The following is a 72,089-nucleotide window of genomic DNA, read 5'->3' on the forward strand; positions in this document are numbered from 1 at the left end:
TGATGATATTTACAAAAAGAATAAATTTGAGAATGTTGTTTATGTTTTCTTCTTTGTTTACGACAAAGAGGAGATATTAATTTGGAATTTAGAAGAGTGGTCAATACATGTTCTTGTTGTAACTCAAAATTAGAATGAGAAGGTGTGGATTTACAAGACAATGAAGAAGAAGATGTGGACAAAGGAAAGTGTGATTTCTTATGGCTTTGTCATTCACATTCAAGCATTTGTCCATTGCATCCATGTGTATGTTCCAAAGAAGGTTCACTCTTAGGGGGAATTGGATTTAAGTTTAAAGAGGCCCAATCAATTTCAAGATTTGTGTTAAGAGAAAAATTTGGAATATGAAATTCAGGCATCCTAGACTTTCTAGAAAAGGTAGGAGTGAAATCTAAGGACCCCCAATCATCCTCTAAGAGTTCTTCTTTAGGAACTTCTTTGGTAGGAGATGGGGTATTTGAGTGAATTGAATATAGGATTGTAGGAACTAAGAAAGCATATGATGCTTCACTTATGTTCTCATCAACTACCTCATTAGTATATGTGTAAGGCACAGCATGATAATCCAGAAGAATTTTTGGTTTCCTAGGAACATGAATGGAATTTATTTGATAGTTGTTAGGCTCTTGATTTTTGGGAGAGAGAGCATTATGATGAGAAATAATATAATCCTATTGTTCTAAGGTATCTTTATGTTCAAGACACTCATTAGAAAAAGGACTATCATATGTAATTAATGCTTCATCTTTAGAGGGAAGATCATGAAAATAAGGTATGGTATCACTAGGATAAGTAGCCATAATATCATCCTCTTGCACAAAATAGTCCTTATGAGGGAGGTACTTTTTAGGAGAAGGAGGAACACAATTCTCCAAAGATTCATCTTTAGGAGGGAGATCTTTGAAAGAAGTGTCCATATTCCCTTTTTTCACCAATGAACCCTCATTAATGAGATTAATGTTGGGAGAGGGTAACTCATAACTATGAATGAAAGGGAGAACTAAATTATCATCATACGCATGAAAGGGAACATCATGAACATATTTAATGTAACTCGAAATTGAATTAGCAAAATAAGATAAGAACTCCATATTCATTGATGATCAAACAAGAATAATGTTCACCCCATACATGCATACAAAATTTAATACAGCGAGGAAAATGGAATTTGAACTACAAATTTGAAATTTGAATTTTGAAATTTGTGAAATTTGAATTTGTGTTCGACCTTAGAGGGTGTTAAAATTGATAAAGTATGCCAATTTTCTAGATTTGAGCAGAAAAATACAGTCAATTGCGTCTCTCGAAATTTTGGGAAAAAAGCCAAGGACGGTGGCGAAAGTGCACACGGTCCAACCAACTTTTTTTGAAATTTTCAGGGATGCTAGAAATAATGATTTTAATTCGGAATCCAAAAAAACAATCGATTTGGAGATGTCTAGATAGGTCAAACTTGCAATCAAAGGTCGAAAATAGAAGAATCTTAAAAATTAGGGTTTTATTATTTAACCACTGAATTTTCAGAATAAAGAGACAGATTTGAATTGCAATTTTTAAATAGAAATCAGATCTAAAACAAGCAATTAAAATGTTACACTTCACAAGCTTAATTTCCTCAAAATGAAAAATTAGGGTTTTTATGCAATTAACCTCTAAAATTTGCAAATAGATCAAACTTGGAAATGAAAATTTGAAATCCAAATTGCATTTAATCAGATCTAATAATGAGAAATCAGAATTAATGTGTAAGACGTCGGGTTCACCAAAATGTAAAGTGGAAAATTGGATCCTAGTGACTCCCCACCTAGGAGAGAGAAAGGAAGCCACTAGGATGATTTTCACTTGGAGGAACTTTACATTCAAAAGAGGAGCTTGAATCCACTAGATCCAAATCCAAGGGAAACAAGGATGTGAATTCTAAATGGATTGCAAGGGTTGAAGTGTGATTTACCCTCTTTTGTAAATGAGAAAGTTGACTTGTTGACTATGTGGAAAAGAGAGAGAAAATGAGTGAAATGAAGAGCTATCAGTTCAAGATTGCATTGTAACTTTGGATCTGAGCTAATTAGACTGATATGGGTCTACCCTAGAAATTTGGAGAAAAGTCATTAGGACCATGGCGAGAGTGTACATGGTCCTCCACAAAATCCGCGAAACGAAAAGGGTTCTTCTGTCTCTGCAAATGAAGCCCAAACCTGCAACCTACACATAGAAAAGAGAGGAAAAGGGGTTGTGGATAGGGGTTTTCCTCAGTCAAACCCCGGTTGAGGAATCAACCTTGAAAGAAAGTAATTGCAAATGCTTGAATGTAAACAATGAAAATGTATACCTTGTAGATCTGCAACTTGTTGATGATGATTGCTTTGCTTCTTGAATGTAATCACAAGTGTTGCATGGAATGGCATGTAACATGACAAAACCCTAACACACACACATACTTGCAAATGAATGTTGTAATGTTGCTCCAATGGATGAATGAAGAAGACTCGAATGCTTGAATGCTTAATGATGTATATCTTCACCTATGCTTGCTTATGATCCACTTCGCTTGAAATTCGTCTCACATTCCCTCTTTATGCAAATGAGAAAACCAAATCCCTTTTATACATGCCTCTTGAAGATTAATTCATCTCATAAAAGGCCGACATCGGGGAGCTTTAGGATCCCAAAGTGCAAATGGGGTCGGGGGGACCTATCTTGGGGCCACCCTAAGAGGGTGGGACAGGGGCGCCATGCCCCTGTCTTGCAGAAAGGGGTCTCGGCTAAGAAGGAGGATGTCGTCGCCAAGGTGAGGACCTCAAATGTGGTTAAAATTGCAAGCGGTGCAATTTATGACACTACAAAAGGATTTTTATTTTTTTTTGGAATTTTGAAATTTTCCACCCAAATCATGTTTTTGTATTTTCTACTTGTCCTAAAGTGCATTTTCTAGGAAGTGGAAGAATTCTGAAAAATTAGGTTTTTCTTCCTTGATGTCATTTTGGGGTCCATTCTTTTCCTAGAGCACATTTTCTCCATGGTGAAGGAATTTTGACGTGGAGGAAAAATTCCTCCTTAACCTCATTTTGGTGCCCAATCTTGACCTTGATTCTTCTTTACCTCTGAGGAAGGAATTTCTTCAATCCTTAGCCAAATTTCATATTTTCCAGGAATTATGTCCTGAAGGAAGGAATTTTCAACACTTTGTCAATTTTTCACTTTCCTAGAATTCTATCCTGAAGGAAGGAATTTCCAACACTTGTCAATTTTTCACTTTCTTGGAATTCTATCCTGAAGGAAGGAATTTCCAACACTTGATCAATTTTTCACTTTTTCCAAGAATTTCTTCATCTTGGGTATAATTTTCTCCTTAGGAAGAAATTTTTGATCAATTCATCACCTTTCCTATTTTTTAGGAATTTTTTCCATTTTGTGCTCCAAAATTTAGGAGAGAGAAAATTATCTTCCTTGATCAATTTTTTTCGTCTTGAAATTTCTTCATCCTTAAGTGAATTTCCAAGCCTAAGAGGAATTTTGATTTTCTCCTTGAGGGGATTTCCTTTCTTTTCAATTTCATACTTGACTCAATTTTCATGCCCCTCTTTTCAACTTTATCCTTGGGCATGGAATTGACCTTGTGGAGGAATTCTCCTTGGAAGGAAATTTCTTCCCTACACCATTTTGGCGCCCTGGTGCATGACGTGGGCAAAGTTTTGATGGCATGGAGGAATTTTTGTTTGGAAGGAAAAATCCTTCCTTATCTTCATCTGGAGCTCTACAAATGAACTTGGGCACTAGAAACACACTAAGGAGGATTTTTGAGTCTTTCATGAATTCCTCATGTGCCTAAGTTTGGCGCTATCTATCCATCCTTGGGCACTAAAATCACCCCATGCAGAAATTCCTCGCCTTGGAAATATTCCTTCACACCCCTCATCTAGCGCTCTATCTTGAGTTTGGGCACTGGAAGCATATGCAATAGGAATTTGACCTGTGGAGGAAAATTCCTCCACAAGGCCATTTTGGCGCTTTCATACCTTGCTTGGGCGTTATTTCATAGTGGTGCAGGAAAATGTGTTTTGGATACCTTGCTTGGGCGTTATTTCATAGTGGTGCAGGAAAATGTGTTTTGGAGGAAAATTCCTCCACAACCCCAATCTAGCGCCCTATCTCATGCATGAGCGCCATTTAGACCATGTGAAGGATTTTGGTCTTGGAAGGAGAAATCCTCCAAGACCCCATTTTCATGCCCATCTTCTTTTGGATGCATTTTTCTGAGTGAAGGATTCTTGTCTAACTTTTCCCCTGACTTAGCCAATTTTTTTCCCATTTTCCAAGTTCGAGATGCCACTTTTGGATTGAAGTGGATTCTTGATTTTTCGATGCCTTTCCACTTCCGAAATGAATTCCACACTTTGTCATTTTTTGATCAATTGCCTACTTTTTCAACTTTCTGGATTTAGGCAAATATTCGGGAATGTTTAGTCTTCAATGTTGAGACCCCTACCAGTGAAAAACCTGTCAAAATTTGACTTACTAAAAATAATAAGTACTTCAAAACATCAAAATTAGGGCAAATCATGACAAAATGACACTAAAAATAGAAACTTACTAAAAATAGTAAGTTTGATTTTTGACAAAATAAAGACAATCCGTGAGGTAGTGAAATCCCTAAAAAATAAGAATTTTCTAAGAATAGAAAGTTGCTCAAAATTTACTCAAATTTCACTGGAAGCTTCCTCAAAGCCCCAAGGAAAAGACCTCAAATCTAAGTCTAAAGGGTGGAACCCTAAAATGGATCAAACAAGTTCCAGACTTAGCCAAATTTGCTCAAACGACTTGTACACTTGATCAAATTCACCCAAAACACTTGCAAACCGGGGAGACCAAAAAAATCATTTCCAAATTTGTACTTGATGCCTACATATTTGTTCTGAAATTGTATGTTCATGTTAATCATTGTCAATTTTACATCATTAGCCCTAGTTCTTACATTTAAATCATTTAATATCCAATTACAGCAATTCAACTACAAAGAGTGGAATTCCATTTGTGTTCAGCCATTTCCAATAGATTTGAGGCTGAAACTATTGAGTTTCATTCTCCTTAATGTGATATTGTGCATGGGTTTGGCATGTTTAGATTAAGAAATCCCATTTCCACCATTACAAGCATATCATGCACTATTAAATAAATTACAATTTGATAGAATTTCTTATTATGTATAAACTATTTTTTATTAAAATAAAAATGATTTGCTCATTGATCTTCTGGTAAAGTTGAATTGCTCGTAAAAAAGTCCACCAACATTGAATTCTTGACACCACAGTGGTAATTACAAATCCTCCAATTGTGAGCAAAAATTATTTTTACTTTGTTTTCACAAGCATTTTACTCGGTCCTTGTTTCATTGTTATGAGTATGTCTCTGGATTTCTTTACCCAGTCTGCTTGCGGATAGAAAAGTTGCCACAGAACTCTGTTCATTGCCAGCCATAGTCCCGAATAAATTGGTGAGTCTTGTATTTTGGGCAAATATTATAACGACAAAAATGCTTTTCATAAACAAACCCAATTGGGCCATGGATTTAACTATTTGAAGAAAAGCTAGAAATTTGTTTGTTGTTAATCTCAGTGTATCATGGGGATGCACCCAGTTTATTAAATAAAAAATCTCAGTCGGTATATCACCAGGACACACCCAGTTTATCAAATAAAAAATCTCACTCGTAACCAGTGTATCAAACAAATTAATAATCTCACTCGGAGGACTTTTAGGTCTTAAAAAAAAAAATCGGCGTCCTGGACGTTTGTGTTTCGTGGGGTACTTGGGAACTTATGTAACTCCCAAAGCATCTAAGGGACACCACCCATCTGCTGAGGATGTCCCCAACGCACCAATTTCACCTGTTGCCTACCAAGAAAGAAAAATATATATATCAAAAACCTAAAAGCAAAGAAGGGTCATTTTTGAATATTTATATCTATGATCATCAATAATATGACAATCAGTTGTTTGTGTACGAGTTTCATGTTAATACTTACAGTCGTATAGTTGAATTTCAGCTATTTAAAACATCATGTCTAATTTCAAAATTGAAAAGTTTAAATATATACTTGAGAGAAGAAAATTTGTAAAATCAGGAACCAAACCAACAAAAGGAGTCATTTTAAAATATTAATTTTCATGACAATTGATAAACAAATAAATAGTAATTTGAATCATTTTTTCTCTTTTCTGACTATCTCATCCTCATAATGGACCATGCAATATGATCCAAAATGTTAATGGTAGAAAAATAATGTAGTCGAATCTAGAAATCTTGCCAAGCTGATATAATGGGCAGTGGAAATTTCATGTTTTTAATTATATGTACAAATTTCAAATTAATACTTACATTTGGATATTTGAATATCAGCTATTTAAAATATTGAATGATGTTCATCACTTGAATATATATATATATATATAGATATAAACAGTTTTAGAAAGAAGGCGTAAGAAACCCTTAAAGGTGAAGTGATTGACAATTTGGATGATCTATCATACGAACAGAAAACCTTTTGCCACATATCCCAGAAGATTTAAGAACAAAAAGGAAAATCATTATAACCAATGCTCTTAAGAGAAATCAAAAGAGAGCTGTTTTGCCCACTGAGAGGACAAAATAGCAGTGTGGAGTGGCTTTCCAGTTCAACTTTTTATTTTTCTTTCAATGGATCTACAGGAATTATTAGAAATGATCAAAAAATAGGTTCTAGATTAGCTCAAACAATTTTATTTTTTAATGTGGAGTCTCAAATAACTAGAATGCGCAGGTGAAAACCGTACAGGCCCACATTTCCAATCAATACAATACAAAAGGAATGTTCAAAATAATGGCAATGCTTCTCCAAGTTTATAGAACAGTAGTACTCGAGGACACATGACTTGTTTCTGGGACTGAAAACAATTTCTAATTTTGGAGTTTGCAGCGAGACTGGTGCATATATATATATATGGTTTCCACACAAATAGGCCTGCATTAGTGTTCGCCTGTGGGTTCTAGTTCTTTGAGACTCCACATTAAAAAAATTGAGCTGACATACTTTTTTTTTATGATTCCTCTATTAACTGCTCTATTTCATTTCTATTAGAGCGTTGGTTATAATGATTTTCCTTCTGTTCTTAAATCAGATTTTGGGATGTGGCAAATGACTTTTTGTGCATATGATACATCATTCAAATTTTCAATCACTTCACCTTAACAAGTTTCTTACGCCACACCCGAAATTTGTCTCCAGAAAATATCTTCTCTTAAAGATCAATAAGTCTCTGGTGCTCCACCCAAATTCCTGATCCCTAATTTTGCTGATTGTACCCGCCATCTCAAATATGAGCATTACTACAGCTAGCTCCTCTTTAAGTTTTTTGGAGATTCTTAAATATTATCAAATATTGTTCATTCCTAATCGTTCAGATTTTCTTAGATGATTCTGAGAATGCCATCAAATTCATACATATTATATACCTTGATCTTCTCTGGAGTTCCATCATTTCTGAATTAGTTGATGGATTGTTGGATGCTGCAACAAAACTCTTTTAAATATAAATAACACGTTCCTTATATAGGATAAAATTGTGATTTCTAGTTCAAATTGGCCACTGGTTGGGATTATTAGATGACCTATCTGTTATTGGCAATATGAGGAATCTGTCCAACTTCCTGCAATGCATGTTGGCCTTGAGATAATTCCATGACTGTTAGGTAGTCACCAGGAGACATGGAAGACAATTACAGGGATGTGAGTATCATTTTGAAATAGGACATGAGAGTATATGAATAAGAGTACAGCTATATTACATTAAAATATAGTGAAAGTGTACAAAAGATGTGTTTGTTAAACCTATTGCACCCAGTTTTTGTTAAATGTATTGCACAAGATGTGGTTGTTAAATCTACTACATTAAAATGCATTCTCTCAGAACCAGTTTTTGTCATGTTATAATCTTATCCTTATACCAATGTTATGGTTGTGTACTGGCCAGCATCCTGATTCAGTAACTCTGTGTGATTGAAAAATATTTGTCTATTTTTTAAAAAGAACCAGTTGATATCCAAAATAAACATTAATTTCATGCATTTTGCAACTTAAGCACATTTAACATGTTAGAGACTGAAATACCAACGAACATCATCATTTTCCATGCTATGCACAGTGCATGGTTATTAATCTATGCTTCCCATAATAGGAACTAGATAGGGCTAGCTATAATCACTTCTAACACAATTCTTATTCATTTATTTTCTTGTTGCATGAGACTCGATAACAATATCATATGATGTCTCCATTTGTCTGATAGATAAAACTACAAGTGGAAACAAAAACAGACGGTTATAGCTTTGGTCACTACCAGAGAATTCAAACATTCTAATCATAATCAGATTGGGAAGGAGACCAAATCTGATTTGTCAAATATTGGCACCCCCAATGAATATGCATTATAGACACAATACAAATAAATAATAAAATTGTATTGCCGTGGAAAAACCCAGCTGCTTATAATTACAAACAAAGAACATGCAATTAAGTGGGGACACTAATCAAACCCTCTACAGTAAGATGAACATTTGACCTCATGAATTAAGAACATCTCGTAGCTGTTCTACCAACTGTGATCTCAGTGATGGCTGAACCTGTCAAAATTACCAGTATATTAGCATTCTTCATGAAGAATAAATTATCATTAGCATTTTTCCAAGAGATCTTTCAAAGCTAGAAACCAGAAGAAAAAGAATTTCAAGAAAGTAACCAGACAATTTACCTTGCGTAGAAGGGCAGCCAATCCTTCAGGCAATGCTTGCAAATCTGCTACAGAAGTTTCCATTTCTAGTAGCTTCCTACACAATTTCTCAGATCTTAGTTTCTGTAGATGTAACTCAAACTTGCTGTGATCATCTTTCCAAGCCAGAAAAGCAGCATCATCTTTCCATGCATCTTCTCCACAATCCGTAACTGCTGAGGCCAAAAACCACTCCTTTATTAGACCCAAAGCTGACTTATGTGTCAAGGTTTCCCCAGCAGCGTCTCTTACATTCCTAATCAAAACCGATTCTGCCACTCTTCTGTTTAATCTCTTATAGAAAAACAAGCGTGACTCTTCCCATTGAACTACCTTTTCTATGACCCCTTTTGCAGCCATTCTGAAGGATGTGTCATGCAACTCAGCAAATCTGATAGCTATCTGCTTATAAACAGGAAGCAACTGTTTCTCACGATCTTTAATTTTCTGTTGTATGTCTACAATAGCCCCAATATTACGATCATTAGCTTTTGGTGACTCCATTTTAAGTGAAATCAGTTGCCTATCAAGCCTGTGCATGCATTCAAGCAGGTCTTTTGTACGGAATTTAATTTCAATCATTCCCTCTGGTTCTAGTACACCACCTTTTGCGGTTCTTTCTGCATACATTTCAACTTCATCAGAATTGATCTTGCTATCTACAACCACCCATGCCCCTCCTCTTAGTTCCCCTGTTTTTGGAATGTAAACAAATACAGGTTGCTTGTACGTGCGGAGATTTTCAACAATGGTTGATCCCGCCTGGAGAATTCCTTCAAAAAGATCCCTTTGGCCACCAGAGAACCCTCTCCAGTTTGCCAAGATGAAAAGAGGCAGCTCTTCCTTGTTAAAATCTCGCAAGGCTTGAGCTGTCTTACTTGCCGAATCTGGAAACCAAACCTGCCCAGCTTGAGGAACTACTCTCTCAGCAGAATCAAGTTGTCCAGGGTCTGCAGGAATCACCTGCATTACTGTTTGAGTCTCAACAGCAATGATACCAACAGGGATGCCCCCAAGCTTTGCTCTCCCAGTTACCACTGTTTGTGCCCATCCTTCTAATGTTTCTATGAAGCTGTCTCTATCAAAGAGGCCACCAAGCCATCTACCATTGACTTCTATACCACGAACTGCTGCACGAGGATCACATGAATTCTCTGGACAATATTCAACTGGTCTTTCAGGCGGATCTAGTGGCTTTACAATAGGGAGAGGCCCTCCCACATATGGAGGAACATAGCTGAGCCACTTCAGGATTGCTGAGACACCTTCTAAATCATCAGATACAGTGAGATGAACAACACCATTCGTTGCCATGATTTTTGGGCCTCCTAATTGCATTTGGGAACTATAAACTTCCCGTCCAAGAAGTTTATTTAAAGCTGAATATCCAGTGAGAATTATAGGCTGATCAAGGCGTTGAATGCAGCGCATTCCTAGCCTCGCAAGATATGCACCAATACCAACTGTTCTTCCCGTTACATATGTCAGTGTAAAAGTCTCCTGATATGCTCTTGAATATGCACCAGCAATTGCTCCACTGCCTGATAGATTCTCTACACCCAGTCCATCCTCCTTACCAATAATGTCATCTATAATCCATCTGCTTTCACCTGATTTGAGCTTTACTTCATGCGCTATTACAGATGAACCAATTACCTTATAGTCTTCAGGACTGAGATAAAGATATTGAAATCCACGATCTGGAGACAGTTCATCATGCCATCCCACTTGAAAGCAAGCTCTTACTTCTTCTGCCACTCCAATCCTTGCACCAGAGTTGGCAGCCAAATAAATCAGAGGCAATTTCTTTTTACAAGCAAGATCGGTCACAGATGCAAAAAATGCATCTTCTCTTGGGCCAAATGAACCTACATTATGTGTAACATCATTTGACACTACTAAAATAGTCCGCCCATTGGGGAACTCAGGAGTTCTCATCTCCATGCACCAGGCTACCATCCCTACGTCATTATTTGCAACAGTGCGCTCTGCATTAACCAAAGGAGTGTCCCAAGTCCCCTGCTTCTCAGAAAATATAAGCTCTTGAGATTTAAATATGGCTTTATCCTCATTTTTGTCTTCATTCTGAAAACTAGCTGTCCAGAGGCACTTCAAAGATGTCTCAAACACCTACAGAAACATTTATTTAACAATGTCAAGACAATTAGCAGAAGAAAGAGAAAACAGATATATAAAAAACGTATTATAATGTCTAATGTTTAAAAATACCAAGAAATTCCAATGAAGTGATATAAACCAGAAATATAAACTGACAAGTGTACAGGAAGACTCACAAGTAATGCTAGACCTTAGAAATATTGTTGGAACTTGAAATAAAATAAGTTTGTATTGTATAACACAATATTTCTCCTCAGAAGGGGATAGAGGCTAGGATTTCTTGTTATTCTCAAAGTGCATGCAATCTAAATACAGAAGCAACATAATTCCATAGTAAATGATGTCATAAAGCAGTTAGCATAAGGTCAATAGCAGACATTTACCAATGAAAATTATAAAATAGCAGACATAAAACAGTAGACTTTTTGTTTCTACTTATAGTTAGTGCTATCTGCCAAAAAACAGTGTAGAAATTCACCAATAAAAATTATAAAATAGCAGACATAACCACACACAAACTACTTACCAATGGAAAATCATAACAGTATGTTGTGTTATTTCTCCTTGCAATAAGACGCTTGCGCTCAACTATGCCCAAGGATTGATATCGTGCTGCCACAGGAATTCCATGTAGAGGCCCAGTTACAGACAATGGGGAATGGTAAACAATTTCATACTTGTTTGTATCCTCCACCTCTCGATATATCTAACATAACAAAGAAACTATTCAGAATAAGAAATTTATGGATCACAAAATGGAATCAAAATTCATATCAAATAACAAATAATGGTGTATGAACCACTTAATTATTAGGAACGGACTGATGCATGAATTGGAAGGCTCTACGAGTTCTATGCCAATTAAACATAATCTACATTCCTTTTGCGTGAAGATAGATTAGCAATTGGCCACGGAAAGTAATATGATGGTACATGTCCTAGACCTTCATAATCCTATTGTGGATTTAGGCATACGATACAGCTATTAATCACCATTACTACCTTTGTTACAAGTTTTACTGGGGTAAATAATGGTAAGAATCATACATGTACAGTGCAGGTCTGACCAGTAGGATTTGTAACTACAATCCGCCATGCTCCATTTGCCACTCCCAATGAATCCAGTCGAAGCCTGATCTCCCATTGTCCAACAGCTAGACGGTGCATTCTTACCCCAAGTAAATCATGTATTCCATAAGCCAAATCTTGTAATAATTTGACAACTGCTAAATCTTCCTTGCCAGTGGTTATGTCTACTTTCCTGTTGTCAAAATTTATCACTTATAAGAATTTCAGGTATCTGCACTGACATAAGAAAAAGAAAATCGACTGCCATGCATGCATCCTTCCACTCTTAGATCCTAACATTAAGTACTACACAAGATGAAAATTGTGATGGATTACATGTAATCAGGAATGAGATCACTTGATTCTTGTGCACGTAATATGCAAAGAAATATGTGCACATGATCAGATTTGACATTTGCATTGTGTGCATATAGCTCTAACTCTTCCAAAGCACCCAACAGAGATTTTGCAATACTATTGGCTGTCAATGACATTGTTGAGGTTTCTTTTCTATCATCATTCAGCACTTGCAATTTGGCTGCACTGTCAATAACCTTAGGCTGCCTCACAAGGGTACGGAGAAACATTCTACGAATAGCTGGCTTGTCTACAACAGTGTACATGTGCCACTGTCGATCCCGAGAAGTTGCATACTGCTTTTCCTGGTAACCTTTAAGCTTGACCTGAAAAACAATCAAAAATACGTGGGTTGAGTGTAAAATAAGATAGAATCCATCAATTCAATACAAATTCTAGCTGGCAATTTCACTATGCATAATGAAATATGCAAAGTAAGACACACCAGTTCAAGAAAATTCGACAGAGGTGGCTCAACATGACGAAGCAAAGGTTCTTCTTCATAACACTGATTTTCAGAAGACCAATGAAAGCAATGGCGCATGGGTGCGCGACCTTCATCCCTCTGTATCATACAGCTTATTACACCAACACCAGCAACCCGAAGGCTTGATCCTAGCTTTTCATCTTTCAATGCTTTAGCCAGTTTTTTAATTCTTTCCTGTGCTTGATCTTCATCACCACTGAAGTACAACAAACAGAAAGTTTTATGATATAACAAATAACAACTTAAATCCAGATGCAAAATATACTTAGATTTTCATTGGAAATATATGAAATCTGTATGTTTGTCATCCAGTACTAGTTATTGACTAAATCTGTAGATATCACTTTTCATCTTTGACTCAAAATACATTAAGTGGCTAGGCTATGTATTAATTCTCTCCTATTTTCTTTTCCCAATTCTCCCAAGGGATCCATGCATGCAAAACAAAGAATCTTGCATATGAAGACATTTGGGCACTATTCACAAATGCTCACATGAACTAACTTTAGTTTTACACCTATGTGAGCCAAAGCACTTAAATAAAACGAAGATCAATTTCTAGTAGCAGATAGAAAATACAGTTAGACTAAAATTCATCAAAAATTAAAATGGGGAGCTTTACCTGTCCTGAAGTGAACTCATCTGATTGTTGATGCCCACTAAAGCCAAATGAAGCATGTTTCCAGAATCGGTGGGAGTGGCAGCTCCATTCAGCACCACACCATCAGCAGGAACAGATACTGCAGGAGTTGTTTCCTTCAGTGCAGCACTTACTGCTGTTGAAAGGTCATTTAGAAATTTCAAAATTACCATGGCCCCCCATCTCTTTTCTCCACAGTTAGCAACATTTATATCTGATAAAATAGTAGGTAGCTTGCTTCTTCTCAGAGAAGTTTCATCTGAGAAATGCCATGATGCAATAAGGCCTGATCGGTGCCACTGCATTCTGACACTTCCCTTAACTAGGTAGGGCTGTAAAGGAGAAAAAGTTGGAACTAAGACAAAGCAAACAAGATGCTTGGAAGACAAATCAAAAATCATTATTGAGAAGATGCCAGAATTGACTTATCCAAGAGACATAGAATGTATGTTCTTTTTACCTGGTACAACCGTCGGACATATGTCTCAACAACACGCCTTTGAAGCGTATGATCACTGTGATCAAACAGAGCAACAAGTGCATCTTCAACAGCTAAAGGTGCACTCACAAGATCCTCTATCCTCTCATCTATAGCACTTTTCCTTCCAGGAGTGTATATACGTTCTCCTTCCTCAGTAAACATTTCCAGCTCTGAAAGACTTCGAGCAATGTTAGTGCGAAGTTCACTCAATTTGGTTTGCTCCAACAATTGTCCTGCTTTCAATGCTATCTGCATCAAGCTCAACATTGAGGATCTAATCAGTTTGTGATGTAACCAGAGGGTAGAAAGAGATTTTCCTGATACTTAATGAAAATGCTCACAAAAAGCCACAATCTGCTATTTTCAGGAATTTTGCAATCTAATTTACAGGAAAGCTAAGCATGTTCAATAAAATACCTTGTGTTAATTGTAACTGCTTGTTTACACTTTTCTTGAATTTATAAGATTTACAATTAGGAAAGTGAATAGTGAATTATGGGTTTTGAGGCAAATAACATTATACTTTGTCAATAGAATTTTTTAGTTGGTTTGAAGAAATTCTGTATGCTAGATGCAAGGTGGATTGTAATTAACAATAAAAATTACATTCCTCATCAAGCAAATCTATCATCAAGCCAGAGGTTCTGACATGTAACACAAAAAGAGAACAAGTTTTTTACCATAAACTCTTCCAATTCAGGAATGCATTTCTACTTGATTAGCATTGACATCTAATTGTAAGAAATGAGGTAAATTTGTTTTTCTGTGCAAAGGATGAAAAACATTATGACATATTTTGAAGTTTTGAAAAGCAAGCATGCCAAAAATGTTTCTAAAGAGAATGAAAGATCCAAAAGAGATAGAGAATATGAGTAAATTCCTTTAGCGTATGGGCTTTGCTTTCAAATACCATCAGAACTAATGATAACTAGCTATCTTTTTATGATATTAAAGACAACATATCTACAAATTCACCAAAATATTTAGAAAACTGGAGTTATTAAAACCTACATTCCTCAGAATTTGCAATCAGCAACAAAATAATCAATAAAATATTAAAAAGAACTTGGCATTTCAACACCTTGGTCCAAATCATATGCATTTTGGCCAAGATGTTGCTTTCTTAACCTAATGTTTATGTACATGTTTCACCCTCTATCCCATATAATATCCAACACACTTAAGGAAAACTAGACTCAGTTGTAACCAACATGGATGACCTTCACTCCATATCTTTACTACAACAACTAAAATAAAGGAAAATTGCAAATAACACTTTCAAGTTGAAGGCCGCACCTCAGAGTAGCTGATATGGTTGAGAGCAGAAAACCGAACCAACTGCTCCCGGTATGCAGCAGGGTTAGGATAGACTAGAGCTTCTGTTAGCAGTAAAATTAATTTGTTCTTCCTTTTGACTCCCTGCAGTTGGAAACCAAATTATTTATTTCAACTCTACAGCCATTCCAATTAGATACTTGGCTATGCTAGAGATGGCATTTTAAAATCATATATGCATGACTTGAAATAATAGCAATTCAGTTATTTGTGAAAATGCTAAATAATCTCAAATCTTGTTAAAAAATACATGATTAATAAAGAAAAGAGACAGACAAGCACATATCCAACTAATTGCTTAAATATGGTTTTATGATTATCTGTTCAATAGATATACCTGATGAGAAAGAACCATGTCCACCACCTTCAGGAGATCTTTTTTATGCTGAAGTCTCAGACCTTCAATCACATCAGCCTGATACAAGCAAAACCTCCTAGATTTAGTCTCTGGCTAAAATGAAGTTCCATGTGCTTCTGTCTTCTCTTGAATAATTCGATTTTAAGAAACTCCCAAATTTCATTAGAAAAGCAAATGCATTTAGTAACTAGCATATAACTAAAATCCTAAAAGTTACTTTCTTGATAAAAGTTAATTTTCTTCATTCATTACACCATTCCTAAGCTCATCAATTACATGAGAAACCAAGAAAGATAAAAGCTATTCTTTAGTATTGTATCAAACTGCATGCCATGTCAATCATGGGGTTAGCTGTTTTCTTCAATTTATGTATATAGAAGTCTTGATCTTATTTAGCTAACTCACACAACCTGCATATTTTGACTGAAAAGCTCTTCAACACGTAGATACTCCTCAAAGAGTGACTGAACAATGATACGAGCATGACTCTCCCGCCCTCCCTCATAAGACTTTGCAAGACTCAACAGAGGTTCAACAAGTCTTTCTTGTGAAACCCTATCTTTCTCTGGACAAGAAGAAAGGAATGCCTGCATGTGGAAAGTTTCTAATCATTCATTACCATGTATTATCACAAAATATAACATACTTCAATTGCAATCTACAACAATGAATAAATCTACTGACATAAGAGGAACAATTAAACAGATATATATTACTACCCCACCTCAAAAGTTGCTCGTAAAACCTTTGCCGGAAAATCTGCCTTTCTTACAGAATTTGCAAAAGATGTTTCGTACTCCTTATATGTTGCATCCAGCTGAGAAAGCATATGAAGATTACAAATATATTAATGAATTTCCATAAAGCATATATAGATGCATGGTTTCCTAAACAGTTCAGTCTAAATATGTTACTATGAAATAATAAACCTGAGATTTTAGATCTTTTGGTAACCGAGTTGCAAGGACAGCCATGCACTCTTGCCACTGCAGCAAAGGAAGTTGAGGATCGTCCAAACAATTTAGCAAAGTCTGCACAACCTGACATGCAAAAGATAAAACATTAAACTTCTGTAATTTCCTGATTTAATTTCATTAATTGAACTACAAAGATTTCACTCTCAAAAAGACAGATCACTGACATAATAAAATAGTCAACAATGTCCCCATATTACAATATTAATCAAACCATAGAATTTTCCCATTTGTGAGAAATTCATTCATTTACAGAAACACAATGAAATCAAGGTGATCTACACACTGAATAATTTATACAATCATTAGAATTTGTTCTTTCTTCCATTTCCATCTTGATATGCCACACAATGCCCGCTGTTTTCATTGTGAAAAACACAGCATTATATGCTGAGGCCATCTTCCTAACTGTCAAGCATGACAATAATCCTACTTTGATAATCTGAGTACATGTTGTCTTTTAGGTAAGATAGCCATCAAGTGATTCACTCATTAAAATTTAAAGCAACTAATATTTTTGTAAATGCAAGGTAAAAGCATGGAATAAAATTAAAAATATTAAATATGCATGTCATTACAAATTATAACTGATAAGGACGAAAACAATTGGAATCAATTATAAACAAGATTTTCAATTATGTTTCAGAAATTGGTACCATGCACTTTGAGCCTGATTTTGACACCAATGGAAACAAATGGCAAGTTTAACATCTAGTTGGAAATGTTCTTTACATTCCAGTGTCTGATAAATAGGAAAATATAGTATTTTGTTTGTCACAGACTGTGCTATATGCATAGATGGAAAACTCATAAGTTGAAACAACTTGCAAGTTGCTCATGGAATAACTCAGCCCTGAGTTTCTGTGAAAAAACAAGCCTGTGATCCACAGATAATTACTCAGAAAAAATTTTTGTCAAAATACTCAGCTGCATTTGTTTTACTTTTATACCATTCAGCCAGAAAAAGTTCTTATCTTTCATCATTTTTTATTTGTTTTATTTTAGCAGTGATGGCAGCAGAATCTGCAGAGGTTTGAATGTTTATTTCAGCTCTTAATAATTGCATTTTCAGCAGTATTTTTTTGTTTTTGTTTACTGTTTTATTTTCAAAGCATTTTTTAAAAGATGCTAGAATTTTATATTTTGTTTTGTTTTTTATTTTATTTACTGTTACGTTTTATAGTAATTAGTTTTCTTTAGTCTTTTTTTCCCAGGCATTTACTGCTGTGCTAGGGTTTTGTTTGATTTTTTTCTGTTTTTCAATTTTCTAGGTTTGATTTCCATTTTCCCAAAAAGATAATGGCATGCACAAATAAGGAACCTAGCAACAAGCCCAGGGACAGAAGGTATATGGTAGAGTAATTACATAACACAACTTCAGCCAAAAACCATCACTGCTTAAATCCCTAAGATCTACTTCTGCACACTGAGAAATTCAACTATGTTTTGTAACTGACTTCTTGTACAATAGCTGAAGACTGTTGCACCACAATTGAAAACTTGTTATGCAACAACTAAGAATTGTTGAGAAGCATCTATAGAAGTGTTACACAACAACTGTGCAGCAACTGCAAACTTGTTATACAGCAATAGAAAATCTTCTTACACAGAAACTACAGGCTTGTTGCATAGCAACTAAAAACTTGATACAAAGCAACTAAAAATTAAAAAACCTCCTTATACAACAACTACAGTTCTTCCTTGTCACCATCTACTTCAAAACTGGCATGATTTAACTGTTGCTAAATCCTTCCTATGAAGCAAGGGATTTATCAATGATCATGTGGTCATCATGATCAAATTGCAGAGTTGGCAAAGAAGATGGCTTACTTATAAACGTCCCTATAGTAGTGAAGTATTGTATAGGAATCAAGGGAGTCCAAAAGTGTCTGGGCCATTACAAAATATTGCCAGCCTAAAAATTTGGGGTATTCCTTGTTCTGATGGCATTAATAAGCATCATCAAATAGTCCTCAAAATAAACATCCTTAATCTCGTACATGAAACTATATTTGAAAGTTGAAGTTGGTATATATTGAGCTCATTTTTTGGTCTATGATGCTATGTTGCTGGGTCCCTGGGATGTGCAGCTAGATCCAGGTCCAATCTGAACCAGATCCAAGATCCGGTTTAGTGTAGCAGAGATTCCATCAAGGGTGGCCGATAATCTGTGGGTTTGTCTTAGACAAATCTAGGAGAACCTGAACAGATACTACGTGAACACCAATGGATCTGCACAAATCCACAATAAAACAGCATTTTTTAATTCTTTTTAGGCTGCAAATAATATTTATTTCACCTTCCATATTTTTCCTTTGGGAAAAAAATTTATCCATATTCGATGGCCCATCATTTGGCATAAGAGGGGTGGGCATATAGATTACTGATTTCATATTATCCTTCGAAATGAAATTGGTAATTTTTATAAATATAAAATGATTACAGAATATTGTCTATCATTCTGTAGTTATAAAGATTACTGATTACTGATTACTGATCGATGTTTTTTGGGGCTACATTAAAAGATTCAAAACTAAAGATTTATCATTTATCATTTCATATTTACAATGATTAGTATTACAGATTTCATATATTTTGAGCTAATTTTAGAACAGTAAAAGGTTCAAATGATATTTTGTTTTGGTAATTGATATGATATTTTCAATTTAATAACATAGAAAAATTTATTAAATTATTTTTATTACTATTTAAGGTTTATAAATATTTTTGTATATAAAAATTACTAAGAAATATGTATGTTGCTCCTAATATGCCTGCTTTAGGCTGCAGCTATATATACATATATGAACCCAACCCCAAAAAAACAGTTTTGCTGAAACTGCAAACCCAAACCAGGATCCAAAACAGAACAAACAACATAGCTATGATGTGTATTGTACTTTAATTTTGATCTCTTTATGAAGAAAACGGTAATATATTCCTTGAATTCAGTCATGCATATTTTTGGAAAAAAAAATACAATTTTATGTGTTTTTAGATGTTCAGAAAATTTGTCGAGTATTTCCCGAAGTTGCCGAGTCCCGAGTTATTCAAAATTTTAGGTCAGCCAAGTTATTGCCAAGTTCAAGTTTTAAAGATTTTTAACTATGGCTTTATGTGCACTGTATAGAGTATAAGTAAATCAGTCATAAGAGTAGCATTATTGTTTTCAAAGTAAGCCAACAAGGTTGTGGCTACTGGCTATAGGAAGTCAAGCATGTGTCTGAAATGTGCCTCTGTGTGAAGGTGAGAAAACAAGGAAAATACCAATTTTGTTTATTGTTAGTCCAATATCTAGAGAGGATGTGATTTAATATATTTTAACTCACTTCGTTAATGTCATGCTCATAACCGGCTAGAACCATCCGTGCAGCATGTGTACTAGAAGCAAATCGCTGATGAACTTTTCCAGCCACTGCAGTTGGAGAACCAAGAATAGGAAAGCTTCCATGAAATGGTTCTGCTTTCCTAACAGCAGAGGGATCGTCTAGGTCAAGGCCCGCAATGACATCACCAGCCTGTTGTAAAAAGTAGCATAAAAGTCAGTCTAGTAGTTCTACCATATTATAAGTAATACTATGCAGGCTGACATATTTCCAGGATCAAGCATTAACATTAATCAATAATATATCAAAAATTGTAGTGAAATTTTACAATGTAGGATGTATCCTGCAGCTCTGACTCATGATGAAAGAACACAGTTTCAATAACCAGTGATTATTTCTATAAATACATTGGAGAACTTAGATTTTCAAAACAGGCCTCTAAGAAACAGAAAGAATAAAAGCTTTGATTAGAAAAATGGCGACTCTGATTAAGTGAAAGATGTTTATAGTAATCATTTTAAGATTGAGAACTACCATATGCTGCAAATATTTCTCACTTTCCAAAATGCATCACCTTTTGCAGTCTCGTTGTAGTGCAACATAAAATTCTGGCATATAACTTGTCTCTATAATTCAAAGGAAATTTGGCATAAAAGGAAAAACATGGGTGCAAATACATTTCAGTACTACTTATTCCATAAAATTTCTACATTTTTTTTTCGAGTGCCCACTTCTTGAAGGAACTTGATAATTGATTTTGATGGAAAATAAGTGCCTTCAGCAACACAGCCAAAAGAGCCAGTGGTTTATAAATTGAGATTTTTGTAACTTCCCATTGTAAAATTCTTGTTTAATGGATGCAAGATAGAATACTGATTTCAATCTTCCAATTCTCTCAACAAACATTAACTGGATATTACTATACAATACAACACAGTTGAAGATTCTTTTGAGAATATGGTCACATGGCATCTTAGCGCCCATGAAATTTGACCTTGTACAAGACCTTGATTTCCAATTAAAAAATCAAAGGTAAAAGCGTTTTTCAAGAACCAAAAAGAAGACAGATTTCAATTTTTTCTGCAAGTTGTGAAAAGATAGAACCCTGTAAATCTGGAAATGGCAGTAATGAATACATGTGCAGGTTGATACGCACAAAAAGTATGAAATAAGATAAGGAAAAATATGCATTTCAAAGGTGTCTATTTTGTCCTGGCCCAACATTATTAAATTAAAAACCTGATACATAGAGACCTCAATTCTTTGCAGTACTAGACTCCAAAAGCAACAAAGGTAAAAGATATCAACTAAAATAGGAAATCTGCTAATCCAGCACAGTTATACTAGAAAGAGACTCATAAAAATACTATAAGAGGGCTTCCATGTGTGTGTTAAGACATAAATAAAAGTTCACACTATGAAATAAGGAAATTTTCATATTTTGACAAGAATACAACAGTAGATTGTAGAGTACCAACTTTCTTTAGTTTAAATACATGGCATTTGACAATCAAAACGCTGTTAGAATGATTTTACCTGCATTGGCTGACCCTCAGACATCTTAAAGTGTATTGTACCAGCAGCTGGTGAGAGTAAAGGCATACACATTTTCATCACTTCCACTTCTGCATATGGAGCATCAGTGTCTACATGAGAACCATCTGGAACCAAGAACCGCGTTAGCTTGCATGGTGTCTCAGCGACTAATTTAGATGGGTCGTGGTCATTCTGTAAAACAAGCCAGTTTACAAAGCAATAAATTATAAGAATCATTTAAATGGTGCAAGCAGAAGTAGAAGTACACACAAGTAATTATTAACACTAATATTACTTGTTAAGCACTTAAACAAAGGCATGGCTATTATACACTCTGATGTTGTAATAAACATAGGCAGAAATTGCAGTGAGACCATGCTAAAAAAGGCCCCTCCCAATCCAACAACTAACAAAAAATTTCGAATTATGCAAACATTCAGAGAGAACATCATGCAAAACTCTGTTTCTTATTTACTGTACAATAGTGCATCTAGTAAATGATACACTACCAATACACCATTATTAGCTCCAGACATATACTGTATAAAAGTTGTCCTCGATAGTCCAAAATTAAATGAAAAAGCAGCATCTAACTCTAAAATATATAAATTTGAAAGAAAGTGCTCAAAATTGGTATCCATGCCACATTCAGATGCTTTCTTTCTCTGATAATGGCTCTCCAATGTCCATAGAAAATCTGTCCTTTTTCTAAAAAGAATAAGGACAACAACTGAGGACAATAGCACTCATTCTAAGGTAACAGAGTTTTTACTTCCCTTATTTCACAGTTTTACAATATGTTCATCATATGGTACACACTACTACATCCAGGATGCCTCGAGATAATAAAAGAAGCTTTTGAAAAGTACATTCTTGAAAAGAGAAGCAGCTATTTTTGAATCACTTATCTTGTATAGTTTTATCATATACTTGAGAAAGAAAAACATCCTCCAGTCCAATGAGGTTGAGTAAAACAATAAATATGAGAAAACAAAATAAAGTCGAGAAAAGATGATAAATAGATGAAAGGTAGACTACTTGATCAATATACACAAAATACTTGAGAGCGTAAATTCAATAAACCTGAGAAAAAAGTTAATGAGAAAAATTGACAAATAGATGAAGAGCAGGACACATTATCAATGTGCACATACTGCTAGACAGCACAGCTTAGAATATTTAAATAACCACCAATGGGAATGCAGGAGTTGCCAATATGAAGTATGAATTCAAGTTATTCAACTATTACACTACAAAAGTTAGTGCAAGCTGATTCCCCACAATTGGCAATCTGGATGTACATTTCCATTATATCAAAATCAACAGCATGGGGCAAAGATGTGAAAATAAAACATTAAGATTCACTTCAAATTTCAAAAGTTAGCAGGTATGAATAGAAAAGGATTAACATTTGGAATGGTCCAGAAAAGTATGGAAATGTAAAATGATATGCATTATAATAATATACATATGGAAAAAAAAAAAAAATTGGTGACACATATCCATGAGTATTTCACTAAATTATATCACACACACTTAATTTCACGAGTTTTTGGTTTCTTTTCTTTTTTTTCATTTTTTGATTCCTTTGTTAAGATTTAATTTCAAGTTTCTTTTTTCTATTTCTTAAAATTGTAAGTACAAAATTAATTGTTTGAACTTCAAAAAAAAAAAATTGCTCTATGCCAATTTAAGCCAAAGTGATCCAGCCAGATTGAAAAGTCCAAAATAGACCAAACCTCATCCAAGTTTGGCTGGACCCAATAATATTGATGAATGCAATGGATATGGCAGGCATGCACAAATTTAGCTTTGAGTTTACAGTCAAGTGAATGCTTCTGATCTTGATGTTTGAATTCAATGAAGTTAATTTGTAAGAATATTAATGTATATCAATTGTGTAAATACTTTTCAAAACTGTGATTGAAATATGAGGAACAACTGGTAAAAGATGTCTATGACAACCTGTAGCAAGCAAGTTCGACCATCAATCAGAAGGCGAGTGCCAGCTGCCTCTTCTTCTGCATATATTACATGACTATTCCCATCCAGCTGCCACAAATAAGTTATGCATTTAGTTAGTTATGGCTTTTAAGAATAATATTAAAATTTGAAAATCAGCTTTAACTTCATAGCTGCACTTTCAACCCAGAAATATAAAATGTTTTTATAGGAAATTATAATAGTAATTGCACTGCGAACAAAGACTTTGATGATAACTAAAGAAATGAAAAAGTTTATGTTGACAAAAAAATTAAATTCTTTAGAAAACCTGGACTAAACTGGCTGATAAGTTACCATAGGAATTGACATACTCGAATGAGATTAACAAAAATAACATCTCAATACATATTAAAGAAGAACAAGTAATAAAACTTTCAATATTAAACAAGTGATCATTGTTATATTCAAAAAATCATACTCAATGCCCAATACCTGTTACGGATAAATTATAAAACAAAATCAAACCAAGAATTGTTTCACATTAAGAATTTTGTATTGTATCTTGTAATGCAAAGGGCATGAACACAAAGCAAAGGAGATAAAGAATGATGTACCTGCATCAGTAGCCCTCCATCACGTAAAGTGTGTATTTCAGCTTCAACTTCTGACTCATTAAGCTTTAGTCTATAGCTTCCTGGTCCTCCCCTTATCATTTCAACCTACACAAAGAGCATCACACATCATCAACTTCAAGAATAAAGGCATTTGTTGACAGCCTCCAAGTATATCCCTTTGAACCATTAAAATTAATTAGCACAAATAACATATACAACTGTCAATACATACCGTGTATTTGCTCCCTTCAATGTTGAGAGAAACTAAGGAATTTACCAAAGAGATATTCTACAAGTCAAATAGAAGCAATTAATAAACTAAAAGACTGCTGTAAAGAAAACTCAAACTTAGAGCTGCAAAATTTTGTTCCAATTCATTCAATTTGCTGATACTTTAGTTTAAGTACACTGAATATTCATCTTACCTTGGGTGGAATTTGTCCTTTCTCAAGGTAACCAATATATTCGGAAACCCTTGCTGCACTCATTGTGGATGCTTTCTGAAATAAAACAAACATGTTAGGCCAACTAAAGCAAAATAAAAGAAATCACTCCTCAAGCCTTTCCAGGTTTTATAAATGAGATTTAAAAGCTTACATAGAGGGCTCCTCCAACAACAGAAATGTACCAAGGTGGCCTTTCTACTCTAACACGCATTGCAATCCGACTGTCAAGCCAACCAGTATGAATCTTGTTTTCCCTGTATTCAGCAGCCTACAAAGAGAAAAGTTTCATTTGTGAGCGATGTATCCCGTAATCCACATTTTCCAGTGCCAGAAAATATATTAAGTGTTGTCAATGTTTCAAAAATTAAAAGCTAACATACATGAAGAAGATCTATTGTGTAATCAACATTAGTACGAATCTCTCCTCGGATATGAATTTCTTTCAGTCCAAGTACCATGTTGGCTATTGCCAAAGCTCGAGATTCCCCAAAAGCAAACACATGACCTGAAAACCACAACAACTATTTTGGTTACTTAAACAATATAGTCTAAGCAGAAGCATCACTAAAGTCGCTGAAAAGAGATCTGTATATTACCAAACTGAGAGTCAGAAAACTCGTGAATGCCCCCACCCGACTGCAGCAGGAACAAAAAAGGTAAAATTATAAATAAATTTAAGTGGTATGCATGTACAAATTTTAAACGCTTTCAGAATCAGGAACATGAATTTTTGTCTAAGCAACCATCAAAACAACTGTGAAATTCGAAACTCAACACCTAGATATATAAAAGTGCTAAGCACAGGCTGTGATGCAATAGCTAGTGATAATCTTGTGAAAGATTTACTGATATATTTGCCCTGCGGGTGAGGGATTTTCCTAAAGAAAATAAAACATCTTAGCAGAGAAAAGACCAAACGAAGTTGATGGATTTTTATGGAGTCAAACAGTTTGTAAAGGACTTTTCCATTATAAATTTATAGCAAGGACTCATTAATCTATCCCATATGGAAATATTTTAGTATTGAAATCCACAGAGCAAGATCACCATTCATGTCTTAAAGAATGAGGCACAAGAGAAACATCAAATTCTATTCTTGATATAATATGCATAACAAGAATTCCATACCTTAACCGAAAAATATGCCCATACATTTGGCTTGCTTTTAAAGCTGAGTTCCTGAAAATGTTTTAAAAACCTACAGTAAATATCAGTCATGAAACAACAATCCAGTCATTCATATCGTAAACAATTGCTTCTTAATTTACTTCCACCCAAGTATTTATCTGTAACTTTCAGTAACAATCTTGGTTCAAACCTGCACTTTTCCACTGGTAGGCTTAAACCCATCATCAGGATCTTCACTAGTCACACGGACTGCTACACAATGTCCTTTTGGTCTGACAGATTCTGCTAGATCAAAGCTAAAGGAAGTAGCAACAACTGATGTCTTTCGCCAAGCATCATAACCTCCTCCTGCTTCCTTTCCATAAAATCTTCTTATTTCTGGGGAACACCCAAAATGTCATTACATTGCAAATTTTAAGTGCTATTCAAAGACTCAGGAGTAAAATGTCAAAGGGGAGAAATAAATGTACAATCTGAAACAGCAAACATACCCGGAATTTGCCAAAGAGGAATACCCATGCCAATAGAAACTTGAGCTGCCGGTAAATTCACTTCAGCTATCCATTCTGTAACAGGATGTTCAACCTATAAAGACAATAGAAAAGTTAAAATACAACTATTCTATTTGCCTCATGATAACCATAACACTTGATATTTTTTACCCATGCTTATTGTTTTTATTGACATTCTTAAATTCAATTCTTATTACCTGTAAACGAGGATTGAGTTCTAAGAAATAATACTCGCCAGAATCCATGCTATAAAGATACTCAACAGTGGCAGCCCCAACATAGTTTACACACTTTGCAAGTCTCCGTGCACCTTGTTCTAACTGCTTCACTGTCTCTGCTGAAGCAACAGTGATTGGACCCTCTTCAATAATCTGAAATCATACATACTGGCATCATCAAGACAAATTCTGGATACCAAGTATTTGCAGATAATGATAGAAATGTTTATAATTTAAGCGCAGAAAAGTCCTCTGCTTCTAGTGGTATCAGCTTTCTCATACACTATTCTCCATATGTGTGTATTGGTATCTGTTTGTGCATGAGCACATATGCAACCATAGAGGAATATACACATATAATATATATATGTGTTGGTGTGTGTGTGTATGCGCATAGAGAGAGAGTGGGGGGGTGGGGGGTATGTAAATCTATGTTTAAATAGTGATGGAAACATATCCATGTTTGTGTATCACTGTGGAAGAGTTCTTTGCTGTGTGAAAATTGTGTGCAACAAAGTACTTGCTCTGCCTAACAAGAAGACTGGACAGAATAAGATGTTTGCATCATTTTCCACCTAATTCATTTTATGGGAATACAGAATTGAGAATTCTCATTAAACAGACAGGAAAGAGAAATGAATCCTAGCCTTTTGGTGCCTTCTTTGAATACTGCAGTCACGACTGTGTAACGCTGCCACATTTCCATGTTGGTCACAGAGTAGTTGCACTTCTAGATGTCGGCTCTGTAAAGGAAAAGTTATATATCATCAGTCATGGAAAGGACCAACTTCAAAAGAAAAAGGAAACTAGGTAACTGTACCACAAATAATATACCTCTCTGGATCAATTTTCCACTTTATTAAAATCTATTATAAATATTTCTACATGCAGCTGCTAAATATATCATCCAAGTACGTGAAGTCATTGGCAGACAAAACAATACCTGAGATGCAACCTTCATGATAAATATAGGAGAACCTGGTACCTCACCCTGGACTTGTTTGAACAGGGCTTTGACCTCATCATCATTATGAACCTACATGTGAAACACAGACTTCAGTATCTAATGTATATGTTGTTCAGTCCGATCTAGCTAAAAGGTGCTTTTTTACGAAGATCTGCAACTAAAACAAACATATGAAGCATTTCAATGTAAAACATAAAACATTAGAAAAATATAAGGATATAAATAAATTTCTAATGGCAAGAAAAATTAACGACTAATAGGACGCAATGTTCTGATAAATTTAATAGTTTAGCATGACTCAAAGTATTATCCTGATGCAACCTGAGAAACAAAATTTGAAAATACACAAGCAATTTTTCACTCTCAGAAAATTCATAGAAGTAAGGTATCACTCTCAAAATTTCATTCTTGAAATGCTAATGGGATGGCTAGTTGTAAAGGAAAACAATGCTAGAGGCCAATATTTTGACTCAGAAGATGGATATCAGAACCCTTCTTATGAAAACTCAGAGAGTTGACCATAACAGAATACACTGTAGGAATTGATTGGTGGCATGTGTTAACTATATTTACATCTCAACTCGATAACTGTGAGCTGAGTCCAACATGGAAGTACTTAATATTCATTTCAATATTCTTTACGATGAACACACAAATAAAACGATGAACATCTTGATTGAAGGGCATTTGGTAGATGACCACTTAAAGACCTGATATAACCTTATAAGTTTTGGGAGCTACAAGGCTATAGATAACAGAAAGGCACCCTTATGATTCTTAATGAAGCGTGGTCACAATTCTACTTTATGATTGGGCAGATTGAGAGTAGACTTACAAATTTCAGCATCAAGGGCGTGCTCCTCAAAGAGGATAAAGGATTATTACTTTAATATATGTAAAAGGCAAGCCTATGTTGTACAAAGAAACATTGGATAGGGACAACCTTTTTAATGCTATTCTGTTGTTTTCAACAGTATTCAGTGTACTGTTTCGATGTATTATAGCCACGGGGTATGTAATGACTAATATTATATTAATACAGAAGACCCAGTGATGAATCCACTTTGTACAGAGCTGACACCACCACCTTTCTCTGGGATTCCCTTTGCTGGTTGTTTATCTACCTTATAAAGAGGCCAACAGTGTCATCACCACAGATTTCTTCAAAACCCCGCAATGCTGCCTTACATACTGAGTTCCATAGAATGTGGAATTTTTAGTACCTAATTCTAAATTTTTTGACCTGATATCTTTACCATGAGTTAACATAAATTACTTTTTCCACAAACTGACATTGAGGAAAAATCTTCAGAACTCTTGTTTCAAATTTATTGAATATGTAGAGAAAATATTGAAAAGCAAAACCACTAAGCAAATCCTGTGAACAGTAGCATTAGCATATGATTGAAGTGAAAACAAAGGGCTTGGAATAACTAGTTAGTAGTGACCCCCAAACATACTTGAGAGTTCCTAGCAGCACGGTCAAGAAACTATTCAACACAGGAGATTTTTGTTAGCCTCTTCATGACAAGATAATACTCAGTTCTGCCTACAAACCTTTCGAATTCCTTTACCACCACCTCCCCAAGATGCTTTTATCATAGCAGGATAGCCAACTGCCTGGCAACTTGTAACTGCTTCTTCTGTTGTATAGACACAAGCTGTCTTGTACAAATCTTCTGGAATAGTATCTGAACAACTCTCAGGAGGAATCTTTACCTGCATACATGTAAATAAATGCACCCACAGTGTTGGAGAGGGATAATGAATGTATGCAAACATGTGCAAAACTAGTCAATACTGAGTAAAACAAAAAAAATTAAAAACATTAACTCACATTAGAGCCACTCCATGGAAGAGTCGGCACACCAGCTGCTTGGGCAATCAGTGAAGATCCAATTTTATCTCCAAGGGCTGCCATGGGTCCAGAAGGGGGTCCAAGAAATATTATACCCCTGCTCATTAACGCATCAGGAAGTTCTGGATTTTCTGATGCATGGCCCCAACCTGGCCAAACTGCTGAAACATTTGTAATTTCCGCCATCTGTGGAAAATAGAGATTAGAGGTAAACAATGGGTAAGTTTCAGTAAAATTCTAGATAAACAATTGTAATGTAGGGAATAAATTGACACATCTGACACCACAATAGATTGAAAAACAAAAGAGTAAAGCATCACCTCTTAGACCATAGTAATTACAAAAATCTACCACACGACAGCTTCAACATCAAAAGTAACAAAAGAGTTGGGAATATGGAAATTGAAGGGACCAGTCCCACTTCAAACAAAGAATACAGCTGTAGGAATTCATATGCTCTGAAATATGCTCCAAATTCAAACTTTGGAAACTGTAACTTCATTTGCAACTAAAACAAAATGCAACACAAACCTCTGTAATGAGCTGAACATTTGCATAGTTGTTATTATTGGTACCTCCAGGCACTTCAACAAACTGATCAGCAATTCGAATATGCTCTGCATTGATCCTCATGTCCTCAGGCGTGGCCATAGCCACCAGTAGAATTGCTTTGTCAGTGCCAAATGTTTCATAAGCCCATGATCTAACACTACGCATAAATTTGACAGCTGCCATACCATTGTTGGCAATCAAAATACTGTGGATTGGTTTATTTCCACCAAGTGCAAAGCAGAATTGATCTATTTCAGACAAAACTGCAGCAGATCTTACTGCAGCTTTTCCATTAGGAATTCCATTAGCACGAATTCCTTCCCCCATGTTATTCTGTTTTTTGCCTTACACCCTGCAAAAACAAAATCATTCTGATCACTGAATTGCACTTTATCTAACGAAGGGAATGACATATAGCACCATAAAAATCATTTCAAATGTATATAAACTATTTAGAGCTCTCGTTAAAAATCCAGCAACCAACATGTCAAGCTCAGAGAATCTGTAACATTACACCTTAAAACCAAAAGAAAATCAAGCTCAAAAACCCAAAGCAAAGAGAAATACAAACCACTACCTATTTAATAAAAAAATCAATTGAATTATCCAATGAGAGTTTTCAAAAGAAAACTTTGCTATTGTATTTCCAAACTTTTGAACCACCTTGAATGGCAGCAAGCTCCAAAACAACCACATGAGAGATATTAGAAGGAGAAGAAAGCTAGAAAACAGCTGTGGAAGAGACTTATGTCATTAAGTAAAGAATAACTATCGAGCCTCAACTGTCAAACGTGACAAGCTTAAGTGGTGAAAGCATCGTTGCTTCCAAAACAAAGCCCCATGCTCCAATCCCCAAGAGACATGATAAAGCATTGCAATTGAGTAAAATACAACATCCAATATGCTTGGTTAGACATATCCAAATAGACAAGACTGGGTGAATTTGACAAAAAAGATACACTCGATTGAGGTATCTAAGACAAAAATCACTACGCAAGGTTTTTACTCTTTACCAAAAGAATAGAAAGCTATTCACCTGAATGAGTGACTGTAATTTTTTTAAGAGATTAAAGTCCATTTGACAATTTGATGTCATCTATTTGTTGTTCTCACAATGAGATCCTCATTTCTTGAAATTCTGAATTTCAAAATAATTATCAAATCCTTGTTTCACACATTGCAATCCCCAAGCTGAAAAGTTGAATGCCCGATAGCATCACAATAGCCTAAAATTGCAGAAACTCCTGAACAAAAGAGTTTGACAGGTCTGCCTCCACATTATGATGATCTTAACTCATTTATCGATGGAAGATAGTGTTTAAAAAAGGGAAGCAGAGTAAGAACTGATCTAATATGTCAAGAACAAGTTACAGCATTCCTTTTATCTGATGCACAAGCTTGACCCAGATTTTCTGTGAAGTCCAACATGGGTGTGAAAGATATCAAAAAGGAGCTAACTTAGATCATTTTGTTAAGTGCTGAATAAACTGATTCATAAGGCTTAGTAGGGTGCTACAAGATAATAATACAATTACCATATGTCCTTGTTTTCGCTATTGAAGTTGACTTCTTCATGAGGGAATCAACATTCCAAACAAACCCATATGATACGATTGCCAGCTCAAGGTGACACAAGCCAGATACACGCAGCAGTATATGTCTTTGTTCCTCTGGAGTTTTCCAGCTTAGAAAACTCGGTTACAAAAAATGTATGGCATATGAGGTAAGAATTTGATTCGCTCTCTAATGTAAAAAGCATGGACTAGAAATTTACATATGGAATAAGGATTTCTCTTGTAGACTGTGGTAGCCCAACATAGCAGTTTATTTGGTTACTCATATATGACAAGGTTTTGCCAAGCCCAGCTCTCTTTCATAGAGCCCCCCTATAACTGACTGAGTTAAATGTGAAGGGTATAATTACAAATCCTGTACTTCAGCATGTAGTACTGAAAAGGTATTAATCACCTTGCTAATAGCAGCCAATATGGAAAATTGCAGAGTTTGGTCACCAAACGCCTGCCCAGAACTGCCTTCCACAGGCAGCATCTCTACATCTTTGCAGTTGCTAGAACTTAACTTTCTAACAGCCAACAGATACAAAGATTTCATTTCAATCCTAGACTATTTCTCACCTTTAAAAGGTAAATGATAACTAAATGGAGCTTGAATTTTGACGTATCTTTTTTCCTTAGTCTGGCAATGTGACTTACCAGTGACAATTGAACTAGAAAACTATGATTTGTTGAAAACTCTCTCGCAAAGGCATGGACAGGAGGAAGGTAACAAAACAAGTTGTGCCAGCCTGTAATGGCCTCCTTACCATTCCATGTTAGAGTTTATAAATTCTTGGCATTTTCTTGTAATCCAAGTCACAAATATAGCTCTATTTAGCACTGTGGGTTATTCTTGCATGACAGATGCACCCTTTGTATTTCTAGACAGTTATGACCTTTCCTACTAAGCAGTTGACAAACAATTGCACTGACCAATAGCAGGCTTCAGGCTATTCCATTTCAAATTTAAAAGAGTACACAAAATTTGAACTATATATATGTGTGTGTATGGTGAAACAACAAGGTTCCCTTGTTCCTGAAGGGGGAATCATACACGCAAGAGGCATACCAACTAGTCTGGAACCTACAAAATCACCTTCACCTGTACCCTTTACTGTCATACATTTGAATTTATTCCTATCCCCTTTTAGAAGCTTAGCTCATTCTTGCATATGTTTGGGCGGATAAGCAAAAATTGAAATTTGACCACTGATTTACGATTACCACTCAATTATCATTAGAAAAAATGAGATATCCTCTTTGAACCGAGTTCCCTTTAACACCAATTCTCACTATCCTTGCACCATAGCAACTCCAGTGCAAGCACAAGGAAAGTGGATACCTTGTTGAAGAGACTGGTTTGGTAATTTTGTCAAGAACGCATAATCACAAATGTGGAATGTTGAGTTCCATTCTATTCAGTGTTCACACACACACACAGGAGCAAGACCAAGAAAACTAGCCAATTCAGATATGCTAGTCACTCTTTAACTTTCAACCAATTTCGCATGTCTAAAGAACCAATCAACGTCATCCTCTTGATTGTATTGGAAATTACAATCCACACACGGAGAGAGAATCTGATGGTCCTATCATTAAATGGGATTACGGACAGGACTATTATTTGAACCCGATCCAATATATTAACAGCAATATAATTTGCACTCCAGAGCACTAAAGTCGCTCTAACTTTCATACATGTCCACTATGCCTTAACAACCCATGAACGAGATATCTGCTCAACTCTGCTGAAAATTGCAATTCAAACGTCTAGAGAAGTTGAAGGTTCAGCCATTAAAAGTGCAAGTTGTTTGGTGTTACAGCAACTCATCTAACAGAAATAGGTTTTGAGTTTGGATCCTCACAAACTAAAATTTTCAACAGACTCTAAGTTTGATATGTTGGTTAAGATTGTATGTGCACAGAACCAGGACTAGGAAGGCTTCCCAATTCATATAGACTTCCACTAAACTTTATTTAAATTCCATCCAGCGTATCCCTTATATCTCAGCAATCCATAAACAACATGTCCACTCAAACTCTATTGGAAATGGCAACCCGTCCTTCTTGAGCTTGCCTGAAGATCTCATCATGAAATGGTCAATTAGCTCACTGGTAAACCGACTCATAGACAGGGCATAGGACTTGGGTTTTTAATTCTACCAATCCAAAATTCTACACGAACTCACGGCATTGGAAACGGAGATGCCTTAAAGTAATCAAGTTCCACTTGATGGACGTGCCCCCTCGCCTGCCCGCTCCATCCTCCTCCTGCCGCCTTAAAAATAAAAATGTAATAAAACTAAAAGTGTAGTTTCTGAAATTGAATCCTCGAGGAGATCATACAACAAGCCAAAGGGGAATACCATAAAAGCAGATGCTTGACTTTGGATCCTCACAAACTAAAATTTTCAACAGACTCTAAGTTTGATATGTTGGTTAAGATTGTATGTGCACAGAACCAGGACTAGGAAGGCTTCCCAATTCATATAGACTTCCACTAAACTTTATTTAAATTCCATCCAGCGTATCCCTTATATCTCAGCAATCCATAAACAACATGTCCACTCAAACTCTATTGGAAATGGCAACCCGTCCTTCTTGAGCTTGCCTGAAGATCTCATCATGAAATGGTCAATTAGCTCACTGGTAAACCGACTCATAGACAGGGCATAGGACTTGGGTTTTTAATTCTACCAATCCAAAATTCTACACGAACTCACGGCATTGGAAACGGAGATGCCTTAAAGTAATCAAGTTCCACTTGATGGACGTGCCCCCTCGCCTGCCCGCTCCATCCTCCTCCTGCCGCCTTAAAAATAAAAATGTAATAAAACTAAAAGTGTAGTTTCTGAAATTGAATCCTCGAGGAGATCATACAACAAGCCAAAGGGGAATACCATAAAAGCAGATGCTTGACTTGGGACAAAAAAAAAGATAAGAGATTAAAGTTGACATTTTTCTAAAGCAATGTCAGAAATTACCTCAAAACGAGTACATATGAGACCTGCAGTTCGCAAACCCGCTTATATGTCCACTTTCAACGAGTGCAAGAACAATGAGACCCAACTCAGAAGGCTAAGGGATCAGTGGCATTCAAATATCTCTTTCTCTGGGTTCTATGATATAACAATGGGAGAACACCGAAAATAAAACAAGAGGAGTAGGATGAGTACACAACAATTTGATCATGCATTTACTGGACTATGAGGAAGGATGGTAGAAGCATTAATGAGGCGTGAATAAAGAAGACCAGTAGGATGCCCCCACGTGAGCCAGCAACCTAGCCAACTCAACATATTGTAGTAGCAGCAGCTGCTCACAACTACCTTCCTTAACTCACCCAGCTTCCTTTCTTCTATGACTCCCTAACATCCTCAACGTCTCTGCCTGCCAGTCTCATTGGAAAATTAAATTTTCGTGTGCAGACAAAAACTGGGTAAATCACAAATTTGTTGGATGTGATGTTTTCAAATATGGGAGTCACAAATTTGATTTGTTTCAATGATCTAAGCTCTATTGACTCGGTACAAATATAATTTTACTTTTCTTCAAATTGTTTTTCTATTAATTAATATTTTCCATAAAATTTTGGGTTGGGGTATGGTGTGGGATGTGGGGGTGTTGCAGTGCACAATTTGTGTGATGCAAAAGAAGTGACGAGTGCCTGTTCATGGTCCCTTGACTTTTTAAAGATTTTGAATCGATGGAATAGAAGCTTTGAGCATGCATGACCTTGTGTGTAACTACCAACTACATTCCTTCATTAAAATATGAAATGTGTGTGTTTTTTGAAACAAGGTAGGTAGGTAAGGTGCATGCCTTCCTTACCTTACCTTCTCTCTACAATATATATGTTATTTAAGCTATTTCTTGTATATGGTTGTGTGCTTCGTTATTAGATCACCAAACCCATGTAATTCCTACCAACCCTTCTTACTTCTTCCACCTTATGATCTTTATTTTGATTACATCTCTGTTACTCCTCAAACCAAGTGTCCTTTCTCTTGGCATCTTCTAATAATAGCAAATGGGATTGTGAGTAGGTGTTTCAATATTCTTTCCCCAACTGAAATCGATCTTACTAGATAATGAGAAAGAGACTACTTTATGAGAATTTATTTTTGATAAGATGGTCCCATTATATGTTTATTTAGATTCATTCATGTAAGTTTTGAATTTAGTATAGAGGATACATAAGAATGTTTATTTATAGGGTTATATTATTTTTTTCTTTTTCTTATATTTTTTTTTAATTTTTAAACATATTTTAAAGGTAAAAAATTATGATTTAATAATAGGTTAAAATTAATTAAATAGTAACAGTCATGAATTACTAACTTCACAAAAGTCTTCTAATAATAAATTTAAACAATGACTACTAAATAAATTAAGTCTAGCATCTTCATAAAATTAAATGAATCACAATTAAATAAAAATAAATTAAAGGGAATTGAACCCATCTTAATATGATGTAGGGGATGATGTAGCAGTTGGGGGTGGCTATCTTAATGGGATGACTAAATGAATCACAACCAATAAAAAAGAGGGCAAGAGGGAGGAGGGTGGGCGGGATATCTTTTATGAACATAAATTTATATATTTATTTTTTATTTTTTATCTTTTTATATATTTGTATATGTTTTAAGGAGAAAATACTATTACATAAATTATTTAAGTTAATTAAACATGTGCAATTAATTAATATATGATTAATCTAAACAAACTTAGATAATGGAACTAAAAATTGTGATGATTAAATAAGAGGGGCATACTTAGGTCTAAGACAGATAACTAATGAATAAATGATGTTGAGATCGTTCTAAATCAATTTGTTGTTGTCATAAAATTAAATGCTTTAATATGTTAAATTTCTCAGTCTAAATTGGCACATAAAATAATGTAAATCCATCTCAAGCCCCGTGAGTTTGATATAAAGTGTTGCAACCCTAATATGATGCACATAATTGATTTAAGCCTCATGGAACTAATTCAACAAAAGTATATTCGAAGATCTACATTCTTTTGAATTCAAGATATTTGAATTTGTCAAGGCGATGTCTAGATATGCCAATAAGGATTTTGTCAATTCATTTAATATCATGGTGCAAATATAATTTATTTATTGCCCTTTGAAATAAAAGTGTGTTGTAAGAAACCACCTTATTTTTGGAGCATATATTTTGGTGCGGAATGATTTTTTTTAATACTGTGACATAACAACATGTTGAATGAAACATGTTTTTGGTTGGCTTAGTTAGTAGAAAAGAGCAAGAAATTTTGGAATTTAATTTAAATATTTGGGACTCAAGGATCATTCCTATGCTCCTTAGGATTGACCTAGATTAATCTTGTACCACTCATAAATTATCAAAAGGATTTATTAATTTTAAGGTGGGGAATGAATGCATAAAAATTGGTGTGAATGGGGTGAAATAGAGATGAATAGTGATGAATAGATGTGGTGAGCCAGTTCTAATGCAAGAGTATGTAACATATGAATGTATTATTCTATTAAGACATCATTGTTAAGGTGGGCACAATGCTAAATGAGGAGTAGCACGGTAATGCTAATTATAACATTATATTTGTTCCACTTTAGTGTGTGTGTAACATGAGTTCATATATTTTGAAGTATCTTGACATTGTTAGTCAATGTGAAAATTAAATACTTAGATACTCATAAAGGCATACAAGTCCGTCAAAAAAAGATACAAATATTTTTCTCATTCTCTTATTGGTGTGAGAACTACATTAAAACTACTTGTAGACACATAAATATGTCCACTTAATTAAATGAATATTTAGTATTTATTGATTGATGATTAAATAAATTATTCAATTTATTTGATTCAATTCACTTAAAAAAATTTAGACCATTAATTAAATAAATAAATCATATTTGTTTAATTAAATCTTCTCTCACATTTAAATAAATTTATATTTATATTTATTTAAATCCCCTAAAATCCCATCTCTCACATTTAAATAAATTAACATTTATTTAAATCACCTTTATCCTCCACCCACTTGTATTTTCCTACAAATGCAAGTTGTACAACTATTTTAAATAGATAAATTAGTTATTTAAAATCCTATTTATCTTCACCCACTTGAAACCTTTAATGGTTTCTCTTGAAGTCTTCAAACTTAATGGCTTCCTTCTAGAGTCTTCTCAAGCCTTTAATGGTTTCCCTTAAAGTCTTCAAACTCAATGGCTTCCTTCTAGAGTCTTCTTAAGCCTTTAATTGTTTCCCTTGAAGTCTTCAAACTTAATGGCTTATTTCTAGAGTCTTTTTAAGTCTTTAATGATTTCCCTCAAAGTCTTCAAGCATTTAATGTTTTATCTTCCTTTTTCTCATGTAAATAAATTAAGATTTATTTAAATAAAATCTAAAACTCAAATTCACATTTAAATAAATTAATATTTATTAAATATCTATCCAAATGCAAATTACACCATTTAATTGAAGTAAATGATTTTATTTTAATTGAAAATCCCAACATTCCTCCCACTTGCATTCTCCTACAAGATCCACTTGCATGCCTAAATCTCTTCTAGATTCTTCTAACTCCTTCTAATTAGCCTAATCATATCCTAATCATTGTCACATTCCTAAATAAAAGGAAGTCACTTCTCAAAAACCTCTAAAGTCTTCAATAACCATTAAAGGCTTTATGTCTTCAAATGGTTAACCTCTAAAGTCTTCCAAACCATTAAAGGCTCTTACATAACCATTTATGGTTAACTCACCTTTTACCTTTGGTTAGAGACTTTCCTCTAACTTAACCATCCTTTTGACTCATGGGTTTCTTCAAAGCATTTATTTCTTTGACTAAGGTAATCATTTAACCCTTGCACATTCATTTATCCCTTGGATAAAAGGAATATCTATTAACCTAACCCTAACCCAACCCCCCGAGGTAACCATCATGTCTCCTCAAGCATTTAATGCTCCTTATCTCTCCTCTCAAGCCTCCTCATGGTGACACTTGTCAACATGGGATTGGGTTGAAAGTCTCGCATGGATTGAATATATTTCAATCCTAACCTTTGTTAAGATTGTTCAATCTTAACCCTTCATTTCCCCATTTCTTCTATAAATAGAACCCTTCTCCTCAAGTAAAGAAGGAAGCATTAGAGTATTGTTGTTATACTGGTATTAGCATAGAGCTTTTTCATAGCATCACTATCTAGACTTGCATAGCATTTGTTTATCATATTCAACCATCTTGAATCTCCATATGGCATCCATGGCTAGTGCTAAAAGCTGAGAACTACACTCATGTGGAACTTGGAGAGGAGAGGAACAAGGGAGGAGCAACTATGAGCATCTTGGTTAGCATTTGGAGGAGCATAGTTTATTTATTCTATGTTTATATGCTTTTTATTTCATGTTCAATATCTCTCTTGATATGCCTGTTTAGAATAATCCTTGGTTGCTAACACTAACGTTTGCTTCTTGTGTTCATGTGTGTGTGGCCATCAAACTAGATTTTCTAATCTTTTTTGCAGAGCATCACTACTAAATAATAAAACTATGTAATGATAAGAGTCTACCACTTGATCAAAATAAGCACTAGCTACAAGTTTCTTTAGTTATTTAAAATATGACAAGAGAAGAGAAGGGATGGAAAAGTCTACCTATTTGAAAAGTTATATGTAAAACTCCATTAAAAATGGCCATGTGATAAGATTTGCATGACATGGTAATATAATAAAACTCTATGTGGTGTGATCATGTGATAAAACTTGCATACAATGTGGTGATATAAAAATATGTGTGATGTGGTCATGTAGTAAAAAATTTAATGAGGTGGCAACTTGATGTAATAAAACTTTAAACGATCTAAGTGTCTTTGTACAAAATAATACGACTTCTTATAAATATGATGATGAATCACTATGTTTCACAAGATGCCCTCTAAAATATCAACCATAAAAATTGTTAGCCATAATATATTACCCTTCAATTGATTACACCTAATGGATGCAAGGAATTGAAGGAAATGAGAAAAACTCATAAAATGATAAATCATGTAATATTGTAAAAGATGTCACTATATAAGCATGTTGTTTAAAGATAAGCATGAAGGCATGTGTAAAAGGTTTCTCCAATATAGATAAGTGATGAGATAATTATGGCCCTAAAGGATAAATATGTGGATGTCCCAAGGGTTATCGTCACATGTAATCATATACTATAGACATTATAAGAAACATTAAAATAAAATTATATTGAAAGTAACCATAATAATTATAGCATGGAAGCAATATCATAAGATGGAACATAAGTTTAACATGGTAAGGAAACATATAAAAATATAGATGGAAAACATGGAGAATATGAGGATATCAAAGTCAAATAATACTTGTGGAAAAGAATTGAAAATTAAACTTGGAAACATAGGAAAGCATAGGATATCATCATGACACATGAAAAAAGTATCCAAGTAATGTGGGAAAACAAAAGCATGCAACATGATATAGAAGGTAAAATAAGAATAGGTGAAAAAATTATGGCAAAACATAGTATAGAAAGTGAAATGAGAATATAAAAAATACAATAATCATGGCATAAATAATATAGAAGGTGAATGAGAATAGAAAGGCACGATAAGCATGACATGAGCAAAGATCAAAGTATGAAAACGCGTAGGAAAAAAATGTTAAAACATAAATGAGATAAAAAAAAATACATATAAAATAGTTAACAAAGATTAACTAGTATAAAAAGGAGAAGCCTCGGGCAATTGCATCGAGAGGATTTCCTAAAAGGTCATACTATCCAAAAAAGTAACATCGTGTTCTCTTCTTCCTCTACTACGTGATTTTCTTCTTCGATTGCATATGTTTCTTCTTAACAAGTAGTTGGTACTTTTAAGGAAAGCACTATCAAGAGGTAGAACTATAGGAGCTTCTTTCCTTACATATTTCTCTTGCTTCATTAGAGTTGGTCTCATAGATTTATTTCAAACTTTTTGAACCATAAAAAATTGTTTTGGAATTTATAGAGTAGCACATTTAGTACGAAATACAAACTTTTTCAATATATGACACTTATCTTCTTAGGTGGAGTAGGGGATAAAAAAATAATTTCCATTTTAGTTGCATCTTTTTCTTTCCTTTGTTATTATAAGCTATATTGATACACCTCATAAATTTCTTTCTCACTCTCATAAGAAGGTTCTTTGGGAGCATATATGTAAGTATCCATGGTAAAATGACTTGCATCAATGAGAGGCTCATATGGATTATACAATCTTTACAATTCTTCCATAATGAATATATTTAACTCATTAATGTGTAATAGAAGAGATTCTCTTTAATTTCTTATGTCATGGTATACCAAACAATATGGAATATTCATTCAAAGAAAGAATAACATGAAATAAAATTTATACATCCTTAGGACCCACCTTAAGAGGTAAAGTAATACAACCCAAAGTGTGAATCAATATTTTGTTGGTCATCTTTGATAATATTCTTGAGTGAGCATAAGCACTTGGATTCAAGTATCCATTATCTTTTTTTTTTATAACTATGCTAAAATGTTGTATGGCTTGCATGAGAATTTCACTAATATCCATGGATTAGTTTTCACTTATCACATTATAATGGACCATAATGGACCATAATGGTTATTTTAGAATGTCATTGTCTATAAATATAAACACTAGTGTAGATCTAGAGGAAAATTTATATTGTCAATATGTGTCATCCCCACATATATATCACATATTTATCCGTGTGAATCAAATAATTAATCATCTAAAGTATCATAATTCATGACAATTAAATCTTGTGTATACACATTATTAGCATGACTAGGCATGGATTGGTATAGACTTGCAAGTTTTAGTTTGGAGGAGCAACTAAATAATTTTTACGATCACTGACACTCTCAACACGAATTAGGTTGTTATCAATAAGATCTCATACCTTATAATTTAAATTCATGCGAGATTGAATATTATGTCCCTCGGCACTATGAAAATGGGAAAACATTTTATCCTCATGATTCCTAGGAATTATTTCACCATAATCAAATTCATGAATAAGAGGAAGATTAAGTAAATTAGAGCTCCATAGATTTTGAAATACAGTGTCTAGAGGTTATTGTAACTTGTTAAAATTCATCTAAACTATTTGCTTGAAAGGAATATTGAAGTATTAGAAACTTGATAAAAATTTTCTTTCTTGTCTTGGTAATTATTACTCTTAGAAAAAAATTAGATTTTTTTTTTAATTTTTAAGTGTGTGAAGAAACACTTGAAATGGATGATCCATACTTGAGACCATTTGTTTTAACTTCAATTATTTTTCATGTGTGCATAAAGATACATAAAGTATGTAAACTATTAAGGAATACACTATCAATAATTAGTTTGATTTTTCCCTTGATGAAAATATTTTGCAATTCCAAATCAAGGAAGAAAATGGTGTAATTTAGAACACAAAGATTGAAATATTATGATGTAATCATTGACATACTCATTTAGCCCTTCCATACAATTAAATAAAATTAAAATAATAACCTTGTAAAGAAAAGTGTCTATAAACCTCTTACAATTAAACTAAAAATAAAGCTCAAATACTAAACATGACTACATTTTCATATTAACACTTCAAGAAGAATATTATAAAAATCAAATCTATAGAAATTTCAATAGCATTGTAGCATGTAAACAATGCTTAAAAGGAAAGAATGAGAGAGATAGAATAGAAACAACCAAAAAAATAAAATAAGACCTATACACCCTAAGAAAACCTTTTTAAGAAAATGCCAGTCTCCAAATTACAAGGAAAAACAATATACTATTGAATAAACATGGTTCAAATACATTCGCGGAGATTCTTTTTGTAATTTTCAATGATATCAAGGCTCTTGCCCCTCTAGTACAAATCTGGCAACATAACCCTAAAAGATACAATCCATGCATGATCCTTTACCTCATGCCCTTAATATATAAATATAACCATTCCCAAGAGGCACCAAAAATAATAACATGGGCCCAAAAAAGGTTCCAAAATACCATAGTGTGAATTCTTATGACCCTCACATGTATGAAGAATCCCAAATGGAAAAAAACTCTTATACAAGTGTATTTGATCTCTATCATGCAAGTTGGCATAAGTAGCACTCAAACACTCCCCCATGAAGCATTAACTACATATTACACACACTAATAATAGAAGATATTATTACAATGTTAGTAGGTAACTCCCTCACCAATACCTCATATAACAATTTCTCCCAGTCCCAAATGAAAAATAAAATAATTACATATGTCCCCACCCTCATATGGGCATCTTATTTTTACCAGTCCATGATTATTATAGATGCATAAACTATTTACCCATCTATGAGAAATTAAGTTACATTAGATCTTAGCATATGCAATGTGAACAATACATCCAATCCTAACATTCTCCCCCTTTATAATCATATTGCAAACCATAAAGTGTTTCAACAAAATGAACTAACTACCAAGGATATATTCATGATGTAAGAGTGAACTCCTTTATGATCACAGTCTCAACAAATAATCTACAATGTCTATCAAGTGGTTAACATCTCAATTGTATCCTCTCATTCCACCATGGCCAAGCATAAATGATGAAAATAAAATTGAACAACACACTTTAAATCTCATGCTTCAACTTGAACATATTCAATAAAGCCTATCTCCTCAAGAACAAGACTAGGTATTTGATATATGTTCAACCTAATAGATGGAATAATTTCACAGGCTATCAATAAAACATCCAACTAGAAATACCTCAAATCAAGGTAAACACATTATACGTAACTTTCTACTATATATTTTATGCCTTACACAAAATTTAACTCCATTAATAACGAACACATCAACATGCAAATTTACTAAAAGTCTCAAGTGCCACAGTCTAATGACACATATACCTTCCTAGAACAATAATTGCATGAGAAATTTTTATCCCAAAATTCCACAAAACTCTCATAAAAGACCTAGATAAAGAGCTCTATCACACAGTATTGAAGAACACAATAATCTACAAACTTGCAAACCAAACCATTGTAAAAATATCTCCCTTTATCACATCAACTCTTCCAAGTTATTCACATCACATGGGAATATGTATTAAAGAGCCCCAATAATCCATATTGTTACTAAAAAATAATGAATTTCAATAATAGTAACTAATCACCAACATGTCCAAAAAATCAAAGTGAATCTATTAGCTTTAAAAAATCCCAAATCCAATATGGAATGAAACAAACCATAAAGAAAAAACTAACAAATCAAACTATGTTCCTCTATCAACACCAACACATTCTCAAGTTGTGTAAGTAAGATTTCCTTCCAAATCCCAAAATATAACCATTCAACCCCAAGGTCAAACATAATAATAGAAAATGTAAGCTACTTAAATTGAAGACAACTCAAACTAACAACCTTCCAACAATTATAAAGGAATATTTCCAAAACCACTAAACATTTCTCATATTCCTAAAACTATTTCGCATAATTTATCCCACAACTCAATACCAAAACATAAGGAGACACCAAAGGAATAATGATGCATTTGCTCCTTATACTAGTCCTCAGAATTAATAAGCATGACTAAAGGCTTGAGCACATGAGAATTCAAGACACAAAATAAAATGTATCTACAAAATAAGGGTATAATAGTTGTTAGATCATTCATAATCAAGTGAGTAAAGAGTGGTGTATGAGATTGTTCTACCAAAGAAGCACAATATCATCAATAGGTCCAAATTGAACTCACATTTAGCTCTAATCGTATGATGCTTAATATTTTAGTTGAAACCAATTCAAGATGCTCGCTATTAAAACACATGATCCAAATAATAAGAGACCTCTATGTTGGGAACCATGTCTTGACCTTGATCCTAATGTTACAATCACAAAAGGCTCAATTTTAGATATAAAATAAACAAAACTCGATTTTTTTGGCTATAGAGCTAGTTTTTGGCCAAAAAAAATATATTCTACCATTTAGCATCACCTATGGTATGCTTGTGGCATATTGTAATATATGAAAATGGAATCAGGTAAAATTAGGACCTAAAACCACTTTCATACAAAAATTGGAATATGAAAGCACCTAGAGGAGTGATCTTAGCTGACTAACTCTTGGAAAAGAGAGTCAAGGGATATTTCTAGGGTTTCTATTCCTTTGCTACTATGCAAATATATATGAAAAGTATAGGAAGATGAAAAACTATGATGAAAGTACAAAGAGAAGAAAATGTAAAGTTGTTGTAACACACTAACAAATAATTGAACAAAGACAGTGAATACAGATCTGAGAATAGGGTTCTATTGTATACTTGTAGATGAAATTTGGAGTAGAATTGATAGGACCAAGGCATTGAGCACCTTGGTTTTCTAAGCTTTGATCTAGAGGGAAGAATCTAGATGTTGTCTGAGTTGAAACCCTGAAATATGAGGTTGACCAAGGAGGACCAAATTATTGGGGGCCCTATTCCCTGAGAACCAGGCTAGAATTTTGGCAGCAAACCTATACCTGCTTCCTGAGATATTTTGAAATATTCTCACTTTGTCAAATACTTATATCTACACCTACAAATGGAAAATGGTAGGGTTGTGGACATATAGGGGTTTGCCTTAGTCAACCCCCTTATTTTGGCATTTTTCACCTTCACAAATAGCAGGTATTGTTACTAAAAATGTGTGTGTGCTCTTGAATCTTATGTGTATTTAAGATTGCTATGAGCTAAATGCAAACTAGAGTTATTCCCAAGTGTATTAGAGAAAACCCTAATTGATTATAATGAAAGGTACTTTAAACTACAGTTAAGATGCAAATCTAAAGCAATAATGTAAGTTTGAAAACTAATGTGATGTAGATGCAAAGCTCAATATAGAGGCACAGGAACAACATGAAATAATACCAAATCCTTAGGAAGAGGTACAATCCAATCAATAGTCTATGATTCCCTAATTATCCTTTCATGTCTCTTGAAACTTCCATGGTTGATGAAGACTTGATAATGGATGAATTTGTAGGTCTGAAGCTTCACCTAAAAGAAATACTTTTTCTCTAGTAACACCCCACCAAGGAACTGTTGGCAAATTGGAGGGATTGATTATGTGTTGCATTGATGTTTTGTCATTGATGGCAACACTGGCTATTTTGGTTGTTTACTAGTTTTCAATAGGTTCTGATAGAGCGGTTGGATTATGATATTGATCCAGTATGCTCCGATATGCTTTGGTTTGTGGAATTGGTTTGGATATGTCATTCATGCTATTTAGATGTGTATCACGATCAGTTGGTTCGGTATTTGATGACTCGGGAGCTATCATTTGTTCTAGTAAGCCTTTTGGTCACCGGTAAGGGTTTTATCAGTAGAGCTTTGTTGAAGATTTTTTGATGCACTTGATAAGTGGTGTTGGTGCAGCTTCTAGATGGATTTCGGGATGTTGTTGGCTATCTTGTTCGTGTTCCTATTGATCGGTGGTGTTGTGTTTCGAACCGGACCTAATGTTATCTTATTCTGCTAGGTTATGGACCGGTTTATGTAACGTGTTGGTGGATGATCCTGATGTGTTTCGGGTTGGATCTATTGATTGGATTATGTGTTGAAATGTGGTGACTGATCAGCAAAGTGTTGTACACTCAGCACGTATCCTTGGTGGGGTCCGACTTTGTTTGGTCACCGGTAAGGGTTTTATCGGTAGAGCTTTGTTGAAAAGAAAATTTGCCATTTTTTGTTGTTGATGAAAACCGACATTGTAATAAAACCCTAAAAAGGCCGACTTTGTTTGTTGCCCTAAAAATGCATGTTATAAGCAGTTGGGATGCTTAAGGCATTGTAAGGTTGATGTACTATTTTTGTTGGATAATAAGAAAGATTGGACGGCTGTGTATGGTGGACGTAACCCATTCTGGGTGAACCACGTTAAATCTCTGTGTTATCTATGTCCTGTTTTATTTCTTTATCTTTTGTATTTAAATCTGCATATAATTGTTAGTTCATAATTGCTTCGGATCTGCTTGAAACCCTAACAATTGGTATTAGAGCAAGGTTTTCTGTAAATTTGCAGGACTTTCAGATTTGAGTGGGAGCAAATGGAGGATTCCAAATTCAAGGTCGAAAAGTTTAATGACCAGAATTATCAGTTATGAAAAATGTAGATGGAGGATTACCTGTATCAAAAGGATTTGTGGCGGCCATTGAAAGGAAAGGCAAAGAAAGCGACCACAATGTCAGATGAAGAGTGAGACATTTTAGATAGAAAGGCAATGGGATCCATTCGATTGTGCCTTGCACCATCTGTAGCATTCAATATAACAGAAGCAAAAACGACTGTAGATTTGATGACGACATTGGCTAAGTTGTATGAGAAACCCTCAGCTTTGAATAAGGTATTTCTTATGAAGCATTTGTTTAATTTGAAAATGAGTGAGGGAGGATCTGTAGTGGAGCACTTAAATGAATTTAATACAATTACCAGTCAATTGTCTTTGGTAAAAATTACTTTTGCAGAAGAGGTTAGGGCTCTCTTGGTTTTATGTTCTTTGCTAGAAAGCTAGAATAGCTTGGTTATGGTTGTAAGTAACTTTGTCTCTGGTAAAATACTTTGGTATTTGATGATATTGTTGGTGTTATCCTAAGTGAGGAAATGTGATGGAAAAGCATAGGTGAGACTTCAACATCATCAAGTAGTGTTTTGAATGTGGAGAACAGAGGAAGATCAAAAGAAAGAGGAAAAGGCCCTTGGAATGAGAAGTCACGAGGGAAGTCAAAGAAAAGACGCTCTCAATCTAAAGGAAAGAAAGATTGCCGGTACTGCGGAAAGCCTGGTCATCTAAAGAAAGACTGTTGGTCTCAAAAAAACAAAGAAGGAGATAAAAATGAAAATGATAGTAAGGAAGCTAATATTGTAAGTAATACTTTACAAGATGCTTTAATCTTATGTTTGGATAATGTTAATGATTCCTGGGTAATAGATTATGGGGCTTCGTTTCATGCTACACCCCATAGAAAATATTTTCTAGATTATGTTCAAGGTGATTTTGGATAGGTATATTTGGGTGATGATGAGCCCTGTCAAATTGTTGGAAAAGGAAAGATAAAGATCAAGTTACAGAATGGAAATGACTGGTTTCTGCAAGAGGTAAGACATGTTCCTAATTTAAGAAGAAATTTAATTTCTGCAGGGCAACTAGGTAGTGGAGGTTGCATAGTTACCTTCTCAAATAGTATCTGGAAGGTCACTAAAGGATCATTATTAGTAGCTAAAGGTGTGAAGGTAGGCACATTATATCTATGTACTGGTAACACTTACTCTACCCTAGCTGCTACAGATAAAGTTACTGCAGGGACAACAACAATAGATGTTGCAAGAACACATTCGATAATGTGGCACCATAGGCTTGGGCACATGAGTGAGAAAGGGATGAAAATCCTTCACTCCAAAAATCTATCGCCAGGACTAAAGAAGATTGATTTAGAGTTCTGTGAAAACTATGTTTATGGTAAACAGAAAAGAGTCAGATTTCTTAAGGTTGGGAAAGAGAAGAAGAGTGAGAAGTTAGAGCTTGTGCATTCAGATGTATGGGGACCGGCTCAGGTATCATCTCTTGGTGGCTCTTGTTATTGTGTTATTTTTATTGATGACTCAACCAGAAAAACATGGGTATTTCCTAAAACAAAAATCAGATGTTTTTGAAACTTTTAAGAAATGGAAAGCTTTGGTTGAGAATGAGACAGGAAAAAAGTTGAAGTGTCTCAGATTGGATAATGGAGGTGAGTATTGCAACAAAGCATTTGAAGATTACTGCTCCTTAAATGGGATTTGAAAGTAGAAGACAGTTCCAGGAACTCCACAGGAAAGTGGTGTGTCAGAGAGAATGAATAGGACTATCATGGAATGCGTGAGAAGCAGGAGATTGCATGCTAGATTGCCCTTACATTTTTGGGTAGATGTTGTGCATAATGTTGTCTATTTGATAAATAGAGGACCTTCAACCCCTTTGGATGGTGGTATTCTAGAGGAGGCATGGACTGGTAAAAAGGTAAATTATTCTTTTCTGAAAACCTTTGGTTGCAAAGCTTTTGTCCATATTGATAAAGAAAATAGAACCAAGCTTGATGCTAAATCTCATAAATATACCTTCATTGGATATGGGATAGATGAATATGGCTATCGGTTATGGAATTTTGAAAATAAGAAAATAATTAGAAGTAGAGATGTTATATTCAATGAGAAGGTTATGTATAAATAACAGATGCAGGAAAAGAAGCATGAACAGGACAAACAAGAATATGTGGTGTTGGATGAGATTCCTCAAAATGAAATGCCATAGGTACCTGATGCTCAACAACAACAGATTGTCCCACAAACTCCTACAAGTGTTAGATGTTCTACGAGGACAAGTAGACCCCCTAAAAGTTTTTCTCCTTCTTTGTATTCTATATTATTAACTGATTCTGGTGAACCAGAAGAATATGAAGAAGCAATGCAGGTGGATGCCAAACAACAGTGGGAGCTAGGCATGAAAGAGGAGATGGACTCCTTGATGAAAAATAAGACTTGGGACTTAGTCCCTTTGCCTGCAGAAAAAAGAGCCTTGCCTAACAAATGGGTTTAGCGGCTGAAGGAGGAGGAAGGAGGTCAGAAAAGATATAAGTCCAGACTTGTGGTAAAAGGTTTTGCATAGAAAAAGGGTATAGATTATGATGAAATATTTTCTCCAGTTGTAAAAATGACTTTAATTAGAAGTGTACTTAGTCTTGTGGCTGCAGATGATTTACATCTCGAATAATTAGATGTCAAAATAGCTTTTCTCCATGGAGATTTGGAAGAGGAAATTTACACGTTGCAACCACAGGGATATGAGGTGAAAGGTAAGGAGAACTTGGTGTGCAGGTTGAAGAAAAGTTTGTATGGCCTAAAGCAAGCACCCCGACAATGGTATTTAAAATTTGATAGTTTCATGGCTGAACACAGTTATCATAGATGTCATTCTGATCATTGTATATATTTTAAGAGATTGGATGATGGCAATTATATTATCATGTTGCTTTATGTTGATGACATGCTTGTTGCTGGGTCTAACATGCAACACAAGTGATCTTAAATAGAAATTAGCTAGGTCATTTGCTATGAAGGATTTGGGTGCAGCTAAGCAAATTATGGGTATGAGGATTACATGGGACAGGAAAAATAGAACCTTGAATTTATCCCAAAGTGAGTATATAAAGAAGGTGTTGAAAAGATTTAACATGCAGGATGCAAAAGCAGTTAGTACACCTTTGGCTAGTCATTTCAAATTGACTAAGGAGATGTGCCCAAAGGCACAGGAAGAGGTAAAGAAAATGTCTAACATCTTGTATTCATCAGTTGTTGGTAGTCTAATGTATGCAATGGTATGCACAAGGCCAGATATTGCACATGCAGTGGGAGTTGTGAGTAGGTTTATGAGTAATCTGGGTATGGAACATTGGAATGTTGTGAAATGGATTCTTCGGTATTTGAAAGGAACTACTACGAAGGCATTATGTTTCAAAGGATCTAATGCTACTCTGAGCAGATTTGTTGACTCTGATCTAGCAGGCGATATTGATTCACGAAGGAGTACTACAGGGTATGTTTTTACTATAGGGGGAACTGCAGTCAGTTGGATTCATAGGCTGCAAAAGGTTGTTGCACTTTCAACCACTGAAGCTGAGTATGTTGCTGCTACAGAAGCCAACAAGGAGATGATTTGGTTACAATTTTTTTTGGAGGAATTGGGTCAGACACAGGAGGATCACCCATTGTTTACTGATAGCCAGAGTGTCATTCATCTTGCGAAGAACTTTGCTTTTCATTCAAGGACAAAGCACATTCAGCTCAGGTACCACTTCATCTGGACTGTTTTGGAGGAGGGTCAGTTATGGCTTGAGAAGATTCACACAAGTGAGAATCCTGCCGATATGTTCACGAAGGCAGTTCCATAGGAGAAGTTGATTTCTTCATCAGTTTCTATTGGTCTTCTTGATTAATAATTATGGAATTTATATTAGTCGAGTCCTAGTGTTTTATCCAGTGGATGTTGCATGTACAGTGGTGTCATGTAGTATCAGTCTACAAGTGGGAGATTGTTTGGTGTGGAGCCTGATCAATCTCCAAGTGGGAGATTGTTTGGTGTGGAGCCTGATCAGTCTCCAAGTGGGAGATTGTTAAAATGTGGTGACTGATCAACAAAGTATTGTACACTCAACACGTATCCTTGTTGAAATGTGACGACTGGTCAACAAATTTTTTTTGCCATTTTTTTTGTTGATGAAAACTGACATTGTAATAAAACCCTAAAAAGACCGACTTTGTTTGTTGCCCTAAAAACGCATGTTATAAGCGGCTGGGATGCTTAAGGCATTGTAAGGTTGATGTACTATTTTTGTTGGATAATAAGAAAGATTGGATGACTGTGTATGGTGGACGTAACCCATTCTGGGTGAACCACGTTAAATCTTTGTGTTATCTATGTCATGTTTTATTTCTTTATCTTTTGTATTTAAATCTGCATATAATTGTTAGTTCATATTTGCTTTGGATCTGCTTGAAATCCTAACATTATGTTGTTTTGGTCTTAGGCCGACTTGGTTGATCATTGGATTGCAGGTTTGTGTTATGAATTTTTTGTATTATCTTTTAGGAGGTCGACCTAATTGTTTAGGTCCTGGGTTGGTATAAATATGATGTAAGATCTCTTTGTAGATTGTGGGTTTTTGGGATATAGGATTATTTGTGTGTGAATAAGGTTGTAATCATATGTAGAGGTTTTGGTCAATCATAGGTGATCTAATTGGGTTGGTGAAAGAGGTTTAAGACCTCTGGTATTGAGCTTAACCAAAACTGTATTCAGGCACAGGAGGCGGTTAAGCCATGTCACAAACCTGAGCGTTGCGCTACACAACACAAGGAGACCAAGGATGCACACCTTGCAACAATCCCCCCCAACACAAGCGAGGGGTTTGAACCTGTAACCAGGCTCTAATACCACTTGTTAGAAGTGCGGTTCTCGTTGCACCAAAAGATTGAGTTGTTAATGCCCGATACAACCACTAGACTTAGATAAATTCCTAGGCTTGATGGAACAAATTACAAAGTATGGAAGATTCATATGGAGACTCATCTGAGATGTCTTGGTAAGGAGATTTGGGAGATCACTAAGAAAGGATATATACCTCATAATTCGACATCTGGGAATCCTCCTCCGGCAAGCTTGGATAAGGACATTGAAAATGATTGTAGAGCTAGAGAAGCCCTTTTGTGTTCACTTTCTAATTAGCAAGTTATGGGACTAACCGACAAATCAACTGCAAAGGCTATATGGGATAAATTGAAGAATCTGAATGAAGGTGACCCTACTATTAAAATTGCTAAACTTGATGGTTACCAGGTGAGATATGAGAATCAGAAGATGGAAGAAGATGAAAGGATTATTGCTTTTATGGAGAGAGTTAATGAAATTGTTTTGGGAATTCAGTGTTGTGGTGGATCTCTGAGTGAAGATGAAATAGTTTCTAAAGTATTGAGAGCTTTTCCATTGGCTTATAAGATGAAGGCTACTACAATTAATGAGTTGAGAACAATGGAAAACACCTTTGTTAATAGGGATAACTTGGTTGGGAAGTTATATGCTTTTGAGCTTGAGGAATTTGGTCCTTCTGGAGTTGCAAAATTTGAACCTACTTTTCATGCATCTACATCATCTACCGGCAAGAGTGATTGGAAATCCTTATATGCTAAGGAACTGGAGGAAATGAAGAAAGAAGATGAAGAGTTTGAGAAACTTGAAGCCCTATTTTCTAGAAGAGTACCTAAAGGTCCGAGAGGAAGTAAGTATGAAGGAAAATCACCTTTTAAATGTTTCACATGTAATGAGATAGTTCATTTTGCATCTAGATGTCCTGAAAGGAATTCAAGATTTGAGGAAAGAGCTAGAAGATCTTTTAGGCCTAACCATGATTATTAGAACAAGCATAAGTACAAGAGGAACAAAGACAAATCATGCTACTATGTGGATGAGGAAGGTGTGACTAATTCTGATGATGAACCGACACAAGAATCAGCTAGTGGATCCGGCAATGGAAAGGAATGGGTATTCTTGGCTATCAAGGAAGATGATCCGGTACCTGAAGAAAAGGCCCTTGCTACTAAAGTTGAAGACAAGGATGAATGGGTGATAAATAGTGGATGTTCACATCATATGACTGGAGATAAAAAGGAGTTTCTATCTTTGCAAGAATTTGATGGTGGTCTAGTTAGATTTGGAGATGACAAAGCCTGCATGATCAAGGGAAGATGAACTATATCATTAGATGGTAAGCATGATACTGATAATATTTATTATGTTGAAAGTTTAAGGCATAATCTTTTGAGTGTAGGATAGTTGGTGGATAAGGTATTTCAGTTACAGTTCAAGGATGGAAAATGCAAGATTATCAATAGATCTAGATTGGAAATTCTAACCGGTACACAAACTAAAGGTAACATCTTTCATTTGAACTCTGGTGAGAAGACATGCTTGATTGCACAAATTGATGAGAGTTGGTTATGGCATAAGAGGTTGTGGCATGTGTATTTTGATTGCATTGTAAAGATCAGTTCTACTAAGGCAGTTAGAGATATACCTAAGATCGTGAAGCCCTATAATCTGGTATGTAAGGAATGTCAAATGGGAAAGCAAGTCAGAACTTCTTTTAAGAGTATACAAGACAAATCTAATGATGATCTTGATCTTATTCATACTGATTTTTGTGTCCTGCTAGAATCAAATTTTTTTAGGGTGATAGATATTTTATGCTAATCATTGATGACTATTCTAGAATGATGTGGGTTACTTTTCTAAGGGAGAAATCTAAAGCATTCGAAAAGTTTAAAATCTTTAAAGCTAAAGTTGAGACAGAGACATGATTGAATATTAAATGCTTTAAGGTATGATGAGGGTGGAGAATTCACATATGGTGAATTTAACAGTTATTGTGAAAAGAATGGGATAAGGAGACAGTTATCTACACCCCGGACACCTCAACAGAATGGAGTTGTGGAAAGGAAGAACAAAACTATCTTGGATGCAGCTAGAACTATGATGATGGAAGCTAATCTGCCTCATATCTACTGGAGAGAAGCTATGAGCATAACGATATACACATTCAATAGAGTTCATATCAAAGGAGACATCGGTAAGACACCTTATGAGTTATGGTTTGGGCATACACCTACAGATAAGTATTTCAGAATCTTTGGTAGTAAATGCTATATCAAAAGAGACGATTCTATTAGAAAGTTTGATCCTAGATGTGATGAAGGGATATTTATTGGTTATTCTAATGAAAGCAAAGCATATAGATGTTATAACAAAAGATTGCAGAGAATTGTGGAGAGTGTTGTTCATAAAAAATGATTAACCCAAGTACACCTGCAATCCTTCTATGAAATGGCCAATTTCAGTCTACAAAACACATCAGGGCTTGGACAACATAACATAGGACCCTAATTGATCCTCCTGCACTTTAGGTTTTGCTAGACCTAGGGGGGGACACCCTTTTGATGCATTAAATGCAACGATTACAGACACATGACTGCATCAACAATAAGCAGATAGATCATTCCACAAACTCACCAAATTTAGAAACACATTATAGATTGGCTAAATCTGTATAAACCACAGATGAAAAAGAGCTTGGAATGAAATAACACAACCCCTAAACACAAAGGGAAAAAGATTTGTCTTTAAAATTGTAAATCTGAAACTATCCCCAAATCTGCAAGACCAGTGCCTTATTCATTGGGCAATAGAGTCACACACAGAACTGCAAAAGTGTATCCTAGTCACAAATTGGTTCTCCTTAAACAATATTCCTGCACTAATGCCTTATACTAATGCATTACTCAATTTATTCACAAAATTATCAGATCTAGGACACATTCCATTATTCATGATTGATTACAGAGTTTAAAACCTTCAATGAAGAATACCTATGAACAATCACACAATCTCCTTGAAATTGACAAATTTCATCCTCCTTAAGGATTCAATTCATAATAATGAAATACATACACAGAGACAATAATGTGGGAAATTTACTCATGCCTGACACAAGTAAGATCTGCAACTAGAAAAACAATCTGTCATCCTACAATGTAATCTCTATACCCTGAAACAAACCAAATAATTTTATAAATTTGGGTCAAGAAGTTCAGAATTGGAAGCCATGAAAACTGGAGCCACCCTCATAGAATTCTAGAACCCTTACAACTGAGAAGAAATGGGAATAAGAAGAGGAGGAAAAAGATTAAGTCTGCAACCAAAATTGCCAAGTGTCTCCTCTTCTAACTGAAATTCATTTTCTTCCTCCTTCCCATGGAAACTGCTCTCAAAATATCCCAAATTTGTTAAAATTAACTCCATAACTGCATTCCTCATCCCGAGAGCTTTCCGGTGATATATGTTACTTGATATTTTGGGCAAAAATGAGCCTCTGGGCGAATTAATCCTCAATATGTGCACATCATTTAAATTTTTGGATTTTCTTATATAGTCTCAACTATATATTAAATTTGATTTTAACTTTGATTTTTCCCTGATTTTGGCCTGACGCCCTGCCACGTGGCAGTCTCTGATTCGCCGATAGGGTCCACTGGGTGCCACCTTGGATGACACCTCATCAATCTGCCACCTCACTTCCTCATCACTACCACATGTATGCCACCCGTCTGCTTGCTTGTCGGCCACCTCATCGCCACCTCAGCGGGACCCACGAGCTGGACCTCCACCTGGACCTACCACCTATGCGTCATGTGTCTTTTGCCATTTTGCAATAGCTAACGAACATGCATCTTTCCTTCACGAATCCACGTGCACCGTCGATCTCCTTGGAACATGCTCAATCTTTAACTCACCCTTTCTCTGCAAAACTTGCATGCCTCGAGATCCGTGCCTGCATGGGGTCCACATGGTCGCCACTTGTTGACCTTCTCAGTCACCTCGAGAAGCATTCCCGCACATGTGGGGTCCACTTGGGCACCCAACTGGCACCATTCGTCAAAAGCCTCTTGAGGCTTTGACACTATGTATGGGTGGAGTTTTACTTATAAATACCACAAATGACATCCGCCCAGCCAATGTGGGATAATGCATTTTAGCCTGAGAATGCAAGTTTTTCTGAGTGGCTGCTAATGGAGGAACTGGCAATACACTTAGCAACTCCATTTGCTTAAAAGCTTCAGAATGGCCTCCAAACTCCACCTTCCATTGCATTTTGTTGATTTTAAATGCCATTTACCATAGTATGGGAGGGCAGGGCTTTATACCATTGCTTGCATTAGCTTGATTTGAAAATTTTTAAACCTTTACCCTTGCCCATACCACGCACAGCAGGGAGGGAGGTCTTTGGAAACGCCTGGCAATATGCAATTGCTTGAAGAAAATTTCAAAGGCTCCTAACATCCACGCAAGAGACTAAACTGTTGTTTGCTTTTGCTGGTTGAAGCTGATTGCCTTCTTCTACACCAGTCACGTGCTACAGGCAGGGAGGATGTTTAACATTTGCACTTAGTTTTACACCTCCCCACTCTCCACGTTGCCTGCTACATTAACTTCAAAGTTTAGAATGGCATTTGCAGCCTCAAACAGGCCCACGTAGAGGGAGCTGAAAGCTTTCTGCATTCTCCTCCACGCCATCTTCACGCCCAAGCTTCACATTTTAAACCTCATGAATTGCATTATGCTTGAGAGTTTTAGAATGGCATTCAACCATGCCACTTTGCCATTACTGGTTTCCACGTGGGGGGATGCTAGGTTCATACTTACCCAATCCATTTGCAGAAGTATGTGCATCCTTTACCAAAGCCACACAGGAGGAGGGAGGCTCTGTCAAATTGCATTTGCTAAGACTTTAAAACAGTCTTCCAAAACTACATACCATGCTAAAGACTATGATGTTGCCAATGCATTTGGTCAGAGTTTTATATTGCTTTACATGCCACATGAGAGGGGAGAGCACGTGAGGGGAAACTGGACTGTTGCCTTTGCCATTGGTTTTCAACGCTGCCTCTCCTAATTCCATGCAACAGGGAACACTTTGGAGACACAATGCAATTCTTCTGGAGTTTAATTGGCCTCTAAACTGCTACACCATTGAGGGAAAATCAAACAAAAGTTATAAAATTTGTCATTACACCTGACCAATGGGATTCGCTGAAAACTTCTATGGGTCTTACCCATTCCATACCACTTTTCTCTGTCAAGTTGTTTGCTATGGCATATTAAGGATCAAGGTAACCAAATGTATCCATCGACATGAGTTACTTCACAAGATGGCTCCTCCCTTGAAAACCCAAAATCTGCCACTTTCGCTTCCATTTTTCACTTAATAATATATTGGTAAATTTGACATCTCTCTGAATTATTTGAGGTTTGCAACTAGTATGCAAGATACACATCCATCAATCCATAAATGACAAGTACACCGAAGTCACCTCTCACCATCCTACTGGTGAATTATGGTCGAGTTGACATTGATATACATTACCATGAATTCAAAACCGTCGGGCATGAGCCAGGTCGGGCCCCGAAGTGGGTCCGACTAAAAAACATTTCATTTTCATGCAAATGACCTTTGAAATGCCTCAAGAACCTTAAACATACCTCTAGAATCGATGGGCATCATTTTCAGATCATCAAACTGAGTTTTGCAACTTTCAAGCGCCTGCGCCACATTTTCGTATTTAATCGCGAAGACGTAATTTTCAAACTGGTCAAAACACCTTTTTGGACCTCGCCATCTGATAGGCATGTACTATAATATACAAGCATGAACTCTACCAAACGGTTTTCAAGATGAATCCTGAGTGGAGATATTAATTGTCAAAAATGACCAACTGGCTTTGTCGGCACTACGGACCTGATGAAGTCAATGCGCAGGCAACTCATGATGCCTTTCTTAAAAATATTAAACGATCTTCATAGACCCTCAAATCTGTGACGTAGGTACCTTGAAGTACATATCAAATCTTTGAATGCTTAGTTCGACCAAAAGGATGACTGGGTGCAAATGGTGCGCTCATGAAAATGGCTACTTTAATTGATATACCAATGAAAGTATGGATCACTAAAACATATGGCCTAAGAAACCATTTTGAAAACCGATCAAACAGATTGCCAGGAGCTTGAAACTGGAAACATAGATTGTCATTTACACCAACAATAGCTCAGAAGAAATAATCTGACATGACATTCACTGAGGCAACTTTTACACTTATGCAAAACAGGGCTCCGACTAGCAGCTGAAACAGGGACTTGTCAAACCATACAAATTGCAAACAGATTTAGGCTTTGAAAATTGAGCAAATGGATTCATAAGGACTTGAAATTTTGCATGCTAACTCAAATTTATGCATAGAATTGAATCCATTTTAAAATTCTTCATGAAGATTAACAGGGCAAAATATATAAGAGCTCAAAGTAGGCTACTCAATAAAATTTGCATATGTGCCCAAAATGCACTTTCAACTCACCCCTTGAAATGGGTAGTAGATAAACTGAACCAAACTGAAAACTGAAAGTTGCAACACACTGCATAGGCCAAATGAAAGGTGTAGGACACGCTTCCCAAGACTTAACCTTCGAAAATCAACTGGCTCCATTTTACCCTCTCTCTAACTAGGCCATTCAAACTAACTTATTTTATTTTAGAAATGCAGATCAAAATTTTGAAATGGGCCTCTAAACTTGACTCAAATTTAATGAGTCCCAATAGAGAGCACTATTGTCAAGGTGGATGAGCTGAACAAAAGTCAAATCAGAACTTATGAGAGAGAACCGACAGTGGAAATGATCATAACTAAACCAGTAGCACCTACACTGGAACAAAATGTTGAACCAGTTACTCCAACAGTATCAGAAAATTCAACAGTAACTGAAGATCAGAGCAAAGGGACATTTAATTAGAAGACTCCTAAGTAAGTTAGGTTAAATCATCCAGAAGATCAGATCATTGGAGACAAGAATAAAGGAGTGATGACAAGAAGAAGGTTGATAGCTGATGAGGTATGTTTAATTTCTCAAATTGAACCGGCATCAGTAATTGAAGCATGTAAAGATGAATGCTGGATAAAAGCTATGGAAGAGGAATTAGATCAGATAGAAAAGAATAATACATGGAATTTAGTTCCCCGACCTAAAAATAAGAATGTTATTGGGACTAAATGGGTTCTTAGGAATAAATTGAATGAAGATGGACAAGTTGTGAGGAATAAGGCTAGGTTGGTTTGTAAAGGATATTCTCAAAAGGAAGGAATTGATTATGATGAGACTTTTGCTCCGGTAGCTAAGATTGAAGCTGTGAGATTATTTCTTGCTTATGCTACCCATAAGAACTACAAGGTTTATCAGATGGATGTTAAGTGTGCATTTCTGAATGGAGATTTTGAAGAGGAAGTTTACATTGAGCAGCCTGATGGATTTTCACTTTCAGATGACATAAACATGGTTTGCAGGTTAGGGAAATCTTTATATGGATTGAAACAAGCCCCTAGAGCTTGGTATGCAAGATTGGATAAATATCTTTTGAAGCTTGGTTTCACTAAAGGTAATGCTGATAATAATTTATATTTAAGATCGCTGATGATGACATATTGATTGTTGAAGTCTTTGTTGATGATATCATTTTTGGAGGTGAGGATAAGTTATGTATGGAATTCTCTTATAATATGAAGAATGAATTTGAGATGTCTATGATTGGGGAGATGAAATTTTTCTTAGGTTTGTAGATTACTCAGGCTGATAAAGGTATTTTAATCTGTCAAACTAAGTATGCTAGGGAGTTGTTGAAGAAATTTGGTATGGAAAATTTTAAACCGCTTGGTACTCCTATGGTTACAAGTGAGAAATTGACTAAGATAGATGCATCAACACCGATAAATCCTACAAGGTACAAGTCTATGATTGGAGGTTTGTTATATCTGACTCAGACTAGACCGGATATAATGAATGCAGTTTGTATTGTATCAAGATATCAGAGTGATCCTAGAGAGAATCATGAGAGTGCGGTGAAAAGGATTTTCAAGTATTTGCAAGGAACAACCAAATATGGTTTGTGGTATCCTAAAAATGATGATTTTATACTGTGTGCATATATAGATGTAGATTGGGTTGGAGATGTTGATGATCAGAAGAGCACATCCAGTGGAGCTTTCTTTCTTGGAAAGAAACTTGTTTCATGGATCAACAAGAAGTAGTCATGTACCTCTTTATCTACTGTTGAAGCTGAGTATGTTGCTGCTACTAATAACTGTACACAAGTTCTATGGATGAAGCAAATGTTGAAGGATATAAGGGTGGATTGTAATGAATCGATAGTTAATCACTATGATAACTCTGTTGCTATTGACATATCAAAGAATCTAGTATTTCATTCTAAGACAAAGCTCATATCTATCAAGTACAACTTTTTGAAGGAGAAGGTGGAAGCAAATGAGATCAAACTGGTTTATGTGAACACTAAAGAGTAGGTTGCATATATCTTCACTAAACCTTTGCCTAAGGAATCATTTGAGTACTTTAGAGACAGATTGGGGGTTTCTACCCCTCTGGTAGAAACCTAAGTGATGCTGATTGGCATCAGTCGGGTATGCATTTACAAAGATATTATTCATTCTGGATTGATGTGTTGGTGCTACTACTCAAGGGGAGTAGTTAGTTGTGTGGTTCAGTGGATTTATGATTTTTCTTTGATGTTTATGTCAGATTTTTGGCATTGATGTCAAAGTGGGAGAGATATATGTGAAAAATAGAGCTTAACAGAATATCAATCAAAGTGGTATCAGGGCTTGGTCACAGATTCAAACCCCTCGCTTGCACTGGGGGGAGGATTGTTGCAAGGTGTGCATCCTTGGTCTCCTTGTTTTGTGTAGCGCAGCACTCGAGTTTGTGACATGGCTTAACTGCCTCCTGTGGATTCTATGTCTAGTGATTGTATTGGGCATTAATAACTTGATCTTTTGGTGCAATGACATCTGCACTTCTAACAGGAACCCGAAGGATCTAACCTAACTAACTCAACTAAGAAGAGAAATATATATATATTTTAAAACATCTTAAAGTGTAATCTATTGCAAATCTCTATTTAAGATAACATTATGAACTCGAATGCACAAGCAGAAATAAATAGAACCAAACCATCCAATAATGTTCCTTAATGTTGTTACTTAACATCTTATAAAAACATGAAGGAAACTACATCTAACATAGCTACCAATTAACCCATTCATTAAGAATTAACTAATACTGAGAAAATTAACATATCCCTAAGTATTCATTCCCATTTAAATTTTACTACAATGAGAAATTGATTGCATACATTTAATCTTTAAGACTAGATTCATTTTAGGACCCAAATCCAAATATTGCTATAATTCTTTAGAATAATAAATGACTAACACATGCTTAATCCAACTAAACAATAACATCATTACACTTAACTATCATAAATCATACAAGATCATTTCACTTAAATTACATCATAAATACATCATTGTTTACATCATCCTCCTTGTCAGCCTATCCAATATTACAATTAAATTTGATTTACATCTCACATAACAACAATATAAATAATATATGAATCTACATCTCATCTATAGATCCAACTATATCTAAGAGAAGAAACTTGAGCGAGAAGAAAAACCAATCCACGCAACAAACAGGTCCAAAATACCCGAAAGAACATGGCAACTACCACCTGACCATGTGGGACCCGAAGGCCCACCCCTCATGCTAGGAGATAGACATATGACCCACATTCACACAAGAAAGGGTTAAGGATACACAAGGCCACTACCTAAATCCATAGGATATAACAAAAAGCAAGGTACATAAAGATAAACAACATTACAACAATGACAACTCGAGAGGAATTACAAAAAACAACACAAGATCAGGACACTAGTGCACACAAGGGAAGAGTGTCATCACATAGCTTGGTATGGGTTGTCCTGGTAGGTCTCCAAAGACCCCGAAACCCATCCTAGATTATCCCTATAGTCTCTCCCAATCACCAACCGCCATACAAGACTCATGTGGAACCAACATACCTTGCGGGAAGACAAGGCAATTGATCTTGTGATTACAGGCCTTCCCATCTCATCTCAAACCTAAACAAGCACTCAAGCCATGATTGGGGCATTACCATTATCTTGATTAATGTGAAATTCTACCCAACCCCCTATGTTCATTAATTAAGGTTACCACTTATTAAAAAAACTCTCCCAATCTGATGTCTTGACAATCACTTAGGATCTTGACCCCCATGGAGAGCCACTCTCCCTTATGACACTATGTCTGCTTAAATTAAAATTAAAGCATAAGATGAAACATAGAACATCATCAAATGAGGAACATAATATGATTCCAATAAGTATCATAATAGAGATCAGATTCATCAAAACATCATCAAATGAGGAACATAATATGATTCCAATAAGTCTCATAATAGAGATCAGATTCATCAGTGCATTCATAAAACATCAATAATAATATCTTCAACCAAAAAGCACAATAAGACTCAATCACATAAGGAAAACAATGACATAACACTAAGATATTGCTAAGACACCATATAAATCCATAAATCAATCCACTTCAGACAATCTAAACCTAATTTTATTGACAAACAAGATAAAAACCCCATACACAACCTTTGGAGCCCCTGGGAGACACCTGAAACCCAAAAACAACAGAAAATGCACAACCCAAAACTTTTGTGCCCTTATAGAGAGTTCCTATGCTCTATTAGGATTTTTTTGTACCATTTTCAACCTAAATTATGCCATTTCTTGACTTATTTGTGCCAGGTTGTCAATTTGTTATGTGCCCTTGTGCAGAAACTAGGGTTTTCTGTATACCCAGACTTGGGCCTATCAATTGACTTATAAAAGAGCTAAATTTATAGAAACTAATGAGGACCCATTTGAGAAGCTTGACTCTGATGTCCATAAAAGCATTGAAATAGGAAAAATAAAAAACATATAGATAGTACAAGATTCCATTTCCCAAAATAACTTATTTAAAACTATGCAATGGTGAAGGGAAAATCCATTTTTCAAACAATCAAACACACTGCCACAAAATTTCATTTCCAAAATGATAATATAATTCGCATACACATTAAATACATTTCCCAAAAATTTCCTTTCATTTCCATAACAAAATATAAATAGAACAATATAGGAAAATTTACCTCAAAATAGAAGAAATTAGGAAGAAGTTTGAAGAAGATGAAGTTGCAAACAATCTCTAGCCAGAGAAATCCAATATACAAGCACATCCAACAATCCAAAAAGCCTTCCACAATCCAAAAATATCCAACAATGCAATCCTCTAATCCTCTCTCCAAAAATCTCCTCAAAATGAAATCAATCTTCCACCAAGTTTCTCTCCCCAAAATTTCCAGCCAAAATTCCCCTTCCAACTTTTTCCTCTCCAAAATCAAAATCAAAGAATAATAATTCCCTCTCAACCATCTCATGGGAAAAACCAACTCTCAACTCGCAAAATGATTAATTAAACTTAATAAACCTTGACTCCCACACAACCAATCAAAACTCAAGAAAAATTAAACATAACACTAATCCAAAGTTTTGTTTTGGCACCTTGAAATTATTTATCACTAATTATGTATTTTGTTTTGCAACTCTTATCTCTTACTGATAGGAATATTACCAAATCTTTCATGCTATAGCGGTTTTGATTGATGATGTAGTTGGTTATCGTCAGGATGTACAAAATAAGGATTTTGTCTCACATCATGTCCTTGTTGGTTCTAAATTGAAGTAAGTGGTTGTTGACTTCATCGACTTAATTGAGGATCTTGTTCTACTAAACTTGTACTCAATTTTCCCTTCTTTCCATCTCATGGATTTCTAATTGTGTATTATCAGTTGACTAACATTTGAGATATATGGTTTTGTACTAGAAATGTCATTTGTACCTTGTCTTGGGATAGTTGGCTAATTTGTTATCCCTCCTTTGCTGCCAAGCTTTATACAATGCATGCCAACTTATTTCCACTAATTTTCATCATCTCCAATTAGACAGATTTATGGGGGGTGAATTTAAGAGGCCTTATTCTTTGGCAGTTCACTCGTGCTCCCTACATCGCCCATCATGTCCGCTTGTATATTTCGACTTCATATCCTCCCTAGCATGTGCTCGGGTTGTTTAAATTGGTTTCACTTTGGTAGTGGTTTTGGTAGATGGTGTTGTTTTTTCTCTTTCAAATATGGCCTTCTAAATTCATCTAAGGGGGTTTTTCTTGGATATGTGGTTTCAAGGGCAGGTCCGTATTTTTTCTTTATCATCCTTGTTTGCAGTCCTGATGGGGTTCACCTAGGTTGCTCAACACTTCACCTAGTTGGTGTTGCTCAATTCCACCAACTCACTAGGCCTAGTTGCTCTCTAGACCTCTAAGTCCTTCTTAGTCTCTTCTAGTGCTTGATTCTTGACCATTCCAAGGTGTTTGCTTCAAGTGTTTTGGCTAGGAACCCTACCAATTCACAGTGCTTCCATGTGCTCAATTGTGGCTTCTTGGCTTAAACTTGTCAAATTGACCTCCTACTATCATGAGTCAATGCAAAAGTGTGGAGGTGTCTTCTAATATGTTTTGAATTCATTTAGGGTCCATTTGAGGTTTGCAACCATTAGCTTTCTTACCGATTACAATATTTTGCCTAGAAAAGGGCTACAAGGAATTATCCCTATTAGGCCTCCTAAAACCAATCTTTTAGGGATTGAGGGAAAACGGTCCAAAAGACCCCCTAGAAAGTTTGGTTTTTCTTCAATGATTCATCTAACCTCAAATATTTTTTTGGTTTTGGCTCCTTATCCCACCGTACAATATGCTAATCCCAAAATGAGGGTTTTGAAGGGTTTCTAGGCCTTCTAACCGGCAGTGACTGGTCAAGTTGGTGTTTGGGCATGAAATGACCTTTTCAAGACTTCTCCTTGCATTGGAAACTTTGTCCCAACTCCATGGACCCATCCAAGAACTTAGATGGTGGTTTGGCATTCACCTTTGCACTTTGCACATTATTTTCACCTTGTTTCCTCTAGTCGGGTTACTCTTGGACTCGCCTAGAACAAGGTGACAGTCATATTGAAACTCATCTCCAACACTTTCCCCTACATATGTCCATTGTACAGGTGGTTTCCCTTCATTTGACAACAATCTGTGATGGCAGCACTTGTGGAATTCATGGGGCAATCATTTTTACATAAACTCATATATACAAGCCAAAACAGGTTGTTTACAAACCAAAGAAAGAAAACACCAAAGTAAACTATCTAAAAAGTTTGAAATGGAACCAACAATACTATAACACATTAGAGAAAACCAATCCATTGTTTGATCAATGGATTCAATCCATTTTCAATTACAAAATGAGTAAAATCAAGCCAAAATGCTGCCAACTAGTCTGAAAATGAGTAGTTTCAAATTGTTGAACTTACAAAACACATTCTCCAACCTTGGTAATCATGCAAGAGAGGGTACTTATATCTTTTCCCATGTGTGGAGTCATCTTAGGGCATTGGAAAATCTCTAACTCCATCGCTAACCAATTCAGGACATGACAACTTTCAAAAGTTGTCATGACAACTTTTTGCAACTTTGCACTTTTTCACTTTCTAGTCTTCCCAACCTATGAAACCTATTCTAAGTCATCACAAATGACTTTTAAATCATTTCTAATACTAATTTAACCCTCCCTAATTCCTATGCCAAGTTTTGACACTTTTGACCATCACGAAGGTCAACTACCTACTCAAACCCACTATTTACACAAAAATGCAAACCTAAGAAGAATGAACTCAACCTAGGCCTACATTGACTCAAAACACTAACTCTTGGACCCTCCTAGAGTCCTTATTCACTAACTGACTTGGCTAGGGTCATTACAAGCGAAAATTGAGAAAACTAAAAAGCCTAAGTCCTTGGTGCTCCTGCACCATTCTCCCAAACAATAGAAAATCATGTCACCTCCTTGGGAATCAGATTTTGATCAATTCCTAGCTTCTTAAACTCTGTCTCCAACACCCATGTAGCTTCAACATCATCCATACCCTGTCATTTGATTAGGTGCTCCCAATAGGCTTGATGCCTTGTCTTCTTGGCAATTCTTGAACTCAACACCTTCTCAGCCTTTGGATTTGGTTTGGCTGGTAACTGAAGGTTGTTCACATCATCTGATACCTCTGAGTGACTGCAATCTGAACCTTGAATTGGTCCCTTGTAGGCAATTAAGTCTGCTATGTTGAAAACCAGTGACAATCCTATGTCACTAGGTAGATCCACCTTGTATGCATTTTCTCCATACTTGGCTAGAATAGCACATGGACCTATCCTTCTCATTTGTAACTTGTTAGGCACTCCTTGTTGTAGCCTTTCTTTGTTTAGGTGCACCATGACAAGATCCCCCCCTTGAAATTGTAGGTTCTTCCTTCTTTCATCAATTTTTTGTTTGAGTTTGCTTGTGTTCTCCATCAATGCTTGCTTGACTGATTCATGGACCTCCTTCGTTGATTGAGAAAAGTCTTATGCATATCCACTTCTTGTTGCTGCACTACCTAAGTCTCTCAACTCCAAAATACCTCTTGGGTGCACACCATAGACCACTTTAAAAGGGCTCTTACCGGTAGTCCTATTCATGGTGTCATTATATGCATATTTAGCTTGTGAGAGTACTTGATCCCATGTCTGACCATACTCCTTAGTAAGGCACCTTAATAAGTTTCCCAAGCTTCTATTCACCACTTCGGTTTGCCCATCTATTTGAGGATGGTAGGCTGACCAAAAGAGAGGTTGGTGCCAATCTTTTGCCAAAGTGTCTTCCAAAAATGACTCGTGAACTTTGAGTCCCTATCTGAAACAATGCTCATGGGTAAACCATGTATCCTCACTACCTCTTTGAAGAACAATTGATCAATTTGGCATGCATCATGAGTAGTCTTGCAAGGCACAAACTGAGCCATTTTGCTAAATCTATCCACAATGACATAAATGCTATCATATCCCTGCTTTGTCCTTGGTAAACCTACTACAAAGTCCATACTAATGCATTCCCAATGTCTATTTGGTATGGGAAGAGGTTGGTATAAATCGGAATTTGTAGAAGTACCCTTGGCCTTTTGGCAAACTATGCAAGTCTCCACATACTTTTTCACATCTTGATTCATCCTTGGCCAATAGTAATACCTCTGAACCAACTCTTGAGTCTTGTTGACTCCAAAATGTCCACTAAGGTTGCCATTATGCTTCTCTTGTATGAGATTTTCTCTCATTGAGCCTCTAGGAACACAAAGTTGCCCACCTTTAAAAAATAGCCCATTTTGCAAAGTGAAATCAGAATACTCACTATGGAAGTGATTTTGATACTCCTTACACACCTTGTAGGCATTTGAGAAGTCTTCATCCTCCAGGTACAAGTCTCTAAAACTGTCAACACCTATGCTTCTGAATTAGATTTCTTGGACTATCAAAAGTCTCCTACTTAATGCATCAGCTACTTGGTTTAACTGCCCTTTCTTGTGCTTAATGGTGAATGTGTAGGCCTGCATGTACTCCACCCATTTCATGTGTTTATGACTATGTTTTTCTTGTGAGTTTAGGAAACTAATTGCTTGGTTGTCCGTATAGACTACAAATTCCTTAGGGAGGAGATAGTGTCTCCACTTCCTCAAAGCCTGCACTAAAGCATACAACTCGAGATCATAAGAGGAGTATTTCCTCTTGGCATCACTTAGCTTCTCACTATGGAAAGCTACTGGTCTTTCTTCTTGGCTTAGGACAACACCTACTGCAACATTGCTTGTATCACATTCCACTATGAAAAGTTTCTCAAAACTAGGCAACACTAGCACCGGTTGAGTAGCTATCTTCTCCTTCAAGGTTTCAAAACCTTTGTTTGCTTCTTCACCCCACTGAAACTTTGCCTTTATTCCACCTCTAATGGTGTCTAACATTGGTGCACATATTGCACTGAATTGCCTAATGAACTTCCTGTAGTACTAAGCTAGTCCATGGAAGCTTCTCACCTCTGTTGCTGACTTAGGAGTAGGCCAATTTACAATGGCTTCAACCTTGCTGGGATCCATCTTAAGATTTCCTTGAGACAACACAAACCCAAGGTAAACCAACTCCTTCTTGACAAATTCACACTTATCCAAGTTCATGGTTAGCTTTTCATCATACAATCTTTGTAATACATCTTGCAAATGATTAATATGTTATGCCCTATCCTTACTGAAAATGAGAATATCATCTAGATATACCACCACAAATTTACCTATTAAGTCCTTCATCATGTCATTCATAAGTCTCATGAAGGTTCTTGGAGCATTGGATATGCCAAATGGTATTACAAGCCACTCATAAAGACCCTCAGTAGTCTTAAATGCAGTTTTCCATTCATCACCCTCCTTAATCCTAATTTAGTGATATCCACTTTTAAGGTCAATCTTGGTAAAGTACTTGGCTTCCCCTAAACAATCCATTAGGTCTTCTATTCTAGGAATATGGAACCTATATCTAATGGTGATCCTATTTATGGCTCTAGAATCAATACACAACCTCCAAGTACCACCTTTTTTTTGTGCTATTATGATAGGGACAACACAAGGGCTAATGCATTTCCTAATTAGGCCTTGGTCTAAGAGCTCTTGGATTTGCTTGGCAATCTCAACATTTTGTTGGGGAGTCATTTTATAAGATGCCTGATTAGGTAAGGATGCTCCAGGAATGAAGTCTATTTGATGGCTTATGTTTCTTTTAGGAGGTAAGGTGGCTGGCTGTCCATCACTTACTATGCCTTTGAATTTCTTCAACAAATCTTGCACCTCTATTGGCAAATCTGGTTGCTCTTTCTTGTCTTCCTCTTTGGGATTCATCACTAGTGCAAACCCTATACCTTCACCTTCCTCAACTGTCTTCAGGAACTGTTTCTCACTTACCAAAAGAACATTAGGACCTATTTCCCTCTTTTCACCTTCCTCAAGGATAGACTAATTCTTGAATGCGACTCCATCTTTCTTGAATGAGTATGCATTCTTGGCTCCATTGTGGATAGCTTGTCTATCAAATTGCCATGGTCTTCCCAATAGAATATGGCATGCATCCATGGGTAGGACATCACATAACACCTTGTCCTTATACCTCCCAATGGTAAAATCCACCCATGCTTGCTCATTAACTAGGACATGTTGGCCTTTGTTCAACCAAGTGACTCTATAAGGATTGTTGTGAGGTATCCTTTGCAATTTGAGCTTACTCACTGCCTCTTTTGACACAATATTGTATGTAGACCCTGAATCAATGATCACTTTGCACACTTAGTCCATAATCTTGCATTTGATCCTAAATAAGGACCTTCTTTGGTTTGGCTGTTCTCTGACCGGTTCTTTGATCAAAGTTCTTCTTATCATCAATTTGTCACCTACCTCTGATTCTAAGGCAACCTCTGAAGTCTTGCTGCTTGAAGACTCTTCTTGAAGATAGCTCACTCTTCTTTCACCACCTTGTGATGATGATCCCTTCTCTGGACACCTATATGCTGGATGACCAATTTGATTACAATGGTAACACTTCATTGTTGCAAAATATGAGGAACCTCTACCTTGTCCACTAGATCTTCCTCTAAAACTATTGTTTGATCCCCTTCCTCAATTGAATCCTCCTTTATTAATGCCACTATCTTGCTGCTCAGTGAGTTTAGACTCTCCTTGTGTCCTTTGTTCAAAAATTCTTCCTCCAAAGCCTCCCCTATGGCCTCTATTGTCTTTTCCTCTACCTCTGCCCCTATTGCTACTTGATTCATGTCTTCTTTTTAGTTTTTCCTCCACTTTAAGGGCAAGTTGATAGGTTTGATGGACTATTTTTGGGCTCATTATACTGCTTTCTTCTTGGATGTTCCACCGTAGACCATTTAGGTACCTAGAAACCTTGAGACTCTCTTCTTCCACCGCATGAGATCTAAGGCTAAGTTTGTGAAACTCCTTCGTATAGCTACTGACATCAAGGTCTTTTTGTCTTAAGTTTTGCCTCTTTCTATGAATTTGTTCTTCATAGTCATCAGGGAGATAGACTTCTTTGATTTTGACTAACATCCCTTTCCAAGAAGAGATGGGTGCTTTGCCCGATTTCTTCCTTTCATCTTGCACAAATTTCCACCATGTGAGAGCAACTCCTCTCATTCTTGACTTGGCTACCTTGACTCTCTGGGCTTCAGTTATACCTTCACATTCAAATTGGTTCTCCATACCTGCTATCCACTCTAGGACCACTTCTGCCTCCATCTTACCAGTGAACAATGACAATCCTTCTAGTGATTTACCACTTAAGGCCTTCAATGCCTTTAGGAAAGGTTCTTGCTCTAGGACAGGATTAGGTTCAGGCACTTTGTCTATCTCTGACACTTCTTTACCCTTCCCTTCTTCTCCTTCAACCTTTACCAACACTTCATCTGCCTTGGTTTCAACCTCACCAACCTTACTCTCCAATTCTAGCAACTTCTCCTTCAGAATTCTATCCTCTTCCTCCTGATCATCCACCTTCTTTTCCAAATATACATTGATCACCATGCTATTGTCTCCTATAGTTTCCATTGAGGACATATACTCACCTAGCCCAAATCTTATAAGCTCTGATACCAATTTGATGGGGTTCACCTAGGTTGCTCAACACTTCACCTAGTTGGTGTTGCTCAATTCCACCAACTCACTAGGCCTAGTTGCTCTCTAGACCTCTAAGTCCTTCTTAGTCTCTTCTAGTGCTTGATTCTTGACCATTCCAAGGTGTTTGCTTCAAGTGTTTTGGCTAGGAACCCTACCAATTCACAGTGCTTCCATGTGCTCAATTGTGGCTTCTTGGCTTAAACTTGTCAAATTGACCTCCTACTATCATGAGTCAATGCAAAAGTGTGGAGGTGTCTTCTAATATGTTTTGAAAGCATTTAGGGTCCATTTGAGGTTTGCAACCATTAGCTTTCTTACCGATTACAATATTTTGCCTAGAAAAGGGCTACAAGGAATTATCCCTATTAGGCCTCCTAAAACCAATTTTTTAGGGATTGAGGGAAAACGGTCCAAAAGACCCCCTAGAAAGTTTGGTTTTTCTTCAATGATTCATCTAACCTCAAATATTTTTTTGGTTTTGGCTCCTTATCCCACCGTACAATATGCTAATCCCAAAATGAGGGTTTTGAAGGGTTTCTAGGCCTTCTAACCGGCAGTGACTGGTCAAGTTGGTGTTTGGGCATGAAATGACCTTTTCAAGACTTCTCCTTGCATTGGAAACTTTTTCCCAACTCCATGGACCCATCCAAGAACTTAGATGGTGGTTTGGCATTCACCTTTGCACTTTGCACATTATTTTCACCTTGTTTCCTCTAGTTGGGTTACTCCTGGACTCGCCTAGAACAAGGTGACAGTCATATTGAAACTCATCTCCAACACTTTCCCCTACATATGTCCATTGTACAGGTGGTTTCCCTTCATTTGACAACAATCTGTGATGGCAACACTTGTGGAATTCATGGGGCAACCATTTTTACATAAACTGCTATATACAAGCCAAAACTGGCTGTTTACAAACCAAAGCAAGAAAACACCAAATTAAACTATCTACAAAATTTGAAATGGAACCAACAATACTGTAACACACTAAAGAAACTCAATCCATTGTTGGATCAATGGATTCAATCCATTTTCAATTACAAAATGAGTAAAATCAAGCCAAAATGATGCCAACTAGTTTGAAAATGAGTAATTTCAGATTGTTGAACTTACAAAACACATTCTCCAACCTTGGTAATTGTGCAAGAGAGGGTACTTATATCTTTTCCCATGTGTGGAGTCATCTTAGGGCATTGGACAATCCCTAACTCCATCGCTAACCAATTCAGGACAAAAGTTGTCATGACAACTTTTTGCAACTTTGCACTTTTTCACTTTTTGGTCTTCCCAACCTATGAGACCTATTCTAAGTCATCACACATGAATTTTAAAACATTTATAAGACTAATTTAACCCTCCCTAATGCCTATACCAAGTTTTGACACTTTTGACCATCAAGAAGGTCAACTACCTGCTCAAACCCACTATTTACACAAAAATGCAAACCTAAGAAGAATGAACTCAACCTAGGCCTACATTGACTCAAAACACTAACTCTTGGACCCTCACAGAGTCCTTATTCACTAACTAACTTGGCTAGGGTTAGTACAAGCCAAAATTGAGAAACTAAAAATCCTAAGTCCTAGGTGCTCTTGCACCAAGTCCCGTGTGCAAGTGTGCAATTTTCTCTATCGTTGTTGCTTGGTCTGAATTAGTTATGGGCGAATCCAAATCTTCTTCCTATTGGTATTTTGGATATGTTGATATGGTTTTGTCATTGATTTCAACACCTGTCATCACTTGTCAACACTTATCAACACTTATCAACACTTGGAGATCTTTGGTTATGTTCACTGGGTCAGAGACTTATGCACAGTCACCGGTATTTGGTTCACTGACAGATTATATTGTTCACCAACACTTGGAATGACTTGGAGACTACTTGGTTATGTCAAAGACATTATTTGATCACTTGGTTTTGGCGATTTGGTTATTTGTTTATTCGGGTTTGCATATTTACTATTACCGGCAAATAGGTCCAGGATATGCATCGACAGGCATATCTATTCCAGATCAGCACGACACGTTATGGAGATGATTTATTATTATTGTAAATA

General features: G+C 35.8%; 1 protein-coding gene across 1 annotated transcript; it reads right to left on the bottom strand.

Moving 5' to 3' along the window:
* Positions 1 to 8,231: 8,231 nt before the first annotated feature.
* LOC131049283 (acetyl-CoA carboxylase 1) lies at positions 8,232 to 34,751 on the bottom strand. Its single transcript, XM_057983336.2, has 32 exons — positions 34,262 to 34,751; positions 29,701 to 30,073; positions 29,149 to 29,355; positions 28,869 to 29,030; positions 27,288 to 27,380; positions 26,992 to 27,087; positions 26,324 to 26,497; positions 26,106 to 26,199; positions 25,805 to 25,992; positions 25,615 to 25,665; positions 25,083 to 25,122; positions 24,867 to 24,991; positions 24,638 to 24,754; positions 24,466 to 24,540; positions 24,273 to 24,329; positions 24,041 to 24,145; positions 23,448 to 23,534; positions 21,483 to 21,674; positions 19,950 to 20,138; positions 16,576 to 16,686; positions 16,371 to 16,463; positions 16,057 to 16,233; positions 15,626 to 15,703; positions 15,250 to 15,372; positions 13,933 to 14,202; positions 13,455 to 13,804; positions 12,791 to 13,028; positions 12,325 to 12,671; positions 11,968 to 12,181; positions 11,447 to 11,626; positions 8,785 to 10,932; positions 8,232 to 8,656 (listed from the first exon to the last, which is right to left on the bottom strand). The coding sequence occupies exons 2-32, from the start codon at positions 30,046 to 30,048 to the stop codon at positions 8,597 to 8,599; spliced, it is 6,789 nt and encodes a 2,262-aa protein (XP_057839319.2). The 5' UTR covers positions 30,049 to 30,073; positions 34,262 to 34,751; the 3' UTR covers positions 8,232 to 8,596.
* Positions 34,752 to 72,089: the final 37,338 nt, after the last annotated feature.

Source organism: Cryptomeria japonica, chromosome 10, assembly GCF_030272615.1.
Source record: "Cryptomeria japonica chromosome 10, Sugi_1.0, whole genome shotgun sequence".
In the NCBI taxonomy this organism is placed as follows: domain Eukaryota; kingdom Viridiplantae; phylum Streptophyta; class Pinopsida; order Cupressales; family Cupressaceae; genus Cryptomeria; species Cryptomeria japonica.

What these genes read in the sequence shown, in the direction of transcription:
- LOC131049283 (XM_057983336.2), bottom strand. Translation starts at nt 30,048, where the DNA reads ATGGGGGAAGGAATTCGTGCTAATGGAATTCCTAATGGAAAAGCTGCA. An exon ending in GTGGTAAAGGAATTCGAAAG is followed by an intron (nt 27,381 to 28,868) that starts GTTTGTAGGCAG and finishes TTTCACATGTAG; the next exon opens with GTTCATAATGATGATGAGGT. An exon ending in CTGAGGGTCAGCCAATGCAG is followed by an intron (nt 20,139 to 21,482) that starts GTAAAATCATTC and finishes TTTTTACAACAG; the next exon opens with GCTGGTGATGTCATTGCGGG.